This window comes from Urocitellus parryii, chromosome 13, assembly GCF_045843805.1.
Source record: "Urocitellus parryii isolate mUroPar1 chromosome 13, mUroPar1.hap1, whole genome shotgun sequence".
Classification (NCBI taxonomy): domain Eukaryota; kingdom Metazoa; phylum Chordata; class Mammalia; order Rodentia; family Sciuridae; genus Urocitellus; species Urocitellus parryii.
In genome coordinates, this window is record NC_135543.1 from 15,008,332 (window position 1) to 15,080,420 (window position 72,089).

General features: G+C 36.3%; 1 pseudogene; it reads left to right on the forward strand.

The window, feature by feature from the left end:
- Positions 1–6,230: 6,230 nt before the first annotated feature.
- Positions 6,231–43,736, forward strand: LOC144250019 (RNA-binding protein EWS pseudogene; annotated as a pseudogene).
- Positions 43,737–72,089: the final 28,353 nt, after the last annotated feature.

The following is a 72,089-nucleotide window of genomic DNA, read 5'->3' on the forward strand; positions in this document are numbered from 1 at the left end:
ATCAGAAATACTGAGTCAGAGCAAAAAAAGTCAGGGTTATCTCAGTGGAAAGAGGCAGTGTCTAAAGTCAAAGAGATCATGTTTCCTAATCCCCAAGGATTTATTAACATTAAATATTACTGAAAAACAAACTCACATCACCTCAGTAAGCTCAGGAAACCAACGGGATGGTCCGCAGTGCCCAGGGGGTTGTTGTGCCCTGAGATTTCCTGATGATTTTGACGCTCTGGGTCTAACTTTGCTTGGAAACCTTTTAGATACAGGATTTTGTTAGCATATTTATAAGACCTTAGGTACATGCTCTGCTTCCCGGTTAGTCTCCACCAAAATCCATGCTGAGGCTCAATTCCCAATGGAATGGCCTTGAGAGGGATTGGGCCTTTGAGGGGCCATTGGGTCCCAGGGCGCACTGCCCTCAAGAATGGACGGAGGCCATTCCCTGGGACTGGATTAGTTCTCTGGAGGTAGTCCCTGGGGTAAAGGATGAGTTCTCCCAGGCTGAGTGGTTAGGAGAAAGCCCCACACCCCTCCCACTCCCTTCACACCGGCTTCTTCCCCTTTCTGCTTCTCTGGCTCTGAGTGAGGCAGCATGGGGCCTTCACCAGAAGCCATGCCAACATGTCCTTGGAGTTCCAGAACCCTGAGCCCAACGAGCCTCTGCCCTTTAGTAATTACCCAGCCTTGGGTATGTGGTTAGCAACAGAAAGCAGACTAAGACATACACCTGAAAACATTTCTAATCATGATTTTCTTTTAGCTTTGTATTTCATACTCTTCACTGAGAATGTGAAAAAAAAATGTATTATATAATGTTTTTAGAAAGAAGAAATGGGAATGTCTAGGAACAGCTCCCTTAACTGTAGATCTTATAATCACGTTGACAAGGGTAAGATGGCCTCACGGGTTGAAATTCCAGGTCTCTAATCCTCCTGAAAGATTTATTGCATCAGGGAATTTTTCTGCTTGTTGCTGCATTTTAATAAAATTAATCTTTATAATCTGTATTTGGGCTCATATATGTGATCTCATATTTTGAATGCTGACCGAAGACGAAGATTTTAGTGGACAATAAATTACCTTTATTTGGTTTGATTCTCGTAGAAGGGGCCATTACCTTGGAAGGAAACAATAATGGAAGAGTTGCTCTGCTGAAAAATTTAAAATCCCAAGTAACAAAAGGTAAGAGTGTGTCTAAACCAAAAAGCCTCTCCCTCTTCTCCCTTTCATTCTAAAGCACAGAGTGCTTCCTTCTAAACCAATCCCGTCTTGCTCTTCATACACTGGCTGCTGTGGAAGACACCCCCAGGCATGTCTCTCATCCAGAGGAATCGGAGAAATTTTATCTTCTTCTCCAGTTTGTACCTTCTTGTGTAGCAAATAAAACTCAATTTTTACTGAAGTGTAGAGAGACGAGGCAGTACTTGAAACAAGGAGACCCTTTTATCTAAACTGAAAAATCATGTAGCAACCTTGCTTCTTTGGACATAAAAATTTTAATACATTTAGTTTAAAAAATACATAGCATTCAGAAAATTGACTACAATAGTGATGTCTTCCCTCTATGGACAGGATTGTCCTTTTATAAAGCAACATACACACACACACACACAAAAAAATACTGTAGTATTTCTGCTCTGCACAATAATTTCTGTCCTAAAATCTCTGTGCTTCAGTGGCTGTCTGGTTTGGGAGCAATGACATTATACATAGAACTATACACAGAAGTTGCACAAGTGAGGCTCAGGTAACTTAAAGCCATACTGTAAGGAAGGCATAAATCAAATGTGCATTTTTAAATTTCTTGACTGAATGTTTTCCTGGGGTGTCTTTTTTTTTTTTTCAAATCCTGATGGCTGTGTTGAAAGAACTTGACGTGTTGATTCCCATGTCCATATTTGCCAGATGTTACCAGCTCCTAATAGCTACCCACCAATTCCATCACTGCTTCCACTCTTCTCTAAAATCAGAGGTGTACTCCATGTAAAAAGCACTCTCAGATAAAGAAAAAAGAGAGCACTGGCTGAGAGATGGCCACATACACCATCCAGGGGAATACAAGAAGGTCTTCAGACTCAAAGTCACCCTTATCCCCCAACTGAGTGACTGCAGCACAGAGCTCCATTGCACATGTAGAACCCATTGCTCTGAGAACTTTGCATATTTTCTGTCTCATCTTCCTTCCTTAGTGGATCCTGCAGCCTTGCACAGAAGTATCTTCTTCCCCTACAGTAGAGAAGTAGGCGTGTAGCAACGCAAAAGTGGAAGCTGACTCTTCGTCTTCCCTCCACTCGGCTCCATCCCTTGTCTTAGTTTGCTAGGGCTTCTGGGACAAAATGCAGACTAGGTCTCTTAAATGACAGCATTTATTTTCTCACAGTTCTAGAGACTAGAATTGGATGATCAGAGTGCAGCAGGTTGGATCCAAGGCTCTCTCCTTGGATTGCAAGTGGCATCTTTGACCATGTCCTTCCATCGTTGTCACATGACCTGTTTTCTGTGTTCTAACCTCTTCCTTTGTAAGGTTCCTGATTGGATTAGAATAGGACCCACATGTATACCCCAATGTTACCTCAAGAGTCTTTTTAAAGGGCCATTTTAAATGCAGTCACATTCTGAGGTACTGGGGGTTGGGACCTCAACAAATGAATATGGGGGTGGGGACAAAATGAAGCCTATGACACCCTGCATTACTTTCCTGGGGTTTTTATAACAAATCACCACCATCTAGGTAGTTTAACACAACATAAATGTACTCTCTCCCAGTTCTGGAGGTTACAGGTGTGAATCAGGGTGTGAGCAGGGCCAGTCTCTCTCTGAAGGCTCCAGGTTAAATCCTTCCACACTTCTTCTTAGCTTCTGGTGGCTCCTGTGACACTCAGCTTTCTTCTGTTTGTCACTGCATGGCCTTCTTGCCTTTTTCTATACGGTCTTCTCTTAAGGATTTAGTCATTGGATTTAGAGTCTATGCTAACCCAGCATGACCTCATCTTAACTAATTACATCTACAAAGACTATTTTCAAATCAAGTCATATTGTGAGGTTCCAGGGGAACATGGATTTTTGGAGGGCCATTATTCAACCCAGGACACCCTGATGTAAGTTCAACTTTCATCGTTCCTCAACTAGGAAATCTTTCACAAATGTTTTTTCCTTGTTCCCAATTCAAGGAGATTCATGTGAAGAGAAGAAACATGAATGACTTTGACCAGAGGAACCCAGGGATTCATTTTTCCATACCTAGTCCTTGGCTTTGAGTATCCAACTTAGAGAGAGTGAATATATCTTGGGACACTGAATTGCCTTTGATTTCCTTCCCCCTTGTTCTGCATTGACGTCTGCCAGTGGCTTCTTATCCCTGTCTCTGTGTCTGCCTCTATGAGGTGGAGAGGTGCTGCTTTATTTCCATAAAGGTTTTGGAATTAGAGATAATTGAGCTCCAAAAGACCTCGTTTTTGAGCTGCAATTTTCCACATCTCCCAAATTAATACATTATGTTGAGTTCTCAAAGTTGCTGCAGAATAATAAATACTTAGCACAGCACACCCATTTAAGTTGTGAGACACTGTTGGTGCTGCGGCTTCTGGGGCCTGTGGTTCTCTCTGCCCACCCACACTGCTTGTGCTCTTTGAGACACTCCTGAAGACATGAGCCACAGGGGTCGGAGTAAATATCCCAGTGCACTCACTGCTCTCTCGTAGTGTGTGTTCTGTGCCGGCTCCCAGAGTTCCCTGGTGGGATTCAGCTCTTCTCTTTCCCCCCTAGTACCTGACTCCATAACCCTCTACCGGCCTGCTTCCCTGTCCTATCTTGATCCCCCGTTCCTCTTGTGCTATTTCTAGGGCTTACCTTCCAAATAAACTAAGTGCATTTGAATTCTTTTCTCAGAATTTGCTAGGGAGAAGCCAAACTAAGGCAAATAATACATGTTACAGCATTACCAAGAATAAAATGTGGAGCTTTTGAAATGTTGTAAGATGGTCTGTGCTCAGGTTTTAGGGAAAGCTTTTATCTCTGAGACTCCTTCATGGGTTGCTGCAATCTGCCTGCCATCTCTCTTCTCATTCAGTGAATTTTTTTTAATGTCCTTTTTCCATGCAGAGATTCATGGAGATTTGCCTTGTCTGGCATCATGCAATTTTGGAGGCAACCATTCAGATAACTCAAATGTTTAAAGCAGGCCCAGAAAGTATCATGTATCACTTGAAGGAACCTCTACCTAGCCATTTGTTTTTCTAGAGCCTTCACTCTGAATTATTTGCCCTGTTCAGTTTCTAAGTCATATTTCATCTTCCACTTGCACTTATAATCCTGTGTCAGACTATTTCCTGTCTGGATGTGTTGTCTTTCCACTCATTCAAAAGTTTAATAAATATGTATTTAGTGGCTACAATCCAAGAGTCATGCACCAGATATACAGAGGCAGACAAGACCAAGTTTCTATCCTCACCCTGAGATTCTTTTGCTTTGTTTGTTCTCGCCAAGAATCGTATTTATAAGCAACAGAAACCAATAGGCTATTTTAAGCAGATAAGAGGAATTTTATTCAAGGTCATTTGGCAACTCAAAGAATTTTTGAGAGGCCCGAAGGATCAGGTTTAAAAACTGCTCAGCCAGGAACATAACTAAAAATCACACGTCAGAAATGACTTCGCAGACAAAATTGCTGCTCTTGCTTCTGCTAGAACTTCTGTACCCTTGATGTTGGTTATAGCCGTACCCTTTGCCTTTGCCGCCTCCAGATGGATTCCATGCTCTCTGTGGCAAGTGGCTTCTGAAAGGTTCCTTCAGGGATCCCCACCTCCTGGTATTTATGTGATTACGAAATCCCTCCCCTTAGTGTCGGCCAAAGCTAGCAACTTGCTTCCAATGAATAAAATGTGGTAGGAGTGATGGAACGTCACTTCTATGATAAGGTCACTGAAGATGTTAACTGCAGCTTGCACTCTGCCTCTCTCTGGCTCCTCTTGTTCCTTTGGACCAAACTGTCAGGTTGTGAGCTGCCCCATGGAGAAGCCCAAGACCAAGAGCAAGAGCAGCCCTTCAAGAACGAGGCCGTGAGAAACTGAGGCCTGAGGTCTGACAGCCCAGGAGGACTGAGTCCTCTGACGCCTGTGCCAGGTGGTGGGCGGTGGGTCCTTCCCACTGGAGCTTTGAGGTGGCTGGGCCCTGGCAGACAGCCTGAATGCAGCCTGGAGGAGGACCTGAAGCGGAGGACCCTGGGCAGCTGTGCCTGGAGCCTTGACCTACAGACTCAGATACCAAAATGTTTTAAGCCACTAAATCACAGTGTAATTCATTATGCAGCAGCAGACAACAAGGCATCCCTCATAATTATTTGTCTTTCTGGCTGTCGATCACAAATATGATAAGAAGGCATCTCACTGATTTGTTTGAATCATGCCCTTGGCCTTGTACTCCCGATGGAAAAGCAACCAGCATTTTCATCTTTCATAGTCGGAGGTGACTTCTTCCTCACAACAAAACACAGAGGGTTTGCCCAAATATAGAAAAGACATTCATGTTCTAGTCAGTTAAAAACAGTGTGTGCGGTCCACTGTGATGACTGCACAGCCAGATGACCCGCCCCCATCAGGGCCCAGTGAGAAGCCAATATCTTGACTCTCTTGCCCCAACACACGTACACACGTGAGGCAGCAGCTTTCTTCTGTCCTCCTAGAAGCGACTCTCATCTAGTTTTCCCAAAACTCCTAAAATAGTTGGGAACTGGGAAGGAGCTAGTGAAGGTTTTTTTTTTTTTTTCTGTTGTTGTTGTTGTTGTTTTAAATCAGTTCTGCTTATTGGTTTCATAGCATAATTTCATGTTGAACCATATGAATTATTGAAAGAATTTAATGCTTATGTACTATTTCATGGAGCTCCACAATTACGAGCTAGTATACATGAACAGGAAGCTCTGCCGTACCAATCCACTTTGCTCTTTCCCATGGAACACTTTTGAGCAGGGATCTCCAACCCAGGCATAAAAGATGTTAGAAATCCGACAGAAAGTCTACAAAGCCAAGGCACATGATCCTTCCCAGTCTCCAAAGCACAAGACTGGGACAGAAGCATAAGGAACCCCCTCCTCCCTGCCCCCAGAGCTGGGGGTGCTGCCATAGGAGGCTGTCAGGATGCAAGCCCCATTTTATGACTGCACAGATCTCCTGAGAAAAGATGTCACCTTGAAGACACAGTCCCTTGGTGTGTGAACTACTGTAGGACGGGAGGACATGCGCTGGCATAGATGGCAGCCTCAGCCTCTCCGTAGACAGCCCAGACTGGAGGGAAAGCACATCAACAGGCAACCACGGGATCCCTGTGAGCAGAGGAGCAGTAAGCGTGTCTGCAGTGCCTGTGCTCTGCATGTCACTGTCATGGGCGCTGGAGAGGTGACAAAGGCGACTAAATCACGTGGGGCTTTCAGAAGTGCTCAGGACCTGGTGGGGCAAAACAGAGGAACCAGGATATGGCCAGAGGATGTGAAGACAATATGACACTGTGAGAATGCAGAGAGGACATTTGGTGTATGCTGGTCATTATGTCATTATGTGTATGATATTGGGGGCCTATTCATTTTTCCTTTCCTAAGTCTCTGGCTAATTCAGTGTAATCAAAGGATTTGCAACGGATAAGAGCTCTATCGTCCAGAAGTGGCATTCCCTGATTTCATTTGGAGGGGAGTATGAAGTGTAAGCCACCCACGCTATGACGATCCTCCAGGAAATGGTGCCAGAAGACCACGTCACACTTTAGATGCCTGGACAAAGGGGTTGTGGGAAATTCCCTCATAATAGGCATTTTGCCTGCTGTAATTTATTTTCATTCCGTGATCATACTTCCCTTTTGACTGATCACGTTGTTTCTCTCTGCCCTTGAATAATCTTAATAAATTAATAATGTCTGTGTCCATGTATTTTCCATTAGTACACATTAAATGTGTGAAATGCTGCCTTTTCTCCCTAACCAAAGTCTATACAATTCTTGCTAGAAATTTTTAATATCAGTGATAGCAAAAACAATTCAGAGGAATGAATGGAACCATAAATTGCACAGTGCATTGGGGAAAAATCAGGACTGATAGAAAGAAAATTTATTATTCACAATATGTAATTTAAGAGTGGCCCACGTATGATTTTCCTCATTATCTTGGCAGGAAAGATTGCAATAAGTTTCGTTAGTGTTATTAGTAGGATGCATTTTTTTTTCAAAACCATAGGCATATTATGTTTGTGCAGAAATAAATTTAGGCAATTTTAGTGAGGAAGTTGAGCAATTATAGAATTCAGTATGTTAAGATTTCATGCAAATAAGTAATCATTAAGAGCAATGTTTTCTAAGTGGTAGACTGTCATCTTTTTCTTAAGGACTATAATAATATTGAAGACAAAATTACTTTGAGAACTTTTTTCTTTCAAATACTATCAAATAATATTTTCAAGGAGATGGATTACAGATGGGCTGTGGGTTTCCAGTGACATCATCCTTACCTGACATGGTTTGTGCTTCTGTATCCCAGATCTGATGCAAGTCTGTTGGACTTAATTCTATAGGTCAAACATAGACACCTAAAACCTATAACTATCAGGGCAACTCTTCATTTATATCTACTCCTGAAAAGAGATTTTCCTCCATACCAAATTGACCGCCTCAAGTAATGCTTGGGTGTATTTTCTTTTGGTTGTCTTAACCAATGTACTTGTTGATTCTGCTAAATACTTAAGGGACACAATTCACACTATATTGTGAAATACCAGGAATCTTGATCTAGGTCATAGCAAGGTAGCAGATAATAAGATCCCTGGTGGGAGGAATTCTGTTTTATTTATCTAGCACAACGTTTGTTCTCAGAAACATTTGTAGTTAATTGCTTTCTTGAGTGGACTCTGGACTCCTCACTTAGAAGAATATTATAATTGAAGACATTTCCCTTGTGGTTAATGTGCCTGTTTGGACTAATCTAGAAAATTGTCAAAACAAAGTCAGGGACAAAGTGAACTATGTAATGGTATGGACATTTTTGAAGATTTATATTTTGCATCCAAAATGCCCACCACAATGTCTGCTGACAGTAGACGACATTTCTTTGGTCCTTTAATTCATTAAAAAAAAAAGGAATAAAAGTTTGGCACATCCATTTAAGGGAGGAAAGACTTTTTTTAAGAATAAAAATGTAAAGGAGAGTAAAATCTTAGTTTGAATCATTGAACTTCAGGCCTACTCCATATGGATGGAATGGATTTTATAATTAAAATTTAAAAATAACATTTAAAAGTTTTGTATATGGCAACTCTCATTCTTTAACTATCCACATTCCTCTTTGACTTATAATTACCATTAGCGGGGAAAGCTCAGAACACCCACAGAAAGGAGAGGGAAACACACACACACCTTTGGGCAGTCCCCAGAATCCTGGGCGGTGGTTGCTGACATTAATTTTTTTGAGGTTTGTCACTTCCATATATTTCTTAGCTCTGGCCAACATTTCTTTGAAAAGAAAAGGAAAAACTAAGCTCATTTGAATCTCCAGTCTTCAATTTTTGTAGAGGTCAGAGTATCATATATAATAGAAGTCAACATGGGATCAAAAGTCTCATGTGAAGGAGCAAAACAATTTTCTGGTACTATAAATGACATCAGCATCAAAATCAATGGTCACACTAAGAAAATAATATCATATAATGAATATGCCAACCATCCCACACTCTGGTTTAAATTTTCTCATTAATGATTAATAATAGTTGGCAATGGATCATATTCATACATAAATCAGAATCAATCCTCATAAACATACATGTATATGAACAGCCTTCTGCCCTGCACTGGCCTCTGTTAATACATTTATTTATTTACTTAGGTAGTGGGGATTGAACCCAGGAGCATTCTATCACTAAGCTACATACCCAGCCCTTTTTGTTCTTTATTTTGAGAGAGGGTCTCACTAAGTTGCTGAGGCTAATCTTAAACTTGTGATCCTCCTGCCTCAGCCTCCCGAGTTCCTGGGATTACAGAGATGCACCTTTAAGCCTAGTTTCTATCCTATTTCAAAATACTTTTTCTCCATCATCTTCCCTAAAAACACTAGTCTTCATTCTCCATAGTGTCTCTCTTCAGTCAGCTGTGCTTGCATTAGAGTTGTGTTCCCATTATGGTGCATATTCTACTTCTTGGTATTATATTTTAACTTGATCTATTCTCTTTCCCCAACTAACTTTTCCTTAAATTGTATATGGATTAATGTGCCTTACCAACCTCCTGAGATACCTAACACAAAAAGTGTTCAATAAATAAGTGTAACTGGCCACCTTCCACCTTTTTGAAAGATCCAGTACAATAAAATTACCTGTATACAGGCTGGGAGAAAGTATACTGAATTTGTAGTCAAATTAGACCTCAGTTAATCTCAGGGACTATGAAAACTAAAGTGACCTAATTCCACTATCAAATTGGACTTTTCAATTGAAAGAGAATGTTTTTTGTAAGATGCTAGGAGGGATAAACATGTATTCTTGAGCAATCATAGTAAAGAGACTATTGCAATGAATGCGAAATTCAACATTTCTACAAACTTTTTGAGTATTAAAAGTGTGACCTTGTGAATTAATCAGGCAACTAAGAATTCTAATAATAATTCTATGTCTTACTGATTATGCTCATTTTTGCTTAGTGACCTTGGTCTATAATTTCCTCAATTTGGCTTATCTATTTATGGTTCCAATTCTATACATTTTAGGGACTATTTTATATATTGGCTTAAATGACTAAACACATTTTCTTTAACAAGGGTTGACTCTCACTGATTTCTCTTTTAATACACTGTTTTTCTTTTCTGTCTTTGTGGTACTGGGGATTGAGCCTGAGGTCTCACCCATGATAGGTAAGTGTTCTACCACTGAGCCACATTTCCAACCCCCATTTGTCATTTAAAGTCAGCTCTTTTATGGCCATAGCTAGGATAAAATATTTCAATTTTAAAAATTTCACTTTGTTAAAATAATGTTAAAGATATTCACTTTCAGATTTCAGTTGATTAACTTTAAATAAAACTTTACCCATTCCTCAGATATACTTTTAGTAATGAAGTTCCAGAAAAGCAAAAAATAAAAAATGAATTAAAAAACACAGTGTCACCTATAAGTCTTTGATTAAAATGAAGAAATCTTATTTGCTCAGTTACTCAGAACATGATAGTAATTTATAATGGAGCTATTTACTTTCGATATTTGATAATTAGCATATCCCCTTTCTTCAGTCTTCTCTTTTCCTCATAAAATGATAGAAATAAGCTTATTTTAAAACTACATTGTTTTGTTCAAATGCACATTACTGTTCAGAGATATAAGGGCTGCTTTTAATTAGAATAAATTTCAAGAGATCTTTATTAATTACAAGATTATTAGAATTAGTATGTAGCCTGTTGAAATTAAGGATATAGAGTAGTAAGGGGAAAAAAGATAATTTTACTGCACTTCTAGCTCTTAAAATAAAACTGTTTCAAACTTTTTTAAAAGTTTAATTAATTTTCAGAGACCTAAGCTTAATAATGTACTCTTTTTCTAAAAGCACATATAGCACACTTAAACCAAATCCTTGACGTTTTCCTTCTATGCACCATCACTATTTTTAAATGATTTGAATATGCTATTTCACATTGGAATAGTTTATACTGCAAAAAACCTTTTCCTGTGGTGGTGCATAAAACATAATTTCTTCATGAAATTCCCAATATTTTTCAACCACACACACACAAAAAAACATACACACAAGAAGACAAGTTACAGACAGAGATGCACAGGTATTCATCCCAGGTCCTAGCAGGCAACAGAAAATAAAAGTCAAACTCCCAAATAGCCACATAGATTTTAATTTCACTTTGCATTTTTTTTTTTTTTACCATGATAGTGCAAATGCTGATTTCACTATCCTGGCTTTAAAAGTTCTGCAGCCCAAGCAATCTGTGGTTATTTGTTCATTCAACACCTTATACGTACAAGCAGCAGCTTTAGGTTTATCAAGGGTGAAAAATTCTGTAGATAGGATTCCTGCCAAATGTTGTCCCATAAAGGAATATCTAAAAATATAAGGCTATAAGTGACTAGTCCAAACTATTTTTGATTTAAGAAGCATCTACAGTGGGAGATCAGATGATGGAGTTCAACAGGGGCTGGTGGGGAGGGAGAAAGCTGTTTTGGGAAAGTGGGATTTGAACATGGAAATGGAAACTTTAGAAGCAGAAGTCAGACTTAGATGTGCAGGAAGCACTGAATGCTCTCTAGCCTTCCAGCTGGGGAAGCAGCTGTCAATGGCAGATGCAGGGGATTTAAATAAAGACACTGGGGACAGTGCGAGGCTAATGAAGAGGAGTAACTGGAAAAGAAGGCCAGAAAACAGGTTTGAAACATATTTTAAGGGACTTCAATAATAACTTATGAAGTTCGCAGTGTAGTTGACAGTTTTCAGCAAACTACCTTTTTGCCAGTGTTACAGAGGGGCAGAATGATTTGGGGAATGTATTTGGCTGATTCTAAACTCTGTGTCCAAATCTCAGACACCTAGAAATCCTAGGTAATCTTGAAGGAGGATAGTATGAAGTCATAGAAATAAAGACAGTGTGCTTTCTATTGCACAAGAACAGACAAATCATCAAATTCATTAGAAAAAGGGCCCAGAAAGTTTACCCCCTGAAATACAGCAAAGGCCCCCTTCAATTGAATCAATGATATTGTATCAAAAGAATCTCTGCAGGAAATTTTTAAAAATGTAAACTCTGATTCTGATCTTATATGCACAATTGGAGATGGATGATAGATCACTCATATGAAAGATTTAATAAGTACATAAATAAATATGCAGTCCAGTGTTTTATGAATAGACTTAGTGCTTCAAAAATTTCCTGGGAAAAGATATCTGAATGATTCAGATGCATATAAATAGATGTCCAACTTCAATATCCATCATAAAATTGCAAATTAAAATCACAATAATATATAATTCACCTCCTATCAGGTCAGCTAAAAAACAAAGGCCAATATCAAGATTTGACAAGGATGTGGCACAAAGACAGCTCTCTGATATTGCTAGGTAGGAGTGTAAATTGTTTCAATTAGTTGTGAAATTGTTTGACAATATCTAACTAAAACTAAACATGCATATGCCCTTTAACACTGCAACTCCACTCCTTGGTTAGTACCAAATACTAAGTGTTTCTGTCTTTTATCAGACATAGATGCAAATTTTATAATAGAAGCTTTATTTATAGTGGCTCCAAAATGGAAACAATCTAAAAGTCCATCAATAAGACAAATAAATTGTAATATATTCATATAATAGAATTCTTTACAGCAATGGGGTGAAAAGACAAATAATAATATGAATAATTCACAAATAATAATGTGAATGATTCTCATAGGCACCATGTGGAATGAAAGAAACTAGATGCAAAAAAGTATATAAGGGTAACATTTCATTTATATGAAGTTCAGAACAGAGGTTAAGATACCTTGACTGACTGGAGTGACCCAACTTAGTGCCTTCCAGGTAACTGTAAATATATTCTGATTTATATGGTACTTATAGTGTCATATACCTATAAAAAAATCACCAAACTCAACATTTAGGATTCATACAATTTATTCTTCCATTTAGTCAGAAAAATAAATAGCTTAATTTTAGAATTTTAATTTTGTTGTTGTTGTCATTCCTTTTTTGTTTGTTTTGTATCTGTTAATTTCTCCTTTCTTATTTGATGTACTCTTACATCTCATTTTGTCTCTGTGATATTTATGCTTTGGCTACCCAAAGATAAGTAACACTCCCCTGGATATTACTTATTTCCTTCTGTGAGACAGTGATGATAACTGCTAACATTAACTGTGAGAGACAGGGTTGTTTTACATGCAATTCACTCAGTGATTTCATGAATTAGTGACTAAATTCACCATTTCATTCATTGAACTTTTAAAGATTAAGTTACACAGTTCTTGCCTATTATATTAAAGACTTCAAGTTCTAAACATAACACTGTAGGAAAAATTGGGTACAAGAGGATTCCAGTTTTATAGACCACATTTTCATATCAGCAGTAGAAATGTCACTAATTTTACAGATGGGCCAACCCCGCTCAGTAAGAGCAGAATGAATGTACAGAATGCACATTGTTTAGGATGATCATTGGGATTCTGAATGGGAGTAGATGCTTTGCACTGCTGTGAAATTATTCAAAATTGCATCAGCTATTGGTCACCTTCACTTAAATATCATCCTTGGTGGAGAGTAAGTGGTGCCTAAAATTCACACATGTACTTAAAATAGTAAATTCAATGTTTTAACATTTGCATTAATCATTTTGGGGTGATACTTTTAGAAAATAATTTATTTTCCATGTAAAAGTATTTATCAAAAGTTCTAGCTTCCTTTATTTTGTTTTATCATCTTTTATTTTAAATTTAATGAAACAAAGTTCAGCTTTTAAATACGAAAACAAAACCTGTGAAGAAATTATCACATTTTATTTTCTTTTCAGTTTGTACTGGTAATTGAACTCAAGAGCGCTCTAGCACTGGCTACATCCCCAACCCTTTTAATTTTTTTTTTTTTTTAATTTTGAAACAGGTTCTCACTAAGTTGCTCAGAGCCTTGCTCAGTTGCTGAGACTGTCCTCAAACTGTGATCCTCCTACCTTAGCCTCCTGAATCACAGGAATTACAGGTGTGAGCCACTGTGTCAGGTTGAACTATCACAACATTTTAATAAAACATGTTCTAATTCTTTATCTGTCTGCATATACATAGACCTATCTTTTAAAATTATATCTTATTTAAGGTGTTTATTTTCTGAGTGGTAGAATTTGTGTTCTTTCCCTCGTTTTTTGTTCTAGTTGTCTTATATAATATTTTTAAAAGATAATGATTTTTTTTAGAAATAGTCATTATTTTAAAAATGCTCATACACTTTTACTCAATAATTCTTTTCAGATATCTATCTTATAGAGCTCATCACAGAATATAACTGAAAAGGGAGGCTCATCAGATTTACCTGCTTCCAGTGAGACTACCTTTGTACAAATCTTCCATCATTATCTTTACAGTCCTGTGTTTCTATGATATGAAAGTGGACAATATTTCATTATTGTAAGAAAAGAAGAGACCACCCATTTCAAGGAAGGGGTCTGTGTGAGACGTGACTGATTATGTGTGTGCACTGTTAGAATCTCAGCCGGCCCTACCTTTCCTCTTGCCTCTGCTAAACAGAAGCACACTATGTTCCGTGTCTCCTTCCTTATGCCCACTCTAACCCATATGGTGTTCTTTGCATCCTTCGTGTGTTCCTATCTCACCACCTCACTGGCACATTTAAAGCCTCCTACTATATGCTTTGAAATTCACAGTCAACTCATTAGCATCATCTCTGTTTTTTTCAATCTCTTTGACAGAAGTTCGTGTCATTGAAGCTGATTTTTTTTTTTTTTTTTTTTTGCTGGGGATATAATTAGTCTTACAGCTCTTTCAAATAATAGCAATTTTCTCTCACTCACATCTTCTGTGATGGCTCCTGAATTGGGATTTCTCATTGTTATTTCTAGATTATTCTATAAACAAGTTCCCTTGAAGCCTATGGAATCAGGTTTCTCCACATATTTCTCAATCTTGGTGCCATAATCCACTGTCTTCCTTGACAATCCTCCTGGCCCCTTGAAGACATGACATGCATGCTATTGATGATTTGTTTCCACCATTTTTCTGGTTCTTATTCTCAGTAACTCCATAGCCATTGAGGTCATCAATCCAATATAATGGATCCGCAGCGTCCAGATCTGAATCGATCTTCTCACTTTGTCCACATTGTCATCCTGCCTATTGTAGCCTATTGCTCATATGGTCACAATCTACACTTAGCAATACAATATGATTTCATTTCCAGCTATATTTCTTTCCAATCATGATTTGCTGTTTTTCCTTTCCTTTCTCTAGTAACTAGATTCTAATAATGCTTTCATCAGTCCAATGTTGTGTTTTTCCTTTTATCTCTCCCGTATTTTAATGTCCCTTCTTACCAAGTTTATATATTATATGGTACATAAGGAGATGGTCATCATTATACAAAATTCATGTATGAAGATGTGATTTTGGTGTCAACATACCTTATATACAAACAGAGATTTGATAAATTGTGGTATAAGGTGTATTAAGAATTGTAATGCAAAAAAAAATCATGAATGTAATGCACTCCTCTATTGTGATGTATGTAAGAAATAATTTAAAAAAAGAACTGAGTGAAAAATCAGACAGAACATTAATAATGAAAAAAAGACTCAAATTAACACCAATTGGACCTAACAGACATCCACAGAACACTCTACCTAATAACAAAATGTATACATGGCACATTCTCCAGAATGAGCCATATGGTTGACCACCAAAAAAAAAAAAAAAAAAAAAAAAACCTTAAATTTTTTTAAAAATTGAAATCCCATAAAAGATCTTTCCTAATGATAATGGAGTAAAGGACAATAATGGAAGGAAAATTGAAAAATGAACAAATATGTGAAAATTAAATAACACAGTCTTAAACAAGCAATAAGGCATAGAAGAAATACAATTAGAAATTGGAAATATCTTGAGACAAATAAAATGAAAACTCAACGTGCCAAAAATTATGCAGAGCATCAAAAGCAATATTAAGAGGGAAATTTACAACTTTAAGTGCTTACATTGAAAAAGATAAAAGTTCTCAAATAAACAAAATACCTTTAAACCTTAATAGGAAAATGAAAGTTGGCCATAGGAAACAAAGAAAAGTTCCAACAAAGGTACATAAAATAAGGAATAGAAAAACAATAGAGAAAAATCAATGAAACTAAGAATTCTTTTAAATAATCAGTAAAATTGACTGACTTTAGCTAGAGTACCTAGGAAAAACAGAGATAAGATTCAAATGATTAAAATAAAAAAATAAAGTGGAGATATTGCCAATAAGCTTGCAGAAATAAAAAAATCTATATGAGAGTACTATGAAAAATTACATGTCAACATATTAGGTAACAGAGGAAATGGACAAATACCTCAAAACATACAGACTATGATAGAAACTAACTCAGAAACTATACAGAACTATAATAAGTAAAGAATTTGAATCAGTACTCATAAGTTTTCAACCCAGAAAAGCCCGAGACCAGCTAACTTCACTGATCAATTCTAATAGTCATTTAACTAACACCCATCTTTCCCAAACCCTCTGAGAATTAGAGGAGGAGGCAACACTCCCTAGCTTATTCTATGAAGCCAGAAAAATCACACAAAAACATGATAAGGGCACTGCAGATCAATATCCTTGATGAAATTTGATGCAAAAATTCTTAACAAAATACTAGCAAACTAAATTCAAAAAGCTTATTTAAAAGATTATACATTGTGACAAACTTTCATTTATTCCTGGAATCCAAGGATGGCTCAATATATGAAAATTTAAGTAGCACATCACATCAACAATGAAAAACAAAGACCACATGATCATCTCAATTGACACAGAAAATGCATTTGGAAAAGTTCAACACCTTTTCATGATAACAACACTAGAGAAAGAATAGAAGGAATCTATCTCAACCTAATAAAATCCATATAGGAAAACCACACAGCTAACATCATATTCAATGGTGAAAAACTGAAAGTTTCCTTGCCTTTAAGATCAGGAACAAGAAAAGGATACCCAATTTTATCACTCTGTCAATTTTAGCCATAGCATTTAGGAAAGCAAAAAGAAATAAAAGGTATGTATATTGGATGGGAAAAAGTAAAATTATGTCTTTTAGCAGACGACATGATCTTTTATGTAGAAAAACCTAAAGATTCATCAAGAGAAATCTTTTAGAACTAACAAATAAATAAATTCAGTGAGGTCATGAAATACAAAACCAATACACAAAACAGTTGTTCTATACAGCAACAGTGGACAATTTGAAGGGAAAATAACTTTGTTTACATTAGCATCAAAAATACTAAATGCTTAGAAATAAACTTAACTGATGGGACAAAAGAGATCTGTACATTGAAAACTAGAAAATGTTAAAAAAATAAAGAAGGCATAAATATTCATGTTCATAGATTTAAAGAGTTCATTTCATCAAGTATCTGTACTACCCATCATGTTATCAAAACCCCAACATTTAATTGTGAAAACATAAAAACTAATCCTAAAATTCATATGGAATCTCAAGGAACCCTGGATAGCCAAAAAAGAGTCTTGAAAAATAGCTGAGGTCTCATGCTTCCTGATTTCAAAATTTGCTACAAATCTATAATCAACAAAGTCATGTGGTGTTACTATAAAGATAGATGTATAGACAGTGGACTAGAATCAAGAGCCCCCAAATATGCCTTATGTTTATAGGCAAGTCATCTTCCACAAGGGTGCCAAGACCATTCTAAGGGAAAATGGCAGTTTTTCCAACAAACAGTACTGGAAAAAATGTATTTATAAGCAAGAGGATACTTTTTTATACCAAAATCAGAAAGGAACTCAGAATTGAATTCATTAACAAAAGAATGAAATGCCTAAGTATGAATGCTGAAACTATAAAACTCTTAAAAGTAAAAAACAAAAATCAAAACAAAACAAACAAAAAACGTTCTTTTTGCCAGTGATTTCTGTGCATGACAAGAAAAACATAGGCAACAAAAGGAAAATAGATATCATCAAAATGTTAAACCTTTGTACAGCAAAGGACACATTGAACCAGGTGAAGTAGCAGTCCAAATAACAACAGAAAATATTTGCAAATCATATTTCTAAGGAGATTAATACTCAGAATATATAAACAGCTCCTATACCTCAAAACAACAAAAATAAACTAACTTTAAAAATGGGTAAAGTTGGGCTGGAGTTGTGGCTCAGTGGTAGAGTGCTTGCCGGCACATGTGAAGCCCTGGTTTCAATCCTCAGCACCACGTGTGAATAAATAAAATAAAAATATCCATTGACAACTAAAAAATATTTTTTTTAAAAAATGGGCAAAATAGTTGAATAGACATCTCTCAAAAGAATATATGTAAATGTTCACTAAATACTTGAAAAGATGCTCAATATCACTATTCATTTGGGAAATGCAAATCAAAACAATGAAATACTACTTCACACCCACTTGAATTTAATTTTTAATAAAAAACTAAAAAGAGAAAACATAAAATGGCAAGTATGGGTGAGGCTGCAGAGAAACTGGAGGACTGGACATTGTAGTGAAAAACATAAAGTAGTGTAGCTACTGTGAAAAAAGTGGCAGTTCTTCAAAGCTTAAACATAGAATTACCATGTGATTCAGCAATTCCTCCACTGAGTATATATGCAGAAGAAGTAAAAGTAGGGACTTAAGCAGATGTATACACAGTAATATTCATAGTAGTAGCATTCACAATAGCTAAAACTTGGAAACAACTCAACTGTTCATCAATGGATGAATGAAAAACTAAACTATGGTATATACATACTATGGAATATTATTCAGCCTTAAAAAAGAATGAAATGCTGGCACTTGCTGAAACACAGATGGACCTTGAAGACATTATACCGAGTGAAATAAATCAGATGCAAAAGGAAAATGATTGTATGATTACACTTATGTGAGATATGAATTAGTCAACTTCATAGAGACAGAAAGTAAAGTAATGGTTGACAGGTGTTGGGGAAAAGGGAGATGGGGAGTTCTTGTGTAATGGGAACAGATTCAGTTTTGGAAGATGATGAAGTTCTGAGGAAAGAGACCGGTGAGGTTGCATGACAATGCGAATATATTAATGCCCCTAAACGCTACACATGGGAAGGGTTTAAATGATGAATTGTATACTATGCATATTTTACCACAATTGCAAAAAAAGGTACTGTTATCAGCTTTCTTGCACATATCCTCCTCATCCTGGCAAAACCCCAAGCCTAACTACGTCTCTGTCAGCATGCTCCATGCATCTTTGTAATTGAACTTGGCGGAAGAAAAGTGACAAACTTTGCTGACTAGTCTCTCTTTAAATTTAAGCCATTTCAGAAAGAATGATCTCTAACAATGTGTCTGCTCTTCTGTCAAAAATCCACAAATGAAAACCAAGTTCCTACACAACCTGGCCCATTCATTTATTCATTTCTCCTCTGCATCATTTCCTTTCCCTTTCTTTTTCTTTGCTTTTTCTTTATCTGGTAGTGGAGATTGAACCCAGAGGCACTTAACCACTGAGCCACATCCCCAACCTTTTATGTATACATACAGATTTTTATTTAGAGACGGGCCTCACTAAGTTGCTTAGGACCTTGCTAAGTTGCTGAGGCTGGCTTTGAACTCATGATCCTCCCATCTCAGTCTCCCAAGCTGCTGGGATAAGGAATGTGCCATCCAGGACCATGGAGAAGGTAAAGATAGCATGTTATAAATAATTATACATGAAATTCCATGACTAAATGTTTCCCACAAATTGAAACAAAGTTGTGACTAATGTTTAAAAATGCAAGAAATGAAAAAAATGCACTATTTTGATATGATATGCTTGTCCACTCACATTTGTCTCTAATTATTAGTAGGACCTGGTCATAATTTTTTTTTTAGAATTTTAATATTTATTTTTTAGTTCTCGGCAGACACAACATCTTTGTTGGTATGTGGTGCTGAGGATCGAACCCGGGCCGCACGCATGCCAGGCGAGCGTGCTACCGCTTGAGCCACATCCCCGGCCCATAAAATTTTATATATATATATATGCAGGGGAGCCCAATTTTCTAAAATCTACTGCAGGAAAATTAACACTGTGGGGGTAGGGAATATAGAATGATTGAAAGATGTTCTTAACAAATTGTGACATTTTTCTTTTCACTCTTAATGAGTAAGAATGTAGTTCAATCTATCGGGTTCTTCTTTAAGATGAGCACTGTAATTTACATGCAAAATAATTCAGGTGGAGCTATTTGGGGAGCCTTGGTGTAACAGAATCGCCATTTGTCAGAGATTATTACTCTAGAAGGCTCCCTAGGAGAGGCATAAATTTGCCCTGAAATAACACGTTGCATGATAACAGCAAGGAGCTTGTCTCTGCCCTGCTCACAGCCTGCACACCTGCTCAGAGGGACCTGCCTACTGAGCCCATCAGGCCAACCTGCTCGCTCATGTGTCATTCCAGCCCTTAGTTAGGAGCTACTGGAGCGATCACAGAAGCATCACATCACCTAGGAACATAGACAGGAGAGATGTGTTTCCTTTGAAACCCTAAATATTTTAAGAAGGAAGGTTGGTTAAGTAGATAGATATCATATATTGGAGTCAAATAATCTCAGGTAAAAATCAAAATAGTTTGATTTATTAACTCTGAAGATCAGAGCCCTCATATCTAAATTAGGAATAATAAAGCCCAGTAGTGTTATTGTGGAGATTAGGATTGTTTCAGCCGAAGCATCTAGAACAAGACCTAATAGATGTCAGGAATTCCCTCCCGTGTTGGAGTCTGGGTGCCTTTTGTAGAACAACTACAGATATTGCCCTTCATGTGAGCTGACAGAGAACCTACCAGCAGCACTGCTCTGTGTCCTGAGCAGCGGCACTGACCCATTCTGTCATGCGTCCCTGCCCACATTTAACTAATGGATGCTGGTTATTAAGAGCTGAGTGAACTATAGGGTGATTGTGGCCATGCAACTGTAAAGAGCTCTGTGGCCATAAATGGGGTCACTCCTTGTGCTCATTCAGCGCCAAGTTCCAAACAGCACCATTTTAGCTACTCTGTTCTTGAGTCCCTTGTAAGGCAACTTTAGTGCAGAGATTACCCTCTGAAAGTGGGAGCAGGCCTCCTTATTATGGAATGCTGTTTTAGTTAATTGCATTATTAAGCCTTTGCACCTTCTTCATCCATATATAGCTCCACTGTCATTCTGTCATTTTGAAGGAGTGATATGCAGGAGAGTGCTCATTTACCAGGCCTACACTAATAGTTGGTAAATGTGGCCTTACTAAAACTCAAATGAAAAGCTAAACTCAGCAATTTGATCCAAATAATGAGCTACCAATTATTTTAAGGATCTTAAAGAGTCCCTTTTGGTTATAAATTGCTGTTTGCAGATAGCAACTAGTCAATCATTTTCACCACAAAGCCCCTTATTATGTAAAATGGTTTTAATCATTAAAAGTGTTTGGCATATCAGAAAGTCAGACAGCACAAAAACACCTAACAATACATTCTAAGTCAGCTGCAGTGAATTCCAACTTTATCCGGTTCCAAAGAGAAAATTCGACTAACATATTTTTGGTGGATGAGTATCAGTGGGTTTCCGTGGCATGTATTATTTCCACTGGGGACAGGCATATGGCTAAGCAGAAAAAGAACCAACTGGTTTGATTCAAAGGCATTTGTTCAAAGAAAACCATAAATAGACATCCTATGGAGAAACATGGCAAGACTCTTTGAGGCACTATAATTTATAAGTCATTATGTATATAGTTCTAAATACGCATCTACATGTGAATGGGTCCTGTACAAAGTAACTCTGCGTGAAGGAATAATTAATGTTGTAAAATAATATTTCCCTTCCCCATTAGAGCAGCTCCCTTAAATGATAGATGTTTTCTTTATAAAATATCTTTGTTTTTCATCATTCACCTAAAACATCCCACAAATCAGCAGTGAACAGGATTATCATAAACACAATTTAAAAAAAAAAAGCATGATATGCTTAGAGAAGACATCTCAGCCTAGGAAAACCAGTAGATGCATTTTCTAGGGTTAGTGTTAGTTACATGCAAATGTATTAGTTCAAGACAAAGGTCTTTGAGATTATTTACTATATCTCTGTACCCAACATATTCAGTGATACTCAGGTCAAAATTGCCAATGTGCCTTACAACAGATTATTGTATTTTAGGCTGTTAAATTACAAACCTATAAAAGGTAAGTTTTGCTCAAGTAAAAAGCAAAGGCTAAGGCAGAGTTTATTACAGAACAATAAAAATCTCTTCTTCAAAAGAGAAACTAGTTCACATACGAAGAATAAAATGTCAGGAGAACATCACCTCTAGACTTACTCTTGCAGGCTGTAGTCCAAGCTCCTCCTGAGGAGCCACAAAACAATTCCCTCCTTCACTAGGAATTGATGGAAAGCCAGGGAGGGGCGCTGTCCTGGGTGCTGAAAATACAACTGCAAACAAAAGTCAGTGTGCACATGGAAATGCTGCAATGAGGAACACTGATGGTGGGCAAAGAGTCAATCCTGTCCTGTAACAGTGTGGAGTGTAAGAGCTCAGGGGAAAATGAAACATCAGAAAGGTAAAGAAAGTAGCGCGTTAGTTGTCAGGCAGAGTGGACAGGGAAAACCTCTCAAAGGTGAACTTTCATTAAACAATTAAAGACAGTGGAAGAAGCAACATAGTAGGTATGTGAGGGAGGAGAATTCTTAGTTTATAATGGCAAATTCAATCATCCCAGTGAGGAAATAACCTGGGATTTCCACAAAGCCCCAAGACCAGTGCAGCTAGGCATAGAGGGACTAAGGGGAAAAATAATAGAAATAAAGCAGAGGATGTTCTCCTGTAACCAGAATCTCCCCACTTGCTTCAAATTTTCAGTACTCCTATTCAAGGTTCTCTTCTCTAACTTAATTGAAATAGTCTCTGTGAAATGATCATTTTGATAACTGTTAAAAGTTTTGTTAGTTAAATAAAAGTTTTATCTCCCCACATTCCCCAACTGTTAAAATAATACTAAATAGCTTGTAAGTGGTTGCCTATTGGTCTTGATATTAACAATGTAACCAGTAAATATAAAAGAAAATCCTCTACAGAGGGAGTATCTAAGTCCTCCCTGCCACGCACCAGGGACCTGAGTGTTGTCCAACGTGTGTCACCACACTACACTTCTTTCTCAGAGAACTTGTCATCCTGGTGAAAATCAGTTTCAATTTTCTAGATCTGTCTTTTTGGTTGTATAGGGAATAGGGCAATTTCCAATATCTATCGAAATGCTATTTATTTATAAAGGAAAGTAAAATAATTCTTTTCAGTATTTACTATTATGGGAGGTTCAGAAGAAGAATTAGTTGGCTACATGGTTATCTGCTCTTTCAGAAATGCAAAGGAAGCAGCTAATAACTTTTCTTAAACCACAATATATTTATATATTCATTATAAATAAACCTTTGTCGTTGGGGTTTTTCTAATTTCTACCCAAAAGAATGGGTATGAAGTCAGTGGGTGAGGTAGGAGGTTAGTAGGTAGTTACAAATAGGTGGCTATTGTGAGTCTCCTACTGTGTTGGAGGAATGAACACTGCCCTCTGGAGACCACAAAGAGAAAATGCAGACCTAGTGATTCTGTCATCTAACCAATTCTACAACTTTAAAAATAAACTGTATCTGTTACTCTTGCAATAAATAACATCCAAGGCAGCTCAGCTACCAGAAAGGGTTGAAATCTTAATTTCACCTTATGACACATGAGGCAGTGAATTTTTTCCTTATAATTTCCTCATTACGTCTTTCTCAGTTACCAAAGAGCATAGAAAAAAGTGATGATAAAGAGAAAAATGGAGAATGAGATGAACAAAAAGCAAATTAATCTTTTTTTGTCTATGAAACCTCTATTTTAAATATATATTACTTTGTACATTAGATAATGCATAACACTTTCTTGAATAAGATATGTGCCAAGCTCATGAAGTGAAAAAATGTGGTTTAAAAAGAGATGAAAAATCAAAGAACAGCTGTGAATATGGAATTAGAAATATTTTCTCTTTAAAGACAACTTTTCTCTGATGAAGGTTAAAATACCATAATAAAAAAAAAAAAGCCTTTTCCGTGACTTACTGAAGAATGTGTAGGCCTGCCTGTGTGTCGATAGCGAGGTGAAGGTAGGTTGGTAATTAGGTAGGTACGTAGGTAAGACAGACAGATGACAGCTTCCAGGCTTGGAATGTATGGCTTAGATTAATCATGAAAATGCAGAAGCTTCAACTTTAACTCTTCAAAAGACCCTAGAAATATCCTTTAGGAGCTCCAATATTTGAAAAACTTCTTCCCAGAAAACTCTCCTTTAAAAAAATTATTAATTTTTATTACCTTCTAGGGTCATTTAAATTTTTAAGTCCAGCTGGGTTTGGTGGTGCCTGCCTGTAGTCCCAGCAGCTTGGGAGGCTAAGACAGGAGAATCAAGAATTCAAAGCCAGCCTCAGCAATTCAGCGAGGCCCTAAGCAACTCAGTGAGACCCTGTCTCTAAATAAATAAAAAAGGGCTGAGGATGTTGTTCAGAGGCTAAGCGCCCTTGGATTCAATCCCAATACAAAGTAAGTAAATAAATAAATAAGTTCAAGAAAATCCTTCTTCTACTTCAAATTATTTTAGGAATTTACTGTTCGTCTTACTCCTTTGACATCTCTTCACAATTCTATAACGTTAAAGCACCATCTATGTCGCCAATATTTTTCTTACTTATACAAATTAGATTCTTACACCATTATTCTAAAATAGGGTTATTAACTTTGCCTTACAGATAAGGTAATGGGAATAATTTAGGTTATTTGACTTCTTTCCTAACAGGAACATGATACAGCTTGGATTAGAATACAAAGTGCATGATTTCGAAATTCCTTCTTTTGACTGTGCAAAATTTAATCTAGGGAAAAAAATCTTCATGGTCTCAAAACATAAAACATTTAAAAGAGGCAGGAGTTAATGCAAAAATCGGATGGGAAGCCATGCTGATAAACAACCTACAAACAATAACTGGGTATTCTGGAAAATGAACAAAGAAACAAAGAAGAACAGAAGAAAAGAAGGCAGGTTGAAGAGAAGGAAAAGAAATCAAGTATTTCTCCCAACCCCACATACTGAAGTCATACTTTTCATTTGGCAGGGAAAGAACATAAAAATATTATTTCAAATATGAGGATTGTAAAGGCATTTCTGGTGTAGCAAGCTCAGGTGTTGAGAAAAGAACGTTATGTGAGCAAAAGAACCTATGTTGATAATGAGCCACGGGGGGCATAGCTATAGTTGGTTAGAAGCAATGGTCAACTATACCAGGACATTTAATGAGGAAAAAATAGAATGCTCTATTAAAAGGGGACATTTTTTAAACCATTTTCCATCTGTGTTCCTGGAAATGTGAGTTCAATCAATGAATAATTCATCCAAGGCAGATAAAGGAAAAATGCAGTATGCATTCACTTGGGCCAAGATATGCAGGACAGTCAACTGGGTAACGGCTTTAGTTGTCCTGGCATCAAGGTTTAATTGAACCAAAGAGCAATTCCGAAATTTCAAAAGAAAATTATTTCTTTTATGAAATCTGTAAAATTGAACCAAAGCTTTTGAAGACATAAAACTAAATTGAGGGTAAAATGGGCTTATGAATTCAAACCATAAAGGTTATCAATTTTATCCCTACCTAGTTTAGTTAAGTAGAAAGTCATCATTTTCTTTCCACCCTGCTTCATTTTCTTCGCTTTTTATTCCTATGTCACAAATTCAATATGCAGATACTATTCCAGAATGTAGAACAGGAACAGTCGCAATATGCTTGTTCCAATTGGAAGCCAAGATGCTCTGGAAACATAGTTTTTAAGATAGTTATCCATTGGCTTTCATTGTTTACAAAACTATCAACATGATGGCTTAGAACAACAGCCACCTACGTAGATCACAATTTGTGAAAGTGCATTCTGGGTCTCTGCTGTGCTCACTCGTGCCGTGCCTCTGACCAGCTCCCTGGTCAGGTAGTGCTGGTTGTCGGAGAGGGCATAAGCAGGATGGTTCATTTTTGTTCTATGTAGCCTCTGAGCCTCCAGGAGGCCAGCTCAGTCATGTGCACCTGGTCTCAGTGTTCCAAGGATGAGAAGAAGGATACTAGAGCCTTTTAAGGCCAGGATCAAGATTTGCATAGTGTCACTTTTATACATGGCTACTTTTAGTCTAGAGAGGTCACCAGGACCCCTGAATTGAAGAAATACAGAAAAAGATATGGTATCCCCAAAGATTGAGAAGAATGGTGGACCTTCGGGGGTATATTTTTGAGGAACTCTGTGCAATGAAGACATAACCAAAGGTTAAGATGTATTCACAGTTTGCAGCATAAATCTAGTCTCCAAACATGACTGAGTTCAAAGTTCCTACCATGCTGCTGTTTCCATCTCTCCATTTACACTCACCAGGAAGCCACAGCCTCAGAATATTCTGGAAGTTCCCCAAAAACGCCTAGTCATGTAACTTATGTCACTTAGTATCTTAATTTCTGGGTTTCCTTCTATATAGGCCAGTGGAAGTTGTTTTTTCACTTTTATTCTTTTTCTTTTCTCCTCCCTCCTCTGCCCTCTCTGTCTCCCTCATTTCTTCCCTCCTTCCCTCCCTCCTTTCATTCCTATTTCTCATTATCCTTAAATGAAGTACCTCCTTGAACACTAGTACAGGTCTCCATTCTTTTGCTTTTTCTTTGCTTTGTCTCTATAGCTGCAGGTACACCAACCCTCCTCCTTTATCTCCTGGCTCACTGACCAGACTTCTACTGAATTGCTCTTTCTTCTGTCCCCCAACCCCATTTTCTTACTTTATGGCTATAGTAAAAAGTTCCGGAAATGCTTTTAATATCCACATCACATCAAGTGTAGTTTTTCTTTCATTTCCTTTTTTTTTTTTTTTTTTTTTTGGCACCGGAGATTGAATCCAGGGACAGTTAATCACTGAGCCACACCCCAAGCTCTTTATTTTTTATTTTTTTTATTTTTATTTTGAGGCAGGGTCTTACTAAGTTGCTTTGGGCCTCACTAAGTTGCTGAGGCTGGCTTTGAACTTGCAATCCTCCTGCTTCAGCCTCCCAAGACACTGGGATTGCAGACATGTACCACTGTGCCTCTCAACTATAGATTTTCTAACCTTCATTTTGTTTCTATTATTTTGAGAATGAAGATCAAACTTATAAAACATAAGGATATTTATGCTCTAATCCCTTTTAGGGGTTGTGTATGTGTGTGTATGTGTATTCAGATGTTTGTTTTGCTTAAATTTTTAGACTTGTCTTTGCCAAACCCACGTAAGCCATTAGTTTTTAAAACTATTTGTCATTTATCCAGTATCCTTTGCTCTTCCACTATTCAGAGATAATTTTCCTGTTTCCTAGAATGCTTTTCTGTTACAATTTTTGAACATACTTAGTTTCTACACATCCTAATTCAAGATTCCCACATGTATCAAGCACTACAAGAAACACAATTTGATCCCTGCGTCTCTATGCCCATGTGCTTATCTAATAATATAACACACCAAATTGTATTATATATGTAGCTTAGTTTTTTTTTAATTTCTCACATGCCCATGTCGACTGAGACATAGTTCACATTTGCTTTATGCCTTTAGTACTTAATCTTGGTACCTTGGTACATATAGTACAACATTCACCAACAACTGGGTAGAGATGCAGACAGCCACCAGAGGTCCTAGGCTTAGTACTGACAAAAGCCTCACCAGGCTTCATTCTGTTGGCCAATACAAGCCGTGAGACCAGAACTAGTTCAAAGAGAGGGGAAATAGTTTCTGCCTTATAAGGTGACAAGGTCACAAGCAGATAACAAGCAGCAGGGTGACAAGCAGCAAAGTGACCCTACAAAGAGTGTGGATGTTGTGAGACCATCAACAGAGGCAATCAATGAGAAAAACACCAAAGGGTGTTATGCCAATATCCACATCATTCAGCAGTATGCCACTCTTTCTCGGATATATAAGAGAATAGAATTCTAAAGTTTAGGTCAGATTTATTCAAACTAGTTAGAAATAAAAGTTTCTGATTTTAAAAAAAAAGTTTAGAGGCAAAAATTATTTAAATACTGAGCGCCACAGCTCAAAGAATAAAGAAATCATAAAATAAAGATGCTAATGAAACAAAGAAAAGTAAAGAAGGAGGGGGAGGAACAAATAATGACTCCACAGAACCAAACAGCTAAACTGCAGCAATCAAAGCAAATAGCAAGAAAACAAAAGGCACTGATTAAATTCAACCTCTCTTACTCCCGAAATAATATGTATGCTACATCACATTTGACAAACAGTATGGAGAAGAAACGCTGGAGCACAGCAAGCATTATCAATTCCGTTTTCATCACTATTGAATGGAAGAAAGATGTCGCCTTGATCAATTAGGAAAAAATAACCCTATTAGAGTACTTATGTGAACAACTGCAGCAAGCCACTTGAAGCTATTGTGTCCTTGCTCTGGCCTTGGAGCATTAGAAGAAAACCATATATTATCACCCACACTCCGCTGACTCCTCTTAATCAAGGGACCTGTTCTTGGTGTAAGTACAATTTCCACAGTCAAGGCTAATGGCTGATGTCTGAAATGTGACAGTGATAGCTAAGGAAGGCAATGGTGACCAAGGTGGCCCTAGCATTTCCTACAGCTGCACTGGAGATGGCTTTTACCCTGTGACCTTCCTCTTACTAGTTGCTTACAGAATCTAGATGGTCTAACCACTCAGGACTCTGCTCTTTCCTTTAAGATTATTTTCTTTAGACAATTTGTCACCATTAAGTCTTTCTACCCCTCTGAGGTACAAATCTTCTAAGAGTGTCTTGCTAGTTTTGTAACCCAGGACTGAGATCTGAGAGCCAGCCTTGAAATGTAATAATCATCAATGATGATAATGCTCTTTATCTCCCAGTTTCTGTGGAAGGTAGTAAACTAACTTACCTTCAGTTGACACTTATTTCTAAGTGGAAAACTTTGTCCTGTGATGAAGAGACAAAGTTTATTTTTCCTTTGGGTGCAGCTAATTAGCCAACACAGCTGCCTCTGACCTCTTCCACCACAGGCACTTCAACTCTTTTAAAAGCTAAGGCTGAATTCTGGTTCTTCTTGCCTATGGTAGTAGCCTTGAAAAAAATCTTTGTTCCAAGTCTTGTTCGTTCCATTTGGCTGTTGAAGTTTTGCTTTGATGATGGCATCTTGCATTAGCAAAAACGGAGATGTTTGAAAATCACTTCTGAAATGTGAAAATTTCTTTGCAAAAGTTCTAAGAAGCCTGAATGTCTCTGTGTAATATTTAAGGAACACATAGTTCATCTTTTTGGAAATCCCTATTTATTAAGATCTAATTTAAGTTAGGACATGGCTAAGAAATAGTGCCATGGACAGAAGAGGTGGATGGTAGAAATGTCTTTTGTTTTTAACAGGTAACTTGAACTTGAAGCTGCCTTTTGAAGTTCCCTTCTTCAATGAGGCTTTTCTTTAACCTTCACAATATACTTTGTTGCCCATCTTGACTCTATGAGGCTTATAATTGGAAAATAAGATCTCTCACTAAATTAAATAAATACAAGCCTGATTAAGTTTAATTTCAATTAATGTACAATAATGTTTCCCCCTTAGGTTCTAGGCCTTCTGTCAGAGCTGAGGTTACCAAGTGAGTCGTAGATGAGCGTGGCATCTAGTGAGAAAGGCTGACGTTTACACAGCTACGCATCTTCCCCCACTCAAGAGTAATGAAACGGAATTGATAATGCTTGCTGTGCTCCAACTAATGTCTTTTTGATACTGTTCATCAAACATGATATAGTATACATATTATTTTTGAATAATACCAAATATATAATATAATTCTACAAGAGGAATATGTATAAAATCAAAGAGATTCATAGGCAGGAGCAATTAATATCCAAGAAGTACAAAGGGAAAGGCTAAACAGAGGCTGCCCAGTGGCCATTCGGGGAGCAGCAGTGGAGTTCCCCAAAGCAAACTACACTCTCAATTTGCAAAGTGCAAATAATTTTCTTAATTGTTGTTAAAATAGTTAAAATTGTTAACTAATAATAAATGGTTAACTAATAAATTTGAATGTCTTTTTATATGTTTAGTGACTATTTTTATACCTTGTGAAATATCCATTAGAATATTTCCACATTATTTATTAGGCAGTTTTTTAAAATATTTAGTTGTGAGAGTTATTATTACATTTTAGATATATATTCTTTGTAGAAAATACATAATTTGAATATCCTTCCCCTCCTGAGACTGGCCATTTCATTTTTTAATGTTGCCTTTTGCAGTCCAAAGTATATAATCTTAATGAAACTCAAGTTTTATTGAGTTTTTAATGTTTCCTGTTTTTTTGGTCCTAAGAAAAAACATTACTTAATCTAATGTTGAAAAAGACTCTCTTATGTTGCTATGGTCTTAATAAGTCCCCCAAAATTCATGCTAAAACTTAATTACCAATGTGATAATATTAATATTTTTTGTTGTTCTTCTTCCTAAATTCAGGGAAAGGCATTTTGTATTTTCATTTCAAGTATGATGTTCACTGTTTTGCATAGAACAATTTTTTCCCTTTGAGGATATTCTCTTCTTTCACTAAAATATTGGGAATTTTATCTTGAATGGCTGTCAAAATTTGTCAAATATATATATTTTAAAATATTTATTTTTAAGTTGTAGTTGGACACAATACCTTTCATTTTATTTATTTATCTTTATGTAGTGCTGAGGATTGAACCCAGGGCCTCACACATGCTAGGCGAACGCTCTACTGCTGAGCCACAACCCCAGCCCTCAAATATACTTTATGCATAATTTGAGGTGATCATATGGTTTATTTTTAAAAATTTGGTGATAAGGTAAATTATATTTATTGATTTTCAAATGGTTAACTAATTTCTTACCTGGGATAAGTCTTGTATGAACATAACATTTTTTTTCTCACATCTTTACATGGACTTTCCTTTTCCTATATTTTATTAAAGAGTTTATGAAATGTTTTATTTTTCCTGAGACATTTGAATTTGCTAATTAAACTAACTAAATATGGAGTTGTTCTTATGGCCAAGTTCTGAACAAACTTTAATAAATTTTAGTCAGATCTTTTTTTAATCCATGTCAATTTAAGCAGATTAGGATTTACCAGGAAGGAACTTTGTTTCATTTCAACTAATTACTAAACTTTTGGCATAAACTTGTTTTTAATATTGCTATTATTCCTTTAATAAGTGAAAGATTACACTGATATTTTCTTTCTTTCTTTACTATAGATGCTACCTTTTATTTTTTTATTTTTATTATATATATATATATCTTAATTAAATTTTAAATTTATATATGACAGCAGAATGCATTACAATTCTTATTATGCTTATAGAGCATAATTTTTCATATCTATGGTTATATGCAAAGTATATTCACACCAATTCATGTCTTCATACATGTACTTTGGATAGTAATGTCCATCATATTCCACCATCATTTCTAACCCCATGCCCCCTTCTTTCCCCTCCCATCCCTCTGCCCTATCTAGAGTTCGTCTATTAAAAAGACATTTTTTTTAAGCAAACAAGTAGTAATGAAAACAATTGCACATGACTGATTTTCAGGGTGAAAAACAACTTAATCAATTAATACATTAAAATAGCAATTACAACAATGCGATAGAAAAGGAAAATAAAAGATGACAAGGACCTAGAAACCATATAAAATGGCCAAGGGGAAACCAAAGAGAGATCAAGAATTGGGGGACAATATTAAATGTGCAATGTATGTGCCACTGAAGCTCCAAAAATAAAAGAAACTTTGTGCAAAAACCTGTTTAAATAGATAATAACAGAAAACATCTAATTTACCTTTACAAATGGAAGAAGCTGAGCAATACCAAACAGGATAAGATGAAAGAAGATCATGCTGAAATATATCTAAATTAAAACTTTTTAAAAAAATAACAAAAAAGTAAAGAAAAATACATTACACACAAGGAAGGATGGTATGAATCACTTACATTCTCATCAGAAACCAGAGACAACAAAAATTGCAATCATAGTCCAGAAGTATTGAAACACAAGCTACTTAATCTGCATCCTTATAAAGAACCATGTGTCCTCTTTTGGGCAAATGTTTTGGTGTCAGTATTTTCACTCAATTTGAACTCCTTTGACCAAAGTGTTCAAACTTTATAGGGAAGTCTGTATGAGTTTCCCTCCCTTCTTGGATGGACCTTCCTTATGTCCCCTCTTTCTAGGATTCTCAGAACGTGTGCTAAGGGTGGGAGGGGGACAGAGACAGGGGAATGCATCAGCCTGTTCTTCAGTCCTTTCTAAGCTCGGAAGAGATGACTCAGAGCTAACTGGGTTTGGCCTGGTTCTTTATATAAACGTGGATGAGGTAGTCCCTCATGTAAATGTAGAATAGATAATTATCTCAGAGGCTGGATAGAAATACTAAAAAAAATGAAAAATCAAGGGAATATGTCACCCCCCAAAACTCACAACACAATTGACTCCAGGGACACCACAGTGGAGGAAGTTACAGAAAAAGAATTTAGAAAGTTGATAATCAAAATGTTCAATGAACTAAAGACAATCCAAGAGATACAACAAGAGAGAATATACAGGAAGTGAAAGAACGTTTCAGAAAGAGAGATAACCAAAAGAGAATCCAACTAAAATTTTGAAAATAAAGACTAAATAAATTGAAAAATAAGTTGAAAGCATCACCAATTGATCAGACCAGATTGTGCACAGATTCTTAAGCCTCAAAGACATAGTATATAGTCTTGAAAATAAATTTGACAATAGGGAAGTATATTAAGAGTCCATGGCCAGAATATTCAAGAAATCTGGGATAACTTTAAGAGATCAAATCTAAGAATCATTGGCATAGAAGACAACATTGAAATACAACCTAAAGGAATGCACAATCTTTGCAATGAAATAATTTTAGAAAAAATTTTCAAAACTTACAAATGAGGTGAAAATCCAAATATGAGAGGCATGTAAAAGCCCAAATAGACAAGATTAAAAAAATCCTCTACAAAATGCATTGTAATAAAATTGCCTAATGTACAAACCAAGGATAGAATACTAAAATTTGCAAGAAAAAAAAAAACAGCAGGTCACATTTAGAGATAAGTCAATTAACAGTTGTGCTGATTTCTCAGCCCTAAAAACAAGGAGTTTGGAATAATATATACCACATCCTTAAAAAAGGGGGGGAGAGAGGGTCTCCAAACAAGATTGCCACATCCAGTAAAAATATCCTTCAGCACTGAAAATAATATAAAAGCTTTTCATGATAAGCAGAGACTAAAAGAATCCATAACCATTAAGCCAACACTAAAAATCAACATATTCTGTGAAATATTTCATGAAGAAGAAATGAAAACTTAATATTAGAGCCACTGTATGGATGACTTTGACTAGAAGCATAGCCAGTTAAAGAAGCATCATGATTTAATTAAGCATCAGAAATAAAATTGCAGGAAATTAAAATCATCTCCACAATAACCATGAATACCAATTTTCTAAAGTCTCCAATCTAAAGAAATGCATTGGCAGAATGGATAAAGCAGCCAGACCCAACCATAAGTTGTTTACAAGATATTCATCTTACAGACAAAGGCATCTACAAGTAGTAGGGGAAAGGATGGAAAAAATATACACTGAAAATGGAAACAGAAAACAAGCAATTGTGGCTACTCTCATATCTGATAGGGTAGATGTCAAGTCAAAATTAATCAGAAGAAAAAAGGGTCTCTTTATACTGGTTAAGGGAATCATCAAAAAATAAGATATGATTATTGTAAATATTTATTCCTCTAACATTAGTGCCCTTACATACATAAAAAAACCTAAGCCATATGAATAATCAAATAGACTTCAATATAATAATACTCAGTGACTCACCCACCCCTCTCAACAATAAATATACCAACCAGACATAAACTAAGTAAAGACTCTTCAGAATGAAAAATATATGCTAAATCAAATGAACCTAATAGGCATTTATAGAATGTTTCATCTATCAACAGCTGAATTCACATTCTTCTCAGTTGCACATGAAATCTTCTCTAAAATAGATTATATTTTGGGACACAAATTAAATCTTTGCAATATAAGAAAAAAATTATAATTTCTTGCATTCTACCAGAGCATAGTGGAATAAAATTAGAAATCAACAATAAGATTAAAAACAAATTATTTCAACACCTGAACAGTAAATTATACACTTTTGAATGAGGAATAGGTCACAGAAGATCAGGGGAGAAATGAAAAAAAAATTCTTAAAAACAGTTGAGAATAGATATACAGCATATCAAACTCTTAGGGACAATATGAAGGCAATTCTAAGAGGAAAATTAATAGCATTGAGGGCCTACATTAAAAAAATAGAAAGATCCCAAATAAATAACCCAGTATCCTACCTAGTCAAGGCCCTAGTAAAGGAAGAACAAATGGATTTCACAATCAGTACAAGACAGAAAATAATTAAGATCAGAGCTGAAGTTAATGAAATGGACAATAAAAAAATAATATGAAGGATCAGTGCAAGAAAGATTCAGTAACTCGAAAAGATAAACAAGATTGATTGACCCTCAGCCAAATTCACCAAAAGAAAGAGAGGGAAGACTCAAGTCACCAAAATTAGCAATGATACAGGAAACTCAACACAGAAATTTCTGAAATCCAGAGGACCATTAGAAACTACTTTGAAAATTTATACTCCAACAAACAGGAAACCTAGAAGATATTGACAATGTTTTAGAAACATATGATCTACCAAAATTGAACCATAAGGATAAAAATAACCTATATAGACTGATATCAAACAATGAGATTGAAGCAGCAATTCAAAACTTACCAATAAAGAAAATCCCAAGACCAGACAGATTCTCAGCCATATTCTACTAAACTTTTAAATAAAAATTAATGTCAATATTCCTCAAATTACTCCATGAAATCGAAAGGAAGGGAGTACTCACAAATACATTTTACAAAGCCAATATCACTCTGACACCAAAAGCAGACAAGACACATCAAAGAAAGGAAACTACAGATCAACATCCCTAATACACATAGATGCAAAAATCCTTAATATTACCAAGCCACACTAAAAAACAGATAGTGTACCATGATGGGATAGGTTTCAGCCCAGGAGCACAAGGTTGGTTCAACATATGCAAGTCAATGAATGTAATTTATCTCATAATAGAAATAAGGACAAATATCATAGGTTCATATCAATAGATGCAGAAAAGGCCTTTGATAAAATCCAGCACCAGTTTATTTTAAAAAAACACTGGAGAAACTAGAGATAGAAGGAACTTACTTCAACATTGTAAATATACATATGACAAACTCAAAGCTAACATAATACTGAATGGGGAAAAACTGAGAGCATTTCATCAACAATCAGGAAAAGGATAAGGATATCCACTCTCACCACTTTTATTCAACATAGTTCTTGACACTCTATTCAGAGCTATCAGACAAGAGTAGGAAATTAAAGAAACACAAAGAGAAAAAGAAGTCAAGTTCTGTTTATTGATGACATGATTCTATCTAGAAGACCCCAAAAATTCCACCAGAAGATATCTAGAGCTGATAAACTAATTCGGCAAAGTAGCAAGATACAAGATCAATGTACATAAAAATCAATAGCTTCCCTATACTCCAATAATGAACATGCTGAAAAAGAAATCAGGAAGACTCTCTTGTTCATGATAACTTCAAAAAATAAAATACTTGGGTCTAAATCTAATCAAGGTACTGAAAGCTGTCTACAATGAAAACTATAAAACACTGAAGAAAGATATTAAAGAAGATGTTAGAAGATGGAAAGACTTCCCAGGTTCTTAAATAGGCAGAGTTAATATTGTCCAACTGGCCATTTTACCAAAAGCAATATAGAGATTTAATGCAATCCCCATCCAAATACCAATGCCATTTTTCACAGAACTAGAAAGGAAAAAAAAAAAAAAACAGTCCTTAAATTGATTTTAAAGAATAGTAGACCCAGAATAGCCAAAGTAATCCTGAGCAAGAAGAGTGATGCAGGAGGCATTATAACACCTGATCTCAATTATAATACAGAGTTATAGTAACAAAAACATGATGTTGGCATCAAAATGGACTTGAAAACCAGTGGAATAGAATAGATGTCACAGAGATAAATCCACATGCAGTCATCGGACACTTGATAAAGGTGCCAAAAATATATGTTAGAGGAAAGTTAGCCCTTTAAACAAATGGTGCTGGGAAAACTGTATATCCATGTATAGAATGAAACTAATCCCTGTCTTTTACCATACACAAAAGTGAACTCAAAGCAGACCAAAGACTTAGGGATTAGACCAGAAACTGCAACTGTGAGAAGAAAACATGGGGTCAATACTCCATCGTAATGGAGCAGGCACCAACTTCCTTAACAAGATCCTTAAAGCTCAACAAATAAAACCAAGTGAGATAGTATCAAATTAAAAGGCTTCTGTATAGCAAGGGACACAATTATGAACACAGAGAGCCTGCCGAATGGGAGAAAATCTTTGCCAGGTATTTCTTTGAAGGGGATTAATATCTAGATTTTGTTAAGAGCCTAAACATCTTAATATTGAAAAAACAAATTACACAATCAATAAATGGGCAAAAGAACTGAGCAGACACTTCTCAAAAGAAGAAACACAAATGGCTAATAAATATATGAAAAAAAGTTTGACATCCCCAGAAATCAGAGAAATGCAAATCAAAACTACATTGAGATTTTATCTCGATCCAGTTAGAATGTCAATAATACAAGTAATAATAAATGCTGGTAAGAACGTAGGAGAAAGGTGTGTTAATACACTGTTCATGGGACCACAAATTAGTACCACCACTTTGGAAAGCAATATGGAAATGCCCCGAAAAGACTAGGAGTGAAACCATCACATAATCCAGCTATTCCACTTCTTAGTATTTATCAAAAACTAAAATCAGTATATTACAGAGATATAGGGACATCAATCTTCATAGCAGCATGAATCACAGTAGGCAAATTATAGAACCAGCTCAGGTGCTCATCAACAGATGAATGGATAAAGAAAAAGTGGTGTATATACAGAATGGAGTTTTACTCAGCCATTAAGAAGAAGAAAATAATGGCATTTGCCAACAGAGGATGAAACTGGAGAACATCCTGCTAAGTGAAATAAGTCAAGGGTCAAATGTTTTCTCTAATATGTGAAAGCTGGAATAAAATAAGGAGAGAGAGAGAGAGAGAGAGAGAGAGAGAGAGAGAGAGAGAGAGAGAGAGAGAACACCATGAAAATGGAAGGGAGATCAATGGAGTGTAGAAGGGGGATAAATGGGGAGTGGAGAGGAACAGGAAAGAGGAGGAACAAGGGAATGAGGCTGACCAAATTGTGCAGTGTGCATATGTGAATTTGTCATGGTGAATTCCACCTTTATGTACACCTATAAAGTATCAATTTATGGAAAAAAAATAGATGCAGGAAGGCCAGTGGAGTAGAAGAATGGGAATGGAGTGGGGAGTGGAGGGAGGAGGTAATGTGGAACAAATTGTATTCCAGGCATGTGGGCTGCTGTCAGAATGAACCCACTATTATATATACCTATGATTCACTTTAAAAAAAACATTTAAAATATAATTGAAGAGATAAACCATCTTCATGGAGAAGACTCAATATTGAATAGATGTAAGGTTTGGGTTTTTTCCAAATTCTTCCAAGATTTAGTGCATTTCTAATAAGATAGCAGCAGAGCTCTTTTAAAACTTAAAATCATGGTTCTAATTTCTAGTACAGTAAAATTATTATAGTTTATAAATCATATTTTTATGAAGAGCTGAAAGAGAGAGTGCAAAGGCTTCAAACATAATGACATAATAAGGAGGGAAGTGGGAGTTATCCTGATTTGATGATTATACATTGTATACATATATTGGTGCCACACTGTACCTCATAAACATATATAATTATCACATGTTAGTTATAAAGAAAATAAAACATTTGAAAAATAAATGTGTAAATGTTAGAATTAGCTAAAATGTTTCTAAAGCATGAATGATGGGCAAGAATGCCCACACTAGCAGATTTCAACATTTATTTTAAAACTTAATTCAACAAATCTAGTATTTGTATAGAAATCAATTGATTGAATAGTGAATGTATTAAAATGATATTCTGAGAATGTCAACTTGGTATATTACTGATGAGAAACTTGGTATATTACTGATGCATTAAATAGGTGGATTTTGGATATATAATTTTTCTTCATACATGAAAATTGAAATATGATTCTTATCTACTTCATACATAAAAGTCAGCACCAGTTTTAGCTACAGATATAAAATAAATCTTAGAAGTTTTATGACAGAGGACACTTTCGAATGATTTCAAAAGTGGATGTGATAAACTAATAGGTTGAGTTTTATTAAAGTTAAGAATGACTATTCATTAACATTTTATGAAGAGAGTGACAAGCAATTACAGACTGAAAGAAGATGATTGTGGAACCTATTCTCTAATGAGAGTTACTGTCCAAAATATAAAAGGAAATACTATAAATAAATAAGCAAAAGGTGATAGTTCAAACAATGGGCAGAAATTCTGAACAGAAATTTTTGGGCAGAGGGAATGCGGATGTTCAATAAATCTTTATTTAGATGCTCAAAATCACCAGCAGTGAGTGTCATGTGAATTTAAAACACTTCACTGCTTCTTGTGTTTAGAGTGAGCAAAATTTTAAGTGACAACATCTTAGGAGATGCTACCAAGAGATCAGTGCCCTCTTCTTGTGTGGATGCAAACCATAACAAGAAACTGAAGTGATGTGCTAGAACACGGTTTAAAATGATCCCCCAAATTCTACTCCTAAGTGAGATTCTTGCACATGTTCCACATATCATCTTTTAGGGTAGTGAGAAAACTGAAACAAATAAAATACCCACAGAAGAAGGGAGCATAAACAGATTGTCATGTGTTCAAGTGATGGAATATTATGCAACAGTAACAAAATTAAATATGCCCACATGTACAAAGGTAGGTAAATGGCCCAAAAAACTATTTTAAAATTTTGCAAAAGAATTATCCACAGAAAGGCTAATGTTTCTATAAAGTTCAGAACACTTCAAAATGAATAATATGCTTTTAGGACTAAATGAATATATCTGCAGCAGTAGAAATATAAACTTGCAGTTCAGGGGGAAAGGCAAGGTAGCAGAATCACAAAGCCCTCCTAGGAAGCTCATAAATTATTACTAATGTGCTATTTGTTAAGCTGGAAGTGTGTAGATGAGTGTTCATTCTATCATTAGTCTTCATAACTTAGATAAACTTCATATCTCAAATATAAGAAAAATATTAGGGCCAGACTCTGCCTCTTGTGTATTAACTCAGCTATTAATAATTTTTCAATTCATCTTATATTTGTTCCTTATTTCATGTAACAGGCACTACAAAAACTAATATTGAATAAAAGTGCTTCTGAGAGAGAGTGAAAGAAAACAAAATTTGCTATCTCTTTGCTTGCTTTACCATTATTGATGAGGCTAATTGTAACATTGTTTGAAAATAATATGTAAAATTCCTGTCTTGTTTTATATTTCTTCTAGTACTGGAATAAAATGATTTTATTGTATTTCATCCCTAGAAATTAATTGCTCACATATCTTTCCACATCAGGTGGGCAGCAGAAACTGTACACGGCATTCATAATTTAACACAGGGGATCTTGCATCTTTGGATGCCTCTCTCCCTTGTGAGTATCTGCAAGCTGGAATATTTCAAAATGATATCCCCAAAGAACAAATAAAATTCAGAGTACTCTGAAATGTTGTCTTTGTTTTCCATTCTGGATCTTAATTTCTCAATGCCACATCAATGTCACTTTTTAGATGACAGGAAGATTAATAGTAAACATCACATATACTTTTTGTTAGACCATTGGTCATAGAGGCTCATCGTGACTTGGCTTATTTGATAATCAAGACAAAATTTGACACTAGCAAGATTTATCTGAAGATGTACTTTCTAAGAGAAGTAACTTGACCCAAGTGATGACAGGGAATATGCATATTTTTGACTTAAAGGTTTGATCCCTGAGATTTATGACAAGCTCAAAGCAATTCACATCAACATCATCCAACAGCTTTCAAGGAGAAAATTCAGAATCTCCAGAGGACCAATTTTCTATTTTTAATATTTATCTGAATTGACAACTTAGGAGTAACTTTCTCTGAAATCTGTTAAAAATTCCAAACCAGATTCTTCATTATTATCACTATAGACTCTCTATGATATTGACAACTAAAATTAAACATGGTATATGCTTCAACATTATGTCAACATTGGTGAAAATATCAGCTAGCTAGTTCTTAGGTAGTCTCTATCACATCTTTCATGGTTGGCAAAAAAATAATATTCTTATGTATTCAATTGAACACAAAATAGAAAATACAAAAGATTAAAATACCATCCAAGGCAATTAACTTAGAAGTTTCCTTAGTGCAAATAGCACTACACCAAAGCTCATTTGATTCTGAATTTAGAATCTGACAATATTTTTGTAGTGATTTAAAAGAGAAACATCTTTGAAAAATATGTGCTCTACCTTCTTCAGTCACTTAGCAATGATGAATCAACAATGTTATTCTTCTGTTTTGTTTACTTTTATTAATAATATTTAAAAACAATGAAAAATGCATGTTTTTGTTTTAGAAAAATCCTGAGAGATTTATAAAAACAAACAAACCTACACTGGAACTAAGTAAATTTAGCAAGGTTGCAATATGCTAGCCCAACATCCAAATACCAACTGTAATTCTATGTAGAAATAACCAAAAATTTGAAAATATAGTAAAAATATCATTATAAATGATAGCAAGAATATTAAATATTTTAAAATAATTTTTATAGAATATGTATAATGCACATACATTTAAAACTGAACAAAATGCTGAAATAAATAAAAAGAAATAAATTAATATACCATGTTCATAGATGATGGTTCACTATTGATAGACATCAGTTCTATTTCAATCACTCTATTCATATTCACTTCACCTCAGTAGAAATCCTGGTATTTTTGTAGATATTAACAAACTAATTACACAAAAGATATCGACATGCAAACAGTCAAAAAATAAACACAGTCTCAAATAATACACACACACCAGAAAAGCCAAAATAATATTGATAAATGAAAAGTGTGAGAAATTGAGCAACTTGATTCCAAGAATTAATAGAAAGCAATAGTGATCAAGACCTAAGTACTAGTCTATGTGGAGGCAAATAGATCAATGTAGTAGAACTGAGAGTTGAGAGGCACATATATCTAGTCAATTGATTTTCACAGTAGCAAAAAAGTTAATTCAGTAGGAGAAAGGAAACTGTTTTCAATTTGTTTCGGAAAAAGAAGAGGGATTTTTATTCCTGTCTCACACTATATACAAAAATTTAATTTAAGACATCACAGATATAACTATAAAAGCTAAAATTATGAAACTGCTATAAATACATCTGAGAATGTTTCTATGACTGGAAATAGGCAATAGCTTCTAAGACAAGGCATAAAATCATAATTAAAGAAGAAAAAATGATAAATTAGACTTTATCAAAGTTTAACATATTTACTATTCAAAAAACTAAGAAAATGAATAGGCAAGCTGCATACCGAGTGGCAATTTTTGCAATACTGATATTTCAGAAAGGGTTTGTATCAAACACACACACACAAGCACACACATACACAATTTCTACAACTCATTAGCAAGAAGACAAATATGATAAAAATTGACAAAGTAATCTAGCAGCTAATTTAGAAAAGACAATAACTATCAATATACATATAAAAAGGAGCTTAACATTATTAATGCCCATAAAAACAACAATTTAAATAAAACACAACATCACTAGATTGCGCATTGGAATGGTCAAAATTCTTTTTAAAAAACTGAAATATCGGGCTGGGGATGTAGCTCAAGCGGTAGCGTCCTCGCCTGGCATGCGTGAGGCCTGGGTTCGATCCTCAGCACCACATACAAACAAAGATGTTGTGTCCGCCGAAAAACTAAAAAATAAATATTAAAAATTCTCTCTCTCTCTCTCTTAAAAAAAAAAAAAACCTGAAATATCAAATTGAGGGATGTATAACAGCAAGAAGTCCCAGACTTTGCTTATATAAATTTAAATGCAATTAACTAGAGAAGTAAATTTTAGGGCTTCATTTTAAAAGTAGGTTGACTAGATAGCAACATCCAACAACAACAACAAAAAGAATAGAAGAAAGCATTCTAAATGTTTTTTTACCATAAATAAGTGCAAAATTTTGGAGGATAAACTTGCTGACCCTGTTTGAACACTATACGATGTATGTGTGTGACAAAACATCACAGGGTACTACTTCAAAATTTACAATTCTGTGTATCAATTTTAGGAATCAATGAGTATAAAACAATATTTTCACTTCAAAAAGCAGCTTATGAGAGGTAAAGTGAGAAGGAGGTGGATATTGAGAGAATCAGGAGGAAGGAGAAAAAATGGCACCTACAGATTACAGTAGCACAGCCTCGCTGCCGTCCAGCAGGTCTACAGAGCTAACAGCCCCAGCCAACTCAAGGACAGGCGCAGACCACTCAGGATTATGGGCAACAAAGCTAAGAAACTTGTGGACAGCCGACTGATGTCAGTTAAACCCAGGCTCAGACCTCGGCTACCTATGGGCAGCCTATATATGCAAATTGAGATGGACAGCCTCTCACTGGTTATACTACCCCAACTGCCCCTCAGACACAGCCAGGCTGTCCAGGGGTATGACACTGGCTCAGGACACCACCCAGGCCTTCTATGCAGCTCAGTCTGCATGTGGCACTCAGTCTGGTTACCCAACTTATAGTCAGGAGTCAGCAGCCACAACATCTATAAGAACTCAGGATTGTGACAAGCCCACTGAGACCAGTCAACCTCAGTCTAGCACAGGGGATTACGATCACCCTCGCCTAGGATAGGGACAGAGTGACTGTAGTTCCTGGAGCTACCCCATGCACCTAGACACCACACCTCCATCTTATCCTCCTACCAGCTATTCCTCTATACAGCCGACTAGTTATGATCCATGCAGGTACTCTCAGTAGAGCATCTATGAGCAACTAAGCAGCTATGGACAGCACAATAGCTATGGGCAAGAGCCTCCCACTAGTTACCCCACCCCAGATTGAATCCTACAGCCAGGCTCCAGGTGAACACAACCAACAGAGCAACAGTTACGGAAAGCAGAGTTCATTGCAACAGGACCACCCAGTAGCATCGGTGTTTATGGGTGGAGTCTGGAAAATTTTCCCGGCCAGAAGAAAAGGGGAGCATGAGTGACCCCAATAACCAGGGAAGGGGAAGAGGAGGATTCACTTGTAGAGGCACAAGCAGTGATGGGTGGAGAGGAGGATGTAGTGGAATGGATGCTGCAGTGTGGTGGCTTCAGTAAGCCCAGTCGACCTATGGATGATGGACCAGACCTTGACCTTGACCCTCATGAAGACTGACATCATCAGTGCATTTTATGTGCAAGGATTAAATGACATATGACTCTTGCTGGTCTGGCAGAATTACTTAAGCAGTGTGGGGTTGTTAAGAGGAACAAAAGACTGGGTGACCCGTGATCCATATCCACCCAGGCAAGGAAACAGAAAAGCCCAGAGGTGATGTCACAGTGTCCTTTGAAGACCCACTAACTGCCAAGACTGCTGTGGAGTGGTTTGATGGGAAAGATTTTCAAGGGAACAAACCGAGAGTCTCTCTTGCTCAAAAGAAGTCTCCACAGAACAGTATATTCCCTGAGGACAGAGGATGCCACCACCATTCCATGGAGTTATAGGAGGTCCAGGTGCCCTGGACCTTCTCCCTGGACCTCTGATGCAGATGGGAGAGAGAGAGGTGGATGTGGTCATGGAGGACCAAGAGAAATGAATGAAGGAGAGCAGCATCAGAAATGAAAAGAGACCGGCCCTCCTGAACACAGAGATCCTGGAGAGCTGCATGGATTACCAGATTGATATTTATCTATTTATTTATTTATTTATACTGGGGACTTAAACCAGGGGTGCTTTTTACCACTGAGTCATATCCCTAGCCCTTTTATTTTTATTTAGAGACAGGTCTCACTAAATTGCTTAGGGCCTCACTAAGCTGCTGAGACTAACTTTGAACTTGTGATCCTCCTGCCTCAGCCTCCCAAGTCTCTGTGATTACAAGTGTACACCAGATTTATTTTTTAAACCAGAAAATTCTTTAAATTTATACTGCTTTATTTATAATGTTGGCCACAACATTATGAGTTTTCCTTGTCTCTACTTGAATTTTTCACCATTCCTAAATAACCATTAAAACAAGTTAAATGGTAGTATGTTGAGTTTCTTTACACCTCCCCCCCCCTTTTTTAAAGATGCTTGTTTAACTAGATTTAACAGTGAGAACCCCTGTGAGCATGCTCAGTATCATTATGGAGATCAAATAGGGCCTCTAACAGTAAAAATGTTCATAGTTGTTATTTTTTAAAATAAAATTACAAATGTTTATTTAAAAATGGACAGTTGTGGCTGGGGTTGTGGCTCAGTGTTGCAGCATTTGACTAGCATGTGTGAGGCACTGAGTTTGATCCTCAGCACCACATAAAGTTATTAACACACACACACACACACACTTATGTTTTTAAAATGGAGTTAAAAGATCATTTACCATGTGAACCAGAAATTTCTTTCTGAGGTATTTCCCAGGAGAAAGAGAAACCATATATTATGATTATAAGTCCACAAATACCTCTACAAGAATGTTCAATGATGCTTTGTTTTTCACAGTCAAAAAGTTGAAACCGGGCTGGGGCTTTATAGCTCAGTGGCAGAGTGCTTGCCTTGAACATGTGAGGCACTGGGTTCGATCCTCAGCACCACATAAAAATAAACAAATAAAATAAAGACATGCTGTTCATACAGTTACAAAAGAGTCTTAAAAAAAAGTTGCAACCACTCAACAGGTGAATAAATAGTGGCCAATTCACCTAATGGTATAACGATACCTACTATTAATAATAGTGATACAAGCCACAACATGGATAACTCTCAATGATATTATGTTGAAAGAAAAAAGCCAGTCACAAAAGCACAAGTCTCATGATTCCATTGATAGGTAGTTCCAAAGCACTAAGCTTCGATGTCAGAAATCGAATGTTAAGCTTCGATGTTAGAGTAACTTCTGCTGTGGTGGGCAGGTCCTGCAAAGAACACTGATGCATGGTGGTCTACATATTGACTGGGGTGATGATTGTAATGAGATAGATAGATAGATAGATAGATTTTTTAATCAAAATTCATAGGTGTATATACTTAAAATCTCCATTTCTTTGTATCTTAATTAAACCTCAATAATCATTTTAAATTGGAAGAGAAACTGTAATAAATCATAAGAGATTTAAAAGAACTTGATTTTAATACATTAACTTTAAAAAGACATTTTTAAGACAGGTGGAGACCATTTAATAAGGACTAGATATTAGATGAAACTGAAATATTAATGTTGATTTTTAAGGTATGATATGGGCATTATGGTTACACAAAAATAATGCCCTTATTTGACAAAGATGCATACTGAACTATTTATGGGTGAAATGATATTTTAGTTGTGTTTTGAAATATTCATGGGAAAAAAATGAGAACAGATAAAATTGTGGTAGTGTGACACAGTGTGATAATTGTTGTGAGAGCCCCAGACAGGGAATTTCTTTGGCTAATGGTCCCAAGGAGCTCGAACAAGTTGGGGACAGAGACAGGAAAAGGATGAAAAGCCAATTACACATCTTCAAGACCCAGCTGCAGGCAACTGGGACTCAGTTCAGGTGGAACCTCTGAGAACATGAACAATGCCTTCTAGAATTTTCCTTCCAAAGGAAAGGAGGCCACATAACTTATCCACTGGCTTCTATTCCCATCTGTTGAGGGGTGCCTGAGTCATCAATTTCACCCCGGGACCCCTTGCATCTTGCATTTAGACTATTATGTATTCAGGAGCTGCTGGGGCTCCTGAGAAAACCCTAAGACAGAAAACCTGAGACTATTCGGATGTTTTAGGAGGAACGGTATCAGCAAGAGTCAGCAGGAACCACCATAGTTGTGGCTGAAACAAAAATGAGCAGAGGGGTTGAGATGTGGGCCATTGTGCAGGGAGCATGCCTGGGTTGTCAGCTTGTTCCTCAAGGACAGAAGTGAACTCCAGTGTTGGGTTAATGGAAGGTGCGGTAAAAGTCACTCTGTAACAGAAGCCAACACCACACCTTTGTTCCCCATACTTGAAACACTAACTTGAGCAGTCTCTCATCATTGATACACTGCGTGACTGCTGAAGAGTTTTATTATCATCTAACCATTATGCTCCTGACTGTCAAGCAACAAGTGTCTTCTATCTGTAGCAATTATACAGGAAAATACGTTTTCCTTGATCATTACAACCCTCAAAGGTAGATATCATTGCAATCTACATATAATCTATGGGTATAGAGAGAAAAAAAAATTGCTCATGTTGAAGTCAATTGGTAGAGAGTGGCTGATCACTTCTGAATAGGAAACCAAATTTCTTCCAGCTTCTTGTCTTCTTGTCTTTTGACTCAGGGACAGATGTTCTGGATAATTCCAGTGTAGCAGAGACGGAATGACAAAGAGTAAATGTCATAGAAGAGATTCTCCAAAGAAAGCTTATCAAATGCTTGTTAAGCTTTGCTTTGGATTTAATTTCCCTCTTCTAATAGCTATAGTAGGTACTACTGTGAACATAATCAGGCATGGGTCCTCTCTGTTTTTCTAATTTTTCTTAGCGGGATAAAAATACCAGTGATGGAGCACCTGTAATAAACACCTGCCTGAGCGCAGGGGCCTGGTAAACCAGGTCACTCCAGTGTGCATGCTAATAAGCCTCCTGAAATGCCATCTAGGGCTTCAGGAGGAGCAAGAAAAGCATTTAATGTTTCCCTTTCCACTCCTTCCCAGCGTGTGATTATTGCTAAACCTTTCCTGCTTGGTATTTTTTCCTCCTATAGGCTAAAAATATGCAAATAATCTTTTTAATTGTTCATGAGAACTCATTAAATTTCCCTCTTATGATGAGATTTCTTTCTTTTAATCAGTAGTTGTTTGGAGCCTAATAGAAAAAGAAAGTACCAGTATAAGCCCACTGCATATGGTTCTTTGCTTGTTTTCATAATTTAACAGAAGGGAAATTTTAAACTGAAGTGATTGCAAAATTTAATTCAAAAAACCATATTTCTTTTTCATCTAATTAGGATTTTAGAAAGGTTTCTTATATCAAAGATAACTATCTGACCTCTCCTTTGTAATATTCATTGAGAATTCTGTAAAGTATCAGACATGAATGTATAAAATTGTATCGTTAGTGTTTCTCTCTCTGGTAACTTCTCTTTGAAATACAAAAGGTAAATTCTTGATTTAAGAAGCTAAACCTAAGCTAAAGAGTAAAACTGACAGAATCTATGGTATTTAGATTGAAGACTTGTTTGTCAGAGTCAGAACTCTTGAGTCAGTGGTTGGTGGGGATGGTTGGAATCACAGAGGACTGGATTTCATCTAGTAGAGGTCTTTTCAAGATGGGTAAATTGATTCATGACAAAGGATTATATTTGTTGACTTCTTTCCTTACACTGGTACCTAAAATGCTAGACTGTTTGACCAACTGTAAGCAGTGGGAACTAAGGGAGAGGTTATTATTGATTTAACAGACACCTTAGAACATTAATCCAGTGAAATTCGCCAAGGTGCAGATCCCTTCCAGAGAATACTGGTGTCTTCTAGACCAGAATAGTTTCCGATCTCAATCTAACTCTCTGACTTTGCTTTGAAGCTGTACCCAGATTAGAACTGCCACCTGGAAAAATCAATCTTTTGAGGTCAGGTAAGCTTTAGTCCCCCAGCAAAGGCCGAGGCTCTCGGTGGCTCCAAACGGTTTTCAGAAGTGGTCTTGGACAAAGGAAATAGATGATGTTTCTAGGAGAAGCAAGTAATGGTTGGTCTATTTAGGGAGGAGGTGAGTGGAAAGACCTTCCTTCAATATCAAGGCTGAAATTGTTTTTACTTTCTTCTGCTTTAAAAAGTGGTATACCTTAATGTACCTGTGCTGCTCCTAGTCAGATTGTGCTACATTGGTCCTCAGTATTAGGCACTGAGGGTCCAAAATGAACAACTCATGTTAGCTTTCCAGTACACAGGGGACAGGGGGCATGCCTGTACTGTAAGCCAGGCCAGGAGACCCCCCCCCCCCACACACAAAACCTGTCAATGTATTTGGCAGCTGTGATGATGTGCAAGGTGGAACGTGGGCACATGGGGTGGAGAGTGGGGACTCCACAGTGCTTCCCTGTGCATACGGCCGGCGTCACAGTGGCTTCTCTGCCTTCAACCAGCCACCTGCCTCCAAGCATCAGGGCATTTGTACTCTCTTGTCTCTTAGGAAAGAGCTTTCCTCAGCTATTTGCCTCCCCTGCCTCTGGCTTATGTTAGGTCTCAGCTTCAAAGTCACCCCTCGGCGAGGCCCTCCTGAATACCTTTCTGACTTTCATCTCCCTGTCCCTCCAACCTCATACTGTGTGTTTTGTATTTTTTTTTATTGCTGTGCATTATATATTTATTTGGATATTTTGTGCTTCCAGTTATAATGCATGCATTTTGAAGGCAAAGGATTTCTCTATGTTGTTCAGTGCTGTAAGCCTAAGTCTGATGACATTCATCAGATTCACAGGTATTTTTTGAATGAATGAATGAATGAATGACCATTTGAACATTAAGATAGAAGGAAGTTGGGGGAGAGTAAAGTGGGGATAATTTGGTTAGATGTTGGAAGGACCAGGACAGTTCCTTGAGCAGCATAGAATTACAAGGAAAGATTGTCTGTCTGCTGACTTGGCTTAGCCTCAGTCCACTGGATACCTGGTCTCAGAGGTAGAGTTTTCTTAGTAATCCCATCTTTCCCATAATGAAACGATTCTCAGTTCGGGGCTTAAGAAAAATTTCTGCCTTCCCCTGGAAATAAAAGATATTTCCTTTTCTTTCCTGAAGCTGTGATGGATCTTTGTTTGTTTGGGGGAAGAATGGGTTTGCCTCCTTTCTCCAGTGACTTAAGTCTTCTGTTCTAAAGGGGAGATGAGTCCAGTCGGTGTATCCAACTGTCCTCCCCAAGGCCTGCATCGGTGGGAGACATTCCTGCTCCTTCGTTGCCCCAATCTTTCTTTTGAGCACCTGGTGAAGGTCATGAAGAAAGGTTTGCAAGTGGGGACACACTCCCCTTGTAACCGTGGCTCCCAGATTCTCACATCAGCCTGCCCCTGGCCTCTAGCCATCATTCAAAAATAAATGAAAAACAGTTTGCAATGTTAGCTATGTTCTTCTTATCGTTATTCTATGGCAGTCCCATCTTTCTTTTGTGCCTTGATGCAGTGATCCAGAGATCATCTCTCCTATCTCTTTGGAGGTTGTTTTGGTCAGCTTCTTCATTGCTGTGACCAAAATACCAGATAAGAACATCTTAGATAAGGAAAATTTTATTCTGGCTCTTGGTATCAGATGTCTCAGTTCATTGATGGCTGATTTCATTGCTCTGTGCCCAAAGTGACACAGCATATTACAGGGCAAAGGCCCAGGGGAGACAAGCTGCTTGGCTCACGCAGAAAGGAAGCAGAGAGAGAGAAGAAGCCACAGGAAGATGCAGCCTTCCAGGGCATGGCCCAGGGACCCACCTCCTCCTGCCATACCCCACCTACCACCCAGCTGGTTCATTCAAACTAGGATGGACTGACCAGTTTACCACATAGACCCTAATAATACCACCTCTGCATATTCCTGTATTAACACATGAGATTTGGGGGACACCTCACATCCAGACCATAACAAAAGCCCTTGTCTTTATTTACATTTAAGGCTAGTTACTTGTCCAGAGACCCCTGACTTGAAAAGGTTTAAAGAGAAGTTAGGATTTAATGGGTTATTTGGCTTCAGCTTATTGCTAAGATGGACACAATTACAGCTTTCTACATCCTAAGTCAAATCTGTCCTTCCAACTCTTTTTTTTTTTAATTTAGCTGCAATCCATTTGGTTTTTGTCAGTTTTATTTAGGTAGATCGTTTCTTGTTCCCTATAAGTTTTATGGTTGTTAGGTACTTCAAAAGCTTACAAATATTAAATTTGAATGACATGTGGTTAAGTATGAAACCCTTTTAAATTAAACATTTGTTCCTTTGGGAATGTGATTCAGCATTGAAATGCGATTTTGGGAACGCAGATATTACCCTGATACTCTTCTGTCACAGGTTACATGGTTTTTCTTTCTGAGTGCCTCTTTAATTCTTTAAAAGATTATTTTTCTTTCTTTCTTTTCTTTTCTTTTTTTTTTTTTTTTTGGTATACCAAGGATTGAACTCGACCCCTGAGCCACATCCCCAGCCCTATTTTGTATTTTATTTACAGACAGGATCTCTCTGAGTTGCTCAGCACCTCACTAACTTGAGATCCTCCTACTTTAGCCTCCTAAGTCACTGGGATTACAGGCATGCACCCCTGCGCCCAACTTAAAAGATCTTTTTAATTGTCACCATAATATATATTGATAGTCATTGTTAGGTACTGTTCTCCTTTAAGCATGCTCTTCTTTTTTCCTTCAAGTTCTAGGTTTTCTAAAGCTTTGGAAAAGCATACACACACACACACACACACACACACACACATACATATACATGTATATTTGATGCATTTATTTCTGAGCTCTTCTTTAGCAGTCCAATCAAGCATACCTTCTACTTCCTCAACTTTCATAGATTTAATTTCCTTATTCATTTTTTCACAGTTCTGTTTATTTAAATTTAACTCTGCATTATATTTTCAAATCTAATATTCTTGCCTCCCATACCTTTAGCATTTTTCCTTCAAAGGTAGCATCAATTTTTGTAAAGATGTAACCTTTTTTCCTTTATTTTCTAAGCTCAAGAGCTCATATTCTATGCCCTTCCTATTTTCATACATCTTTTCTGAGCTAATTCAATTTTGTTTTCACTAAGAAAATCTCTTAATAGTTTCTTCTAAACCCTCTGGCTTTTTTTCCCTGACATTTGTTTATCTTCATTTCTTATTATGCTTCCTGTATTCTATTTTTTAAAAAAATACATTTATTTATCTATCTGTATAATGTACTTTCTGATAATTACTAATTTTTTGATGGAGCATTTCAATTTGAAGTTTATTTTACAGACTCACATGCTGGACAGTTAAGAGGGGATATAATAAGTAGGTAGTACCCTAAATTAGGGCCTTCTGCCTTGGGACCCAATAATGTGATCTCTGCCCAGGAGGTGATCTACTCTCAGTTTTCTGGTTTCTCTTTGTTCACAGAATCAAATGGCTGACATATCACTCACAATAAAACTTCTATAATGCTATGGGCTCCACTCAGCTATTTGAATCTAACATACACATCAGATATGAGTGTGTGAATTCATAGAAGGTGTTAGGTCCCAAGCTTTGCATCATCCCTGCTGACAAAAACGGAGTAGAAAATGCCCAAAATGTAGATTTGTTGCAGCAGCTCAGAAGGCTGAGGCAGGAAGATAGAAAGTTCAAAGCCAGCCTCAGCTAATGAGAGGCAATAAGCAACGCAGTGAGGCCTTGTGTCTAAATAAAATACAAAATAGGGCTGGAGAAGCGGCTCAGTGGCTGAATGCCCCTAAGTTCAATCCCAAGTACCCCCCCAACACACACACACACACACACACACACACACACACACACACACTCACAATCAGTTTTATAATTCACCAGGTTTTTGGAGTGATTTATTATACAAAAACATGTAATTGGAAGAATCTTATGTGACCACAGTAAAGGAGCTACATTCAAATTATGTACATATTCCTTAACTTTGGTTCTTAGCTTTGGTCCCCATGCACCTGGATTTGGTGGCTAAACTTCATACATCAACTGGAGGAAATAATATTAGTTTCTTGTTGCTAATGAGGAGGTTTTTGCCTGTGTACTTGTGTACGAACTTCATACAATACTTTGAATATTTTAGTAGTGGTTGGACCTTATAATTACAGTTTTAAGACAGCTACTACAGCCAATAGGTAAACGAGAAAGCCAGCTAGAATATTAGGAAAAGTATAACTCAAATGAAAAAAGAATTAAAGTGGGTCAGCCATTTTAAAGGCTTATTTTCTTGTTTATTTCTTGGACTGTTTTAGTCAGTTTTTCGCTGATGTGACTATAAGACCCCGCCAGAACATTTGTACAGGAGGAAAGTTTTCTTTAGGAGCTCACAGTTTCAGAGGTCTCAATCCATAGACATCAGGCTCCATTCCTCAGGGCTTGAGGTGAGGCAGGACATCATGGCAGAGGAGTGCGGGAGAGGGAAGCAGCTCACATGATGATCAGAAAGTAGAGAGAAATCTCCACTTGCCAAATACAAATATATATTCCCCATAGCCATGCCCTTGATGAACCACTTTCTTCAGCCACACCCCACCTATCTCCAGTTACCACTCAATTAATCCCACCAGGGATTAATTCACTGATTAGGTTAAGGCTATAACCCAATAATTTCTTCTCCAAACCTCTTGCATTTTCTCACAAGTGACCTTTGGGAGACACAACATCTAAACCTAAAAGACTACAAAATCACTGATTATTTTTTCCTATATGTAAAGATAAGCATATCCTATATTGGACCTTGATCATTTTTTTCAAACATTTTAAGAAACAGAGAAGATAACTTCTCAATTGCTGAAAAATATGTATTCAAAAATGCTTTCTGTTCTTTGGTCTTAAACTATGAAGCACTTTATCTAAGATAGCTTTATTTTTTTTATTATTTTTTAGTTTTTGGCGGACACAACATCTTTGTTTGTATGTGGTGCTGAGGATCGAACCTGGGCCGCACGCATGCCAGGCGAGCGTGCTTCCGCTTGAGCCACATCCCCAGCCCCCTAAGATAGCTTTATAAAGATTCAAGTTTTTGGAAAAAGAAATATGGGACAAGTTAGAATTAGCCCTAAAGTGGTTAGCATTAATTTCTTAGGGTACCAATATACTTAAAGACTCAAACCCACAGCCTGAGCAGTACATCAAAACATTGTCCATGGGTGACATGATTTAAGCCTTACAAGGGCCACTGCTACTTCAGTGGCTTAAGAGTTCATTAAACTAGGGACAATGACCCAGCAATCAATGAAACTGCATTTAACATGGACTACATGAAAGAACAGAGGAAGAAGTCTCCTTTGTACTCACTCAATTAATAAAACAAATGGATTCTCCAAGATTGGCACCCACAGAGACAATCTGTGGGGTCACAAATATGCTTGTCCTATCATCAAGACTGTAAATCACATAATCTTCTGTTAATGGTCTTTCGTTCCTTCACATTAACATGCCCACAGTTCCAGTTTCATTGTAGAGTCCTACTTTGTTTTTTCTTTCTCAAAATATTTTAATTGCAGAAATTCAATTGCCGCATGCAGACCAGGTCTCAGTGCTTAAGACATTTCTGTTTGATATTGGACCTTTCAATGCTAATGACTCCTTCGTGTGGGTCCCATAGATAAATGACCTTTTGCTTTTTATTTTCAACACTTTAGTTTTTCAGCATAGTAGTATTATTTAGCTCTAAGTCCTAAGAACTATTTTGTGTTTAAATAACAAATCATGATTTATGATCTCTGTAATTCTTAATTAGCAGCATTAATGCATCAGCGGGGCTCACAGCAGCAAATGGAAAAAGATTCTGAACTTGCAGAAATACATCAACCTGAACCACTTCAGGGTAACATTCAAACACTTGTTGGAAAATAGGGTTTAGACGAATTCTTTGGTGCATTTCATCCAGGTAATAATCAGGATTTGAAAAAGAGTAGGCTCAACTATGTACTCCAAACTTAATACATTTATCACTTGGTTAATCAGAAGTTTCTTTTATTTGGCATTTTATTAACTTTTAAATTGAATGACAGTTTAAGTCTTTAATAAAGTCTTGAAGTTCTGACAGATTCTTTAGCGTCTCCTGAATCTATCCAGGGTTGATTATAAGCCATTTAACTTTGTCTTGAACTATGTTATTGTAGCTCAATACAAGATGGAAGAATAAAGAAGCTGTAGTCTTGAATTCCATGCAATTTGGAGATGACAAACTCTGATGCACAGTTTTTCATTTGTTTTTCATTATTTTATTTGTTTTGAGTGGCTTTTTTAAAATTCAGTCAGTCATTTTAATTAATACCACAATGCAAAAGTTAATATGCCCAAAGCATCACTTGTTCTACTTAGTATTTAGTAGAGGGGCTGCATAAATAATGTAATAGCTAGTAGGAAAAACAGAAAACAACACCGAAAAATACTTTTACTGGTGAGTAGGGGAATTAGGTGATTTCTGTGATTATTCCGGCTAGGACTGTGACCATCTGTCTATGTGTTTATGAATGTAGGTATGTGTGGATTTCTTTATTTATTGCTACCTTTAATAATGAATGCAATCTATACACACTTGGAACTTGACATATTTTTATTCTAAACTTAAAGCTCACATTGGGCACTAGATCTTTCTTATTTGAAGAGGAATTTGGAAGGTCATGTGTCATGGCCTCAGGTTTGAGAATTCCTGCTTTACCTGGTGCTTTACCTGGTGCCTGCGTCTCAGTTCAGTCCTGCAGAGCTTCAGGATGCCAATACTGTCATCAGGGTACAAAGTTATCAGCCAGGTGATGAAAAAACACTGGAAGTTTGGGACCATAAGCTCCACTTCTTTGGGTTTCAGTGTCCTCCAGTTATCAGGGAGCAGGTAGTTATTGCTTCTGAGTTCCAGGTCACACCTGCTGCCCTTTGTAGGACAATGATGAAAATAACTTAAAATACTTTAGAGATTTAAAAAACCCTACCAACTCTGCTGTGTCTGAACCTCTGGAAAATCCTTTCAGTGATTCTGAGACACTGCTGTACCTTCTCATTGAAATGATTGTCAAATTCCTTGCAGCATTTGGACACGACTTGGGTTTTTGACTGGCTCAGCAGTGCAGTTGTAGAGTTTCTGTGATGAGCCACCAAGATCTGCTGTCTTTACCATGTGATCTGAACCTGGGTGCCTGCCACAGTCCCAGCCATCCCATGATTCTCAACCTAGTTATGGTGCTTTCTGCTCCCAGTCTTCCTGTGTCTCTTGATGATATACCTTGCCTCGCTTTACCCTAGTGATAACCTTTCTACCAAGTTTCTTTGAATAGCACTCACTGAGACTGTCATAAGCAAGCCCTTCAAAGGGGTTTACCCAGTGTGGTCAGGATAGGGAATAATAACATGTCTCCTGAGTCAAAAGTCACTTTGCAAATATATCTATGCTAGTGATCATAAAGCACCATTTGGTCCCTCAGTGACTTAATAATCTCATAATTATGAATAGTCGGTAATGCTGTCACAAATATCACCAAATTAACTCTTCAAGGGAGCCTTTGTTATGTTTTTTGTTAATATATTATTATAGATATAGAATAATATACTCCTTAGAAAAATATATTTACCAAGTATATTGAAGTAGAATATAGTGCAAAATATGTCCATGAAAAAATAAGGAAGTATATTATTGAATATAAAAAAATAATTATTACATATATTTTCTGATGAATAACGTGCTAGTTGTGAATTTATTAGGAAAAAACAGCTAATATTCAAGGATACGTTTTGTATGAAGACTTCTATAAGACCTACAGTCTTTCTTCCTCTCTGTCCATCAATCTCTAGCCGCATCTATGGAGAGCTTAACTAGGATAAATTGAAATATCCCACAAAACGAAGCCATGAAAGTACAAAATTGTTCAGAGTTAAGTTGCATAGTTATAAGAAACAATTTGGGAAAAGTTATTCAGTGATTTTCCAGAGAGATGAGACAATTTTAAGGGAACATCCCATGTCTTCATCACTTTTTTTTTGGTGTCTGAATCTGACGCCCAGTTTAATTCTATATTACATACCCATATATGTGAATACATGTTAGTATGACATCTACCACATAGGAAATGTTAATTAAATAATAGTTATGATAATGATATTGTATGTAATAGCACATTTTATATTTTAACATATACATATTAGTGATAATATCAATCACATTATGTGACAGATACTCATTGCAGTGCTTGAACAAAAATTACATGGCAGAGAAATAACATATCTAGAATTAGGAGGGACTTGTGACTATTGCAATCTTTTTTATTATAATATCTATTCAGGGACACAGTTTCTACGAATACCTTTTTAAGACCTACACTCTTCTTCTCTATCTGAGCATCAATCTCTAGCCACAGCTGTGGTCAGCTCAACTCAGATAAACTATAACCGCATTTATCTTTCTGTACCTTAATTCCATGTGCACAGGCCGTGGAGTAGCACTACACCCCTAGAATCTCTTTTTCTTAAGGTAAGCTCAGAGGAAGGGCAGCTGGAAGCATGAATTTCGTCCATTAAAATACCTTAAGGAATTAATGCACAAGTATAGACTTATTTAACCACTTTTTTACTAAATGATTTGATCTGGAATATAATCCTAATCATTTTTGTTAATGATTATATAGCTTATACTTAACACTCTGAGCTATGTGCTAAGACATAGAAGTCCTCCAAATAATAAGTTCTCTTATTTTGAGAACCTCGAATAATAAAGCAAAAAAATTTAATTACAAGCACACCTATGTTATCCCGCTTTAAGCTACTGATCCCCTCATTTTCAGGTTCCATTTTCATCTGCTTCTTTTTATTTCCTCTTGACACAACAGGGCCATTAGCAGGTGACCTCTGCTGATCTCTTCCACCATTCCTCTCTTCAGCCTGAGACCCAGCTGTATGCTCTGGTGCACACCTTATTGAGATGTAGATCAAGCTCTAAGGATACTTGGCAGCAGCTCACTTAAAATAAACCCAATTAAATCAGACCAAAAGGCTAATCAAAAAAAAAAAATACTAGAAAAATATCTGTTATGAAAAAATCAATTCAAAGAGAGTTCACAATTTTCTCTAACAAGGAAAGTTCATTTGGATTGGCTGTGATGACATAGTGAATTAAACTAAATAAAGAAATATTAGAATTAATCCTATTCCTGAAAATCAAGAATATATGATGACTGTGTTTCCTGGCTTTAAAAATTCGAGTTGAAGCCAAGTGGACTGATTAAGAATGATTTTTTTTAAAACTACTCAAAGGGTTTGAAGACATACATGTGTACGAATACTCAATTACGTGCTTATAATAATACACTTATGAAATGCTAGCCCCTTATTGATTCCAAGATAAAACTTTGGCTATTGCTTTTAGAAAGTTCAGAATCTAAACAAGGGAGACAGGCATCGGAAGAGATGAGAGCCAGATGGCGTGAAAGTCATTTGGGAGTTGGTGAGGGTAGTGAGGCGCTTGCCTCAGGCAAAGATTTGAGAGGATGTCAAAAATACCCTAGAACTCAAGACATATCTGATTTTGATGTAATAGGATTAAAAATAAAATTTTGTGCAAAAAATTCATGATGAAGAAAATATCCAAATTTTAAATAAAGCAGGATAGGATTGCTGGTTTTTCCTTTTGTCTGAAGTGTTGGCACAATACATTTCTGAGATAGTCAAGGCTACTGAGAGTAATGTGCAATCCAGAAGGTTTTCCTAGAGAAACAGGAGAGTAAGAAGCCGGTTTTAGAGGGGATGTGGGCAAGCCTCATGAAGCGCAGCAGCATTCAGTCAGATGTCTGTAAAAACACAATGGATTTGTTTTCAGTGTTTTTTTTTCCCAGCAAGAAATTCTTCAAATAGAAACACAAAATGAAACTGAGATAGACAGTCGCCACATCTTCTAAGAGTTCTGAGCAAAGATGACTATACAGAAATAGTAAAATAACAGCAATTCATTCCAAAAAAGTACTTACAAGTTTTCACTTTGAACTTCTAACTTTTCAACTCACACTCATATTCATTGTAAAAGTAAGGGAGAGAGGAATAGGAAGAAGTTGATGTATGGGTACTAAGTTAAATTAGGAGTATAAAGATCTGCAGTGCTATTACACAGTAGAGTGACTATAGGTAACAAACTATACATTTCAAACTACAGGTTTGAAAACCTAGAAGAAAGGATTTTGAATGTTTCACCAGGAACAAGTGGTAGATGTTTGAGAAGACAGATATTTTTAACTTGATTTAAACATTATACAATATGCGTGTATGTAAACACCACATGGTTCTCTGTTAATGTGTTCAATTTTTATATGTCAATTAAAGTTTTTAATTTAAATAAAAAATCTGAACATATTCAGTTATATCTTCCCAATGGAATATCCAGATGGTCTCAAGGACATAGTTTTGTAATAACTTTATAAATCTTATAATCTCTGTGACTTGCTTCCTTGTATATTTGACCCTGTTTAATTAGAGTAATTATGTTTTCCTCCATTTGTAATCCCTTTGTTCTAACATACCCCAAAGTTCTTATTTGTATATAAGAATGTGCAAAACATACAAGGATTGGGTTTGACAGGCTCAGAAATTAAATCCTTATGCAGTTTTAGGACTAGTAGTCTCAGAATCAATTGTCTTCAGATTGACGTGAACCTTGGTCATTCACTATGATCTTGGGAAACAGAAAAGAAGACTTAGGAGGACTTATAGATTTTGCCATTTTGTTAGGGACATAAAATTGTGTAATTTATAGCAAATTCTTCTGAATTGCTCTGTCATGTAATTGTTGTTAATTGAGCTGTTAAAATACTTATATTGTTTATCAATAAAATAAATTTTTATTCTCCAGTCCCTAAGAATTTTAACAAACTGCTAAATTCATTTACAGCTAGAGGTCATTTTTTAACTCTTGACTTCTTTATGACCAAAGAATAGCCAGATGCTCTGCCTGTGCAGGCTCCTGTCTGAGATAGTACTGAGTGGCACAAAGAGATCAATGTAACTGCATACAGAATCTAGAAAATAGTTTATTTCATCAAGGAAGTAAAGTTACAAGTGGAAGGCTCAGGAAGAGGAATAGTGCCACAGTCTGACTGGGCACAAAATCACGAGCCACTCAAACAGGAACAAACTTTATTTTGAAACTCCCCGCCAATGCCCCGTACACTCCCAGGGAAAAAAATGCCGACCAGACTGGCAACAGGAAATCCCTCCTCCGGAATTCCCTCCTACCGCACTTCCCCAACCAATGGGAACTCTCCAGGAGTCCCGTAGCAGCCCGGGTGGACAGCAAGGGTCTAATATCCACATGAATACAGAACTTAACATAATCATATCATCTCAATGGCTTGCTGGCATCACCTTGCAACCAAAAATGCCATGCATCATTACTACTTGCTATGGCTCTTAGCAGAATAGCCCATTTACCACTGAGCTCTAAAGAGGGCAGAGGATACAAAGCCCTAAGGAAGGGTCAGCCTACTTATCCCCAGTACATGATGGGGAGAATGTGGTTCTTTCCATTACTGTTCAATTTAATCTAACATGTGATATTTAGATCTTACTAATATTTACTCTATAGATTGATTTTCAGGTCTTCCAACATCAGCTGGAATACTTGTGGCCTTTCCAAGAAAAATTTCAAGTTCCACAAACTCATGGATAGAAACAGCAATGCCCTCACGTGCTTCCCATATTTTGCAAAGCATTAAAATGCATTTGTTACTAGTTAAGTGGATCTACAAAGTATGTTATCCAGCTTTAACTAAAACATCCTCAGAAAATGAAATGGCTTGTACGAATTCATGAAAAGACAAGAAGAATTGAAAATAACACTAATAATGTGATTCCCCGGAGATGACATTTTTACAAACTTTCTCAGGGACAATGTTAGATAACAATAATGGCAAATGAATGAGATTAGACAAAATTAGCAAAAAATTCAAAATGTAAGAAATGTTCTTCATACACACACACACACACACACACACACACACACACTCTACAGATAATGGCACACATGTCCCTGAAAATATTCTCTATTTTATAAATTGTGCAGTGTTATGTACATTTTTTAACAGTGATCATTGTTAATCATATGATTGATTAAACTGAATTTCAAACAGAATTTTTGAATTGTTATATCTCAAAGTATTTAAAGATTTCCAAAGAAAAATGTTCAATCATGTTGCTTTCACTAAGATAGGATGAAAAAAAACTTAATGAAATCAAAAATCTTATGCCATTAAAAACATTAAATTTGTGATATTAATTCTATATTTTATTAATACATATCTTATGTGTATTTGATATGCATATTACACTAGCAAAATAATATTGCTATTTGTTTGATAAAGAAATATTTATATCCTAGGTGAATAACAACTCTAAGAATTTACAGTGATATATTATAAAAAAAACTTAGAAAACCAAGTGTTCTATGTGCTCCATTCAGGCCACTTAGAAGAATTACTGGAAAAAATAAAGGACAAAACCCTGTTTTACTGCATTTAAACTGCTCCTTAACAGGTCTGTAGCTCACCTGGTTCTAGGATAGGAAGATTGAATCCAGAATAATTGGAAGATCCCATCCCACAGGAAAGGGAAATGGTATTGAGACAAGGACTACTCCACTACAATCAAAATAACAAAATCAATAGTTACCAGTGGTTACAAGGCCCAGTAAAAATGTCCAATACTATTATCAGTATACTTTTTTTGTATTTTTTATTATTTTTTCATGTTTTGGCTATTGTTTTTAACAGGAACTATTTTTAACAAGATAATGGAGTTGGTTCTAAGTAGACACATTTCATAAAAAAAAAAGCTGAGACATTTATCTTTACTCTTTGGTGCAGCTGTAAAAGATAAAATGCCTAGGATTTGCTAACACAACTATCGATTTTTCCATTTATAAAGTATGCACTGAATCGCCAACATGTGGACTCGTTCATTCGATATCTGTGCCACAAGCTTAACATCATCTTCCTGGTAAGCTTTAAAACCATAGACAATATCTGACTTTTGCTTGTTTAAGCAAAATTAATCTTGTAACTCAAAAAGCTGGTTTGCGTGATTTTTAATTTGAACATTGCATTATAGCAATAGTCCTCCATCATGATCAATCCCCACCCTGGCGCCACCATCTGATAGAACATTTGGCAATGTTTGGGGACATTCTGTTGTCACACTTGGGAAGCAGGGATGCCATTGACATCTAATAGGTAGAGATCAGCTAGGCTGCTGAATAAACATTCTATAAGCGTAGGGCAGCCCCCCACCACACAGAATTATTCAATCTCTACATCAAAGACATCACCCTGTTCATCCATATTTTTTCAGGCAATCCTGGAAAATATTATTTTAAATAGCCTCTTTTAATCACTTTCTTATATTACTACTTCATTTTCTGGCTGTCCTAAATATCTCTGATCATATAAACATACTATGTACAAGGCATTTGTAGTTCTAATTGTACGAACATTTGATTTTTATTATATTTGTTCTAACTAGATAATTTCTGCTCCTCTCTTTATTTAGCATTAACTATAGCAGTGGAACAATTGTTGCTACTTCTCTTTTCAACCTACTCTATTTATTAATACGAGTAAATATTAAACACTGCAGGGATCCACTTAAGAGGAACTGCTTTCTTACTTAAAAATTACCTTTCTTCACATGAATAAATAAATTTCCAAGTGAGTGGCTGAGCTATTTAGTCGTCTTCACTGCAGTTTCCTTTCATGCAGTGTTTTCCTCCATTGAAAAGAACAATGTTCTACCTTAATTGATGAGTTTTACATTTTTCCTGCATAGTGTTAAATCCCCACTCACCTGCTTTTGTGAGAATCTAGCTACTTCAATGGTCTCCTTGCTTTTCTTCGTTCCTTCAAGAAGAATTCATTCTCTAATTCATATCAGAAGTTGATATAAGTTGGTAAGTGAGGGAAAAAAATGTTATTTGCATTGTTCAAAAAATTCATCTTCCATGTAAACTTCCGACGTGAACAGAAAGCATAGAGACAAAGACTCTCCTAGATGCAGAAAAAAATCAGTTTAACAGGATAATAAACTGATATTAAGAAAAGACATTTGTAATAAGAATATTACAGAAACTGGATTTGGAACAAATCAAATTTCTCTGCCTATCAAAAAGGGAACTAGTAGTCTATAAACAGATGATAGTATAAAACCATAACTTCTGAAATAATCTTGGTACTAGCAGATAAATTCATTAACACTATATTTTAAAAAATTGATTTGTTTATTTTTTCCCACATTTTTATTGGTGCATTACATTTGTACATAATGATGGGGTTTGTTGTTACATACTCATACATGCACACAATAAAATAATATACTTTGGCCAATATCACTCCCCAGACTTTTCCCCTTCTGCCACCCTGTAGTCCCTTTCTTCTACTGTCTCCTTGATTTTCATGAGATGCCCTCCACCTTTCTTTTCCTTTTAGGTCTCTGGCTTCTGCATATGAGAGAACTAGTAGTCTATCAACATTTCGCTTAACATAATTGTCTCTAGTCCCATCTCTTTTCCTTAAAATGACATAATTTCATTTTTCTTTATGGCTGAATAAAACTCCATTAGATAGATAGGCCACATTTTCTTTATTCATTTACTCATTGATAAACACCTAGGCTGATTCCATAATTTGGCTATTATGAATTGTGCTGCTAAAACATGGGTGTGCTTGTATCACTGTAGCATGAGGGTTTTATTTCTTCAGGATAAACACCAAGGAATGGTATAGCTGGGTCATATGGTAGCTCCATGCCTGGTCTCTTGAGAAGCCTCCATAGGGATTTCCTTGTGATTGTATTAATTAACAATTTCACCAACTGTGTAATAGTTTTCCTCTTTCTCTGCATCCTATCCAGCATTTGCAATTTTTTGTACTCTTGATGACTGGCCATTCCAAATGGTATGAGATGAAATCTCAGTGTAATTTTGATTCACATTTTCCTAATTGCTTATGTTGTTGAACATTTTTCATATATTTATTGACCATTTGTATCTTTTGAGAAGATACACACCAGATTTTAAATGAAAATAACTAACATTTGAAGATATCTTTATATATATATATATATATATATATATATATATATATATATAGAGAGAGAGAGAGAGAGAGAGAGAGAGAGAGGGAGAGAGAGAGATGGAGTATACTGATCTTTGAGCGAAAAATTATAAAGAACTATATGAATAATTTAGGACAATATAGTAGTATAATTGCACAGAAGGCATTTTGGAAGAAAACTCTACCCAACTTCACCCACAATATACACAAACACAAAAAAATATGGCTTATGAGAAAATAAACCGAGAAGAAGAACAATGGAGACAAAAAGGCATGAAGAATTTTTTAAAAATTGAAATGAAAAATTTATACATGAAAGAAGGATTCTTGAAAAAACTCACCATATTAATAGAATTTAATCCTTTAGAATAATGACAAAATGAAAACAATCAAAAATTCCACATGCTAAAGTAACAATGTCAACGTTATTTTATTTCTAGAGTACTTTATTTAAACAAGTAATGACACAATCATTTGTTTAATATTTGTTAAATGGCAAAATTCTATGACAGATGGGAAATTTGCCTCTATAGCACAGAGTGAATCTTAATGTAATCCATGGACTGGAGTTAATAAAAATGTCTCATGTGCATTCAGAAGTATAAAAATGTATCACACTGATGCAAAATATTAATGATAGGAGAACTTATGTAGGGTTAGGAGGCAGGAGTGGGGTCAGCCTAGAGATCTGTGCCCAAACTGCTTCAATAAATCTATAAATCTAAAGCTCTACTTAAAAATTAAGCCCACAAATTATGAATAGAGAAAATATGATGGAGAAAAGGGAGGAACTGTTGTTTTTAATAAACAGTGAAACATACTTACAATGGAAAGTGAGTGTGATTTCTTCCTGAAGAACAAAAGTTGGATGATGGTTTGATGTTAAAGTGGATTCAACATGAGGGAAACACTGACCCAGGGTCAATGAGACTGGGAAAGTTTCCCAGGAAAATTGTCAGGTTAGCTGTGAACAAATTGATATTTTCTGTTAGCTTTAAAACAAAATCACTAATCACTGGTGTATATTAATTACACAGAACAGCGGGTTTCATGCATATTCGTACCTGCATAAAGATATAATTTGATCAATTTCACTCCCCGATACCTCCTTGATACTTCTCTCCTCCCTCCCTCATCCCCTTCCTCTACCCTAGTGGTCTCCCTTCTACTGTCATGCAATCTCCTTTGTTCTTATTTTTCCCTCTAGTGCCCACAGAGGAGAGAAAACATGGTACTCTTCTCTCTGAGTCTGACTTATTGTGCTCAACATTCTGATCTCCACTTCTATCCATTTTCTTGGAAATGACAAAATTTCGTTCCTTTTTTATGGCTGGATTTAGCAAGTGGAAAGGCCTTAAAATGAAAATGTGCAGGGATAAGTGGTAGGACCAGAAAGAAAGCCAGAGTGAAAGGAGCATAGTCAGGAGACAAGAGGGTACAAATGAGGTGGAGGAAGAGGGCAGAGATCAAATCATGGTGCACACACGAAGTAACTGGAGCATGGTAAGGAGGGGAGAAATAGCTAATTCTTGTTTTCAAGCACCGGTGTGGGTGTCATGGGAGAGGTATAGAGGAGACTTGAAGATTGACCAGGCGGCTATTGACTTGGTCCAAGAAAGGGGCTGGTGGTCAACACAGACGAGGATTTAAGGGCACACGCTATGTTTTAGGGTCATGCAGCTAGTTGGCTTCTGCTATCTTTACTGAGATTACAGCAGATTCTTTTTGGCTGTACATCTTTCTACTTTAATAAGGGGTTTGAGGATTATCAGCAATACTGTTACAGCCATGTTAAATCTGAGAAGATTTGATTAAACATCTAAATGATCAGTTCAAGTTAATGGGTAGGTTTAAGAATTGGAACTCAGTGGAGAAAGTTGGGCTGGAAAAAATATTATGGAAGTCATCAGCATAAAGTGGTCCTTGAAGCTGTGTCAACCATGAGATTATGTAAGGCAGGGAAGACCACTGAGAAGAGCAGATCCTCTGGGACAATGCTCTAAAGCGCTCTGACTTTCAGAGCGGGTAAAACAGCAGAGGGCAGAGAAGGAGCCCTCAGTATTTTAAAGAAAACTCTAATGGAGTGTCTGGTGTTAAAGAAAGGAGGGTGATTCAAAAAGAAAGGAGTGGTAAACTAAGTCCACTAAGTTGGTGAAAGATGAGAACTAGTGTGACCTTTGGGTTTGGCACCACATGGTTCTTAGTGACATCATTCCATCAGCCTGGAAAAAAAAAAGAAAGAATATATGAACAAGAAAATAAAGAAAGTATGGAAATTTTTTTTGAGAAGTTTTCTTGCAAAATATCAAAGACAAGAGTGTCCACAAAACTGGCTGAATTTTCATGTAGACTGGATTAGCAGTTTAAGGCTGTGGCCATGAATGTGAAATGACAACTGACACTATTCTATTAAGGTTCATCAGCGAAGAGCACTGGGATTTGGGCTAACCAGGGTTGGTATTTTGCTAGGGAAACATAACTACACAAGAGTTGTTATCCTTTTTATAAATACTGCAGAGGAAAAGGTTTGAGAAGACAAATAAATTTGGAAACAAAGGAATTCATAGGACACATACTGGTTTTAAGAATAAAAATGGTTTGCATTGGAGAGGGATGCCATGAGAATAGAATTCTCAGGGTACCCCAGGGTCCACCCAGGGCAAGACAATGAGGAGGCTTTAGTAGTTTCTGTGGCTGATGCAAGAAATTGTCTTAAATGTGAAGGAACTAAAACACCTAAATTTATCTTTTCACTATATTTTTGTCATTTACAGGTTTATTTTATTTTCAATAGACAAATAATAATTGTACATGTTTGTCGAATACAATGTAATGTTTCAATACAGGCATGCATTGTAGAGTGGTCAAATCAAGCTAAGCAGCACATCTACCACCTCAAAATAGTTATTATCAAACTCCTTTAGCTATTCATTTACTGTGCTATAGAATCCAATTAATTATGAATCAGTTCTTTAAATGTGTTTATGTATCAAATGGAAGGCTACTAAGCCTTAAAAACAGAAACAAAAATAAAGACCAGGAGCTTCTGTCCTTTGTGACAATATAAATAAATTTAGAGGACTTTGTGTTAAGTGAAAAAAAAAAAAAAAAACAGGCACAGAGAGGTTGATACTGTTTGAGCTCACTTAAATGTGGCATCTACAAAAGTCAAGTTTTTAGAAGCAGAGAGTAGAATGGCAGTTACCAGAATCTGGGGAGGTGTAGGTAAACAGGGGAAGGAGAAATGGTGGCCGATGGCTATGAAGTTACCATTAGATCAATCTAGAAGAGGATCCTTTCTCATCACTTCCAGATTCTGTTGGCTGTCAGCATGCCTTCACTTGGGCCTGCACTGCCCTGTGTCTGCCACCACAATGCCTCCTTTTCTTTTTCAAACCTCTCTCTGCGTCATTCCTACAAGCACACTATCACTGGGTTTAGGGTCCACTTTAATAGTTCAATAATCTCCCTTCCTCAAGATCCTTAATTACCTCTGCAAAGATCTTAATTCTGAATAAAGTCACAACCACACATGTTGGAATTAGGACTGGAACACCTTTGGGAGGTAACTACAGAACACACGGAAGTTACCTGTTGATATAGTGTAGGTTGGTGATGGACAACACCCTGAAGGGTTGAGAGTGCAACAGAAGAGATTGAAGTGTGGAAGACTGGGTGAGAGCGGCAGGTCCACAGGTTAGCAGGGATTAACATACCAGAAGTCTGGGTGACTGGGATGTTTGATGTGTGATTCCAGAGGCCATGAGACTCAGTGAGGAAGTACTGAATGTTCTCTCATGGAAAGCATGACCATAATACTTACTATGCATATGCATTTATTTATTGTGCACCTGGAAATTTTCTCATGTGTTCCTCACAGTTTTTGATGCATCCAGATATTATGGATGTGGGAATGGAAAGTCTAGGTCAGAATGAAAACTCTGTGCTGTCTGAAATTCAAAAGGCTGTGACCAAACTGTTATATGATATATTGACATTGTTCTTCATGTCACTTGAATTAAATATATTCCAAATGTGTGATCTCATAATTAAATAGAGATCTGTTCCCTTAACATATTATTGTTGTGGACAACTAAGCCTAATTGTGGGATACCAAAGAATTAAAAGAAAGATCGAAAATAATTTGTATCAGCTAAATGGTGCTTCAACATGTCTTAAAAATGGAAAAAAAAGTAAAGTATAACTATATTTCTTAAACTAATGATTCTGAACCTGGGATATATCCTTTAATCTTTTTAAATATGGAAAGTTAAGTTCTACCTGAAAAGTAAATCAAGAGTCCATTAATATTTTTTGGCATCTAATTCTTCAGCTAAGTTAGAAAATAAAGCCATATTGAAAGTTAGCGACAAAGGTGAAGTCTAATCCATTAGTCTGATTTATTCTCTTAATTAAACTTGCATTTCAAAGAGTGAGCTGTGAGTTTTATTTTACTTTTAATATTGCATTTGCATTATTTCATACCCACATTTAGGCTCCACTCATAGCCTAAATGTTAATGGTTAAGTTAATATAATTCATATTCTGAGTCAAAAGCTGTGATAAAAATACTGTCTCACATTTTAGGTTTTATAAAGGAAGTTAGAGGCCCTGACATCTAACTTCATGACTACTTTTCTAGTCCCTTACATGCAACTTCTAAAATATTTCCTCAGATTCCAGTTGACCTTCCATTTCTTGGAATTAGTTACCAAGACCATTCTATGTTCTTACAACATTTTGAAATTTTGGAAAATATTCTGGGCCATGAGATGATTATGACCTATTGTTGGTGTCCTGAAGCTACTTTCTCTTCAGAACTCAATTCAAGAAGCTTAAAAATGGAATGATTCTTATTGTGTGATCTTTGATGATTTAATAATTTGAACAGAAATTGTTTCATTATTTTGGAATTATATTACAGATGCTTTAACATGGGGCTATTCCCTGCAAGTTTCAGATCTAGCTTTTAAGTTGTATTTATATTCTAATCCAGCAAGGGCTTTCATTCTTTCTTTCATCCTTCATTATATTGTATGGTCTAGACACTGTGCCAGATATCCTAAAATATGAGTGGTTGATATTTATATAGCATCCTAAAAAATGCCATCCTGGGATTAAAACTGATATTTAACGTCATGAAAATGTTATTAAAGACATTTCAGGTGTAAAGAATTAGAGTTTAAGGAAGAAAGAATAAGCATTTGGTCAATTTAGGAAATGTAGAAGAAATTTAATAGAGAATACATATTCAGCTCTGAATTTCAGAATCTGAAATCTGCCATCTCTGTTCATCCATGGTATTAGAGACCTTTACTTGGCATAAAATTTCAACTGAGAAAGAAGCTTGTTATATATTTCACTTAGACTCAAAAAAAGTAAAATGAACTGAAAAAATAAAAGATGGATTGAATGAACAAATGAAGGAAAGAATGGATAAGTTAATGAATTGGCTAAAGTGAATGACCCTGCCTAGTACATCAGTAATACAACAATCCCTGTATCCAGTGTATGGTTCTTTTTAACTGATAATGTACTTCATTCAGTACAATGCTCTGTGTAATCCAGAGGACAAGGCATGAGGTAGTTTATTGTTTTTGCAGGGGTGAGAATTCATTTGCCACCATATTTGTAAAGTGCTGAATAGCAGAAGAGAGATTAGCCAAGTTCTAAATGAGCTGCAGCATGAACAGAATGTACAAGGTTAAATTTATTTTGTATCTAACTTTATCAGGTGGAGTTTGCTAGTTCACACTAGTACAAAAACAGGCCACAAAATACTGAAAAATACACTCTGACATCTGCACATGAAAGATTGAAAGAGGCAAAATACGGTAGCCGTCCAGGCTTTTAAGTATCTCATTCTTGTGCCTGCCAGAGGCTCTGTGTCTTCTTAAGAAAGGTCTCTTGATACTTTCATGATGGTAGAAGATAAAATGTTGGTTTCCAAAAGCATGCACATATGTTTTACTGGAAGACAATGTAACTGTAACCTGAGGTTACGTTCCTTATTAAAAAAAAAAAAAAAAAGAAAAGAAACCTTTCTTGGCTTCTATCTGGGAAAATGTTAAAGCTGACAGAGGAATTGGACTTGTGTCTCTATTCTGTTACAAAAAAAATATCAAGTTCCATTAATATTCTTTCTGCATTAAAAAAACACTTTGAATACCAGCAGTAAAGGTGTATGTCAGTGTGTCTGAAATATTCAGATCCTTGCTAACAAGATATGCCAATGTATATTATTCTCCTGGCAAAGTTTCATTCTATTTTTACTACAAGTTATTTCCTTATTTTAAACATATTCCTAATTTAGCTATTTGTTGGACTTTTTCCTTGACACTTTTGTTTTCATTATTCACACTTGTTTTGTGTTTGTTTTTGTCTAAATATATTGCTTCAATACTACAATAAATTAATATCTAAATACAACAATATTGCAGGTATATTAATTTCCATATACTGTAAATGTTGTTCTGAAGTCTCCCCCCCCCCCCCCCCCCCCCCCGCCCTCGGTCCCATACTCTGAAGAAATAGCTGCTTTTCAGTGAGGACTCTCTAAAACAAGGAAGTCATTTTCAGCTTTGGCTGTCAAATGAGATTTTTTGTTTGTTGATTTAAATTGGCAGCAGGAAATAAGCTTGAAAAAGCTGGCTTTGTCTAGAGAGTGGGGATTTTCTAAATTCTTTAGCATATCAGAACTAAACCTACAGTCCCAGATAATACAGGTACGTCCAAAAGTATGGAAGACTGTTTCCCTCGACTCCTGCTTGAAGCTTGCTGCATTAGGGCAGGAAGGACAGTGACTGAGAAGGCAGCAAAGCCCAAGCCTGCTCCTCTTGATTGGAGAGGCACAGTGATAAGAGACAAGTGGCACTAAACAGGTTCTGAACCAGGCAATGAACTGCAACTCCCTGAATATGAAAAAATACGGGAGGCTTCAGTGACCTATGATGCTAACAGGTGTAATATCATGTGCTCCTTAACAAGGATGACAGGAGCTCTGTTTACTGGATAAAAATAAGCGAAATTAAAAACTACGTTTAATTTAAATATGTAAGGGATCTTCATAATTGTGAATGAATACTAGGCACAGGAGTACTGGGTAGTCATCAGGTAGCACCTCAGTCTCTTTCCCTGTAAATAATCTACTTGCACGCAGCACATCACGGTTGTCCTCAGGCTCTAGCATGGGCGCCTGTTTTTCTACTTGATTTTCCAAATCAGTGCCTAGGTCTCAATCCTAATGTTTTTGGACAGTGTCTGCTTTGCCCATTTTAGCTCAGAGGTCTGTAGTTGGTCCAATAAGCAGTGGCTTCAGGATACAGGACGCCATGACCCTTGCCTATTTTAGAGAGATTTATCAGTGGGACAAGACTTTTATAATGGGGATGTAAGAGAAGAGATGATTGATATTCATAGAATAAACTGATTTGCAGAAAAATGCCCTGTGATTAAATAAGTTTGGGAAATCCTGAGTTATCTAAGCTTAAGTCCGTTTCTTTATTAGAGTACATCTTAGACACTTTGACATGTGAATAATCATTGCAAATGTCAAAATTGGTGATGTAATAATATTCTTAATCAATTTGACTGAATATCTATTTTTATTCATTTTTAAAAGTGTCTCATATATTTTTGGTATTACGTTTTAAATTTTATCAATTCCTTTTGCAGAGGAACAATGTTTTAAAGTGCATCTTCCATTTTTACTGAAATATATATATTTAAATGTAAATATGTAAATTTGTCTGTTAATTTATTCAAAATCTATTTAAGCCCAATTGTATAACAAGCCTTGTGATGATGCCAAGAGGAAGTCTAAAGTTTACTCCGCAAACACACATTAATAGTGGTTATTTTTGAGTGGCATAATCATGCATAATGGGTTTTTTTGTGTTTTTATAATTTATCAGCATTGTTTTCTTCAGTGAAATATTTTATTTGAGAAAATACTAAAATAAATTTCTGAATTAAACCACCCCAGATGAATGAGCCCACTCCCCTGCCCCCCGCATGTGCGCGCATGCACGCACATACACACACACACAAAAGAATTTTATTTCCATTTTTTGATACTGGCGCATCAGAGGTCACTAAGTAGGGACAATAATAAGTGGATGGATATAAATACCACCAATTGTGAGATTTACACCTGTCTCAGTCAGTTCAGGCTGCTGTAACAGAGTACCATGAACTGGGTGGCTTAGAAATAATAGAAGTTCTTTCTCAATGTCCTGGAGTCTGGAAGTCTGAGATCAAGGCACCAGCAGATTTGGTGTTTGAAGCGGGTCTGCATCTGGATTCAGAGACACTGTTTTCTTACTGTACCTTCCAAGGTAGAGTGATAGTGAGAGAGCTCTCTGAAGTTTTATTCTAATTAGAAAAAGAAAGCGAGTGAAGCTACTTTTCTCCTAGACATCAATGTTCCCTTAGGTTGGGTTTTTCATCTTCCCAGAAGTGAAAGATGATGGCTTTACTTGGAAGTGAAGGAGCTAAATTTAATAAAGCTGTTTCTGATAAAACTCAGGACATCTTGATGGCAAAGGGACAAGGAGTACATGCTAGAGGACAATCGAGTGACACTGGGGAGCACAGCCAGCCTGCCATTGCCTGGCCGAGATTCCATTCCTGGCGCAGAGTGGACCTGCAAGAGCACTGAGCCTTTGGAACAATCAACTATTACAAACACTGTGTTTTACACTCTCTGATACAATAAAATCTACAGAGAGTAAAAGGGTGATATGACAAATACTCACGTGCTACCAGATTTAACAAATGTTAATGCTTTCCTGTATTGGCTTTAAAAAAATTCAAAATACAAAGTAAGTTGTAGTTTTTAAAGTGTCTTTTTTAACTCTTCTCAGACTTGTTCAGCTTTGTTACATCCAAGGTGTAATCACTGATCAAAAAGGAATCATTAATCAGTATATGTGTTGTACTTTGCTACATCTTTATACATTCATAATGAATATGTGATATCATTTTATTTTTTTACACGAATAGTGAATAGCAATGGATATTTTATATTCTGAAATGTTATTTTTCTCTAGCTTTGTTAAGACATAATTGAGAAATAAAATTGCATATATTTATAGCATGCAGTGTAATGCTTTTATATATATATATATAGTGAAATGATTATCACATCAAGGTAATTAAGATGTGCCACCTCACAGAGTTATCTTTATGTGTGTGTAATGAGAACGCTTGAACTGCACCCTCTTAGCAAATTTC